This window comes from Notamacropus eugenii, chromosome 6 (assembly GCF_028372415.1).
Source record: "Notamacropus eugenii isolate mMacEug1 chromosome 6, mMacEug1.pri_v2, whole genome shotgun sequence".
In the NCBI taxonomy this organism is placed as follows: Eukaryota; Metazoa; Chordata; class Mammalia; order Diprotodontia; family Macropodidae; genus Notamacropus; species Notamacropus eugenii.
The window spans coordinates 128,964,081-129,036,169 of NC_092877.1; the positions used below are offsets into that span (position 1 = coordinate 128,964,081).

A 72,089-nucleotide genomic window follows, 5' to 3' on the forward strand; every position below is an offset into this window, starting at 1 on the left:
ACCATCAGGCAAAGACACAGAAATCAAGGCTTCTGTGTCCCAGCCCACCCAATGGGCTCAGGCCATGGAAGAGCTCAAAAAGAATTTTGAAAATCAAGTTAGAGAGGTGGAGGAAAAGCTGGGAAGAAAAATGAGAGACATGAAGTCAAAGCATGAACAGCAGATCAGCTCCCTGCTAAGGGAGACCCAAAAAAATGTTGAAGAAATTAACACCTTAAAAACTAGCCTAACTCAATTGGCAAAAGAGGTTCAAAAAGCCAATGAGGAGAAGAATGCTTTCAAAAGCAGAATTAGCCAAATGGAAAAGGAGATTCAAAAGCTCACTGAAGAAAATAGTTCTTTCAAAATTAGAATGGCACAGATGGAGGCTAATGACTTTATGCAAAACCAAGAAATCACAGAACAAAGAGAGAAGAATGGAAAAATGGAAGATAATGTGAAATATCTCATTGGAAAAACAACAGACCTGGAAAATAGATCCAGGAGAGACAATTTAAAAATTATGGGACTACCTGAAAGCCATGATCAAAAGAAGAGCCTAGACATCATCCTTCATGAAATTATCAAGGAAAACTGCCCTGAGATTCTAGAACCAGAGGGCAAAATAAATATTCAAGGAATCCACAGAACACCGCATGAAAGAGATCCAAAAAGAGAAACTCCTAGGAACATTGTGGCCAAATTCCAGAGTTCCCAGGTCAGGGAGAAAATACTGCAGGCAGCTAGAAAGAAACAATTCAAGTATTGTGGAAATACAATCAGGATAACACAAGATCTAGCAGCCTCTACATTAAGGGATCGAAGGGCATGGAATAGTATATTCCAGAAGTCAAAGGAACTAGGACTAAAACCAAGAATCACCTACCCAGCAAAACTGACTATAATACTTCAGGGGAAAAAATGGTCTTTCAATGAAATAGAGGATTTTCAAGTATTCTTGATGAAAAGACCAGAGCTGAAAAGAAAATTTGACTTTCAAACACAAGAATGAAGAGAACCATGAAAAGGTGAACAGCAAAGTGAAGTCATAAGGGACTTACTAAAGCTGAACTGTTTACATTCCTACATGGAAAGACAATATTTGTAACTCTTGAAACATTTCAGTATCTGGGTACTGGGTGGGATTACACATGCACACACGCTCACATACATAGAGACAGAGTGCATAGAGTGAATTGAATAGGATGGGATCATATCTTTAAAAAAAAATGAAATCAAGCAGTGAGAGAGAAATATATTGGGAAGAGAAAGGGAGAAATTGAATGGGGCAAATTATCTCTCATAAAAGAGGCAATCTAAAGACTCATTAGTGGAGGGATAAAGAGGGGAGGTGAGAGAAAAACATGAAGTCTACTCTCATCACATTCCACTAAAGAAAAGAATAAAGTGCACACTCATTTTGGTAGGAAAACCTATCTCACAATACAGGAAAGTGGGGCATATAGGGACAAGGAGGGTGGGGGGGATGATAGAAGGGAGGGCATGAGGAGGAGAGTGCAATTCGAGGTCGACACTCATGGAGAGGGATAGGATCAAAAGAGAATAGAAGTAATGGGGGACAGGATAGGATGGAGGGAAATATAGTTAGTCCTATACAACACAACTATTATGGAAGTCATTTGCAAAACTACACAGATATGGCCTATATTGAATTGCTTGCCTTCCAAAGGGAAGGGGTGGGGAGGGAGGGAGGAAGAGAAGTTGGAACTCAAAGTGTTAGGATCAACTGTCGATTAATGTTCTTGCCACTAGGAAATAAGAAAAACAGGTAAAGGGGTATAGAAAGCTATCTGCCCCTACAGGACAAAAGAGAAGATGGAGACAAGGGCAGAGAGAGATGATAGAAGAGAGAGCAGATTGGTCATAGGGGCAATTAGAATGCTTGGTGTTTGGGGGGGGAGGGGAGAAAAGGGGAGAAAATTTGTAACCCAAAATTTTGTGAAAATGAATGTTAAAAGTTAAATAAATAAATTTAATAAAAAAAAAAAAAAAAAAAAAAAAAGCATGAATGGCTAAAGATCAACTTCAAGGTTCTCAGGCCTTTTTGAAACCTTCTTCAACCAAACAGAAAAGTTCCTCATTATCATATTTGCCACTGTTCTTATGTATCAGATCCTCATTATAGCATCTTTCTTTCTATTTTAGAAGAGGAATCCATTTCCATAATAACTATTCAACAAAAAGAAAACATTTGAACAACAAATATTCATAACATTAAGGACAAATATTCAATCTTTACAAAATTTCTCTCCTTGTCTTCCTTTCCCATAGCCTCCTTAACAACCCTGTTGCCATCATACCACAGATCAGGACTTGAAAAAAAAAGGTTTTCATTCTGGAGTCCACATTTCAGATTTGTGATAGTCTCTCTGACACCACTATTTCCAGAAGTTCTCTTCCCATAGTCCAGTTAAGGAATAATTAAATTATCTTTGCTCTAGTTTCCTGAATAGCATTTTCAATTTATGGTCCTTTGCCCTCATTAACAAGCCCTGTATCTCCCTGGACCAAAATATCTCCTACTCAAAAAAGAGTATTGCTTTGTCCTTTAGAATGTAAGATCCTTGAAGTTAGGGAACATCCTTATTTTTGTTTTCATATTCCTTACAGACAGATCATTGTTTAGAATAAAGTAAGTGATTTACACAAAATTACAAAACTAATAACATTGAAGGTTATTTTTGAACACAACATCTTCCTCACTCCAATGTCTCCCTCCTTCCCTCCCCCCCGCACCCCCTTCTCTCTCTCTCTGTCTCATACAAGCTCTGCCTGAACTGTTGAAAACTTATTAACGTTAACACCTTCCACTCCTCCTCCTCCTACCTCTATACACATTTTCAGTTCTGAGTTGTATTTTAGAAACATTCAAATAAGACAATTAATTTGATGCTTCTTTGCTGATGTTAGAATTGCTACTAATAACTGTTTGTATAATATGCTTACTAACTTTTTGGAGTGGAGTGGAGAGAAGACAATGCTTAAAACTGAGCATCAGGCCTAAACTGAAGTACCTTGAGGACTGAATGACTGATACTATAACAAAGAACATTCCTTGGTATATTTTGAATTGGACTTGTAAGGGTATTAACAGTGATATTGCAAAATTATGTTGGTAGGAACAACATTTAAGCTTAATAAATGTTTGTTCTTATTCAGGGCATGTCTGTAACTGCAGAGATGATTTTTGAATCTATGTACTAGGCATTTATCCTTATTACATTTTATCTAATTAGATATGGCCTAATCATTATAATCTTCTTTTGGTCATTTTGAATCCTGATTTAGAAGTTCAGAATTTTAGCTACTCTTGGCAGGTTTGTATATCTGTAAATGCAATAAATTTCCTTGCATGTGGAAATGGATACTGAGCTCTGGATAAAAATAATGAACATTTTAGATTTAGATATAAAAATCTACTTAACATCAGGGACTCTTTCTTCAACAAGACATTGTTCTATTAATTACCATAGTTTGAGAAAGACTATTCAAGAAGCAATTTGTAAAGCTAACTAGGCAAGATGGAGGATTAAAGACAACAACCCAGTTGAACTCTCTCAACATTCTCCTCCAAACAACTTTAAAATAATGCCTCAAACCAAATTTGGAATGGTAGAGCCAACAAAAGTTCAGAGTGAGGTATTTTTCTCATTCCAAATAAAACTTAAGGTATCCACAGGAGAGATGTGTGACACCAGAACAGTCCTTGAAACTTGAAGAGGTCTCAGGCCAGAAATGGTAACAGGGTTAGACAACTGGTTAGAAAGAAAATACAAGTGACCTTCTGTTGGCACTGGGTGCAGCTGGCACTGATTGGCAATTTTATTGTTCATATAGTTTGGAGTCACAGTACCAGGGCAGAAAAGAGTGTTTGTGGTAAGTCAAAAGGGAGTAGGAGCCCTAATTATAGTTCCAGTACTAAAGGAACACTAGCACTCTCAGGGACAGGAGAACATGAGGTATTGCCACAGTTTGAGGGCCAAGAAGCATGATAGTGCTTGCAGCTACAGGAAACCAAGCACCCTAGCTAAGTAAAGGCCAGAGCAAAGATTAAGACAGCAATGACCACACCTTTAGCTAGATCATACCAATTTGAAACCACTGAAAACTTGTAGATCCCAAGAACCAGCTGTGAAAAGGTTAACATGAAAAAACCGAAATCCTCCCCCACCCCAGTTGCAGGATTTTGTGACCTCCCTAATATCCCAAGTGACAATTGATTTGATATCTTAGTATTACCCATATCTAGCTCATATTCTGCTTTGTTTAATCCTATAGAAATTAGTTTTCTACATTGTTAATTATCTAACAATAAAGGAATGAGAGAGTCTCTTCCTTTCCATATGGATAAAGTTAGTTAGGCATGACTTGTTCTTAGCAATCTGATGTCTCATAGTGTTCTCCAAGTTTTTTTATACATTCTCTTAAGCCCTATACTTAATGTTGCATTCTAGAATTTGGACAGAAATCAGTGTCAAGTTGACCTGGTTTTAACTTCAGAGTTCTGCCATTTCATATTTGTTGAAAATAGGAATGTTATCATTTTCTAAATTTTTTCAGGAGAACCCTCTCTAGTGACCCTGCACCAGCTACTCACCTCTACATTTGATGCTATTTCAGATTGCTAGAAAGGTTTGGTAAACCCTATTCAATTTAAATCTAAGAAAAACATGAAATATGATTTAGGATTATTGGAAAATTATAATAAAACCACTATCTCCTTCCCCATATCATCTATGGGAAATGTTCTAAATCATTTAATGCCTCTATAATTATTCAAGACAGGCAACTGACTATTTTATTATTGTGTCATTGATTGAACAGCACACTTTCTTCAGAGAATTCTCAGCTCTACTGTTTCCCAAAGTTCCAAGATTCCATCTTGGTGTATTAAAGGGTACACTCACACCCACCTCCTTCACCAAGGTTGTGGGAAACGTTAGCAAAAGATGAGTTGCAGTCTTGGACTCCCCTAGGGAAAAAATTTACGAGTCCTAAGAAAACAGGATGGTTCATAGTCTTCCTGCTTCCTTACTAACTAAAGGAGTTTGCAAAAATTGCCCTTTCAAGAGTTGATCCAGCTTTGTTCTGTACTTAACTCTTACGTATTGGCTCACAGGACATCTGGATCCTATTTTTTCTTCCCATCTCCTATTCCAGCTTTTTCTCCATGGCTTCCATGAATCATGTCCTGTATGATGACCCCCAGAATTCTCCTTCTTTCTGATTCTGACACAGAAAAGAAAGGAAGAAGATAATCAAAAGGGCAGCCTGATAAAATATGTATCAGTCATGAACCTGAGCACCCTATTTAGCCAGTCTCTTTAAGGGAAGGTACTTTAAAGAGGTTTTTTTTTTCTCCCTTCTCTTAAATATAACATGCTTCAAACAGAGCAGGCTAAAGATCACTTTTCTAATAGACAAACATGCTTCAAAATAGTCACCAGACTGTCTAATATAAAAACTTATTTTGATCTTGAAACTGAGGCACAAGATAAAATGTGTCATATGGTGCCTAGAATCTTGGACTTTGAGTCAAGGGGACTTGGGTTTCAAATGTTTACTATGACTCATAGCCCTGGCCAAGTAACTTAAACTCTAAGTGCCTCCAGAAAGTCCACAATATTTAAATCACGGACCTTATATACCTTAATGGAAGGAATTTTCAAACTGGGAATCATTGTCCTCTCCACTTTTTCCCCTCCCCCTTTCTTAAAGAATGAATCATCGCTTCATTGTGCATTGGATTTAAGAAACAATATTGGGGTCCCAGTTAGTTTTGTTATTAAATCACTATACTCTGAAACACAATCCAAGTTCATCCAGGAATTAACAGAGTCCCTTATAAGATGGTAATATAGAGGTATATATAAATATTCTATCCATTAATTAAAAATAAAGAAAAAATATGACAAATTCCTTTTATTTCACAGTGACCTTCTGACAGTTTATACAACTAGAAGTAGAAATCATTAAAATCTATACTGATGGAACTCTTGTTAAAACTCCCATCATTTCTTGTGTTTAAGTGTACTTCAAATAGAGAAATAAATTCATTTCAGAAGAAATATTCTTCCATGGTTTTATTTAAGTTATTTCATGAATTTTCCTAAAAAAAACCCAAAACAGACACACACCTTAAAATGTGTCACTTCTCTATTGTTGTAGAATGAAGTCCACTGGTAGGAAACATTTTGTATTCTCCTTTCATAATGAACATATGTATGCACATATATTATATCTCACTGCATACATGAAGTTATGCACATATGTACCAACCATGTTCAAATAGACATATATTATAAACTTTTATTAATACCTTTGCATTTGTTTAATAAATATTTGCTCAATTTAATTGCATTTTCCCAGTCAATACTTACCAGTATGTATAACAGCAACGTTTTCAAGAGCTCATACCTGCCACTCGATTTATTACTTCAATATTGAGGCTGAAGAAGATAGATTTCACCAGATATTCCCTACTCCTATCTCTAAAAATTATTTTATTAGTGAGTAGGATCAAAGTAGGAGTCATTTCATTTTTAAAAATTTAATATTTAAAATTTAGGCCAATTTCCAATTTCACACAGCATGATGTGATTAACCATTATGAACTAATATGGATTTCTGTCTTTCTTAGCTCTGATGGTAATTGAAAATATGTTATTTTATAACTTTAAAAAGTACTGATGTGTGTTTTTTAATATTAGAATTATGGTAGCCACACTTTCTGGGGATAAAAATACTACACATATATTGTTAGATTGTTGTTGTTGTTGAGAGCGGAGGGGAGAACAGGATAATGGAGTACATTTTGCGGGGCACTTTAAATCTTTCAAAATAGTATATAAACAGTATCAATGGTAAATCACTTAATAACTGTCTATTATAGGCTTTGTTGTTATTGTTAAACTTTTTGTGACCTCATTTGGGATTTTCTTAGCAAAGATCCGGGAGTTCTTTGCCATTTCCTTCTCTAGCTCATTTTTTCAGATTGAGAAAACTGAGGCAAACAGGTTCCAGTGATTTTCTCAAGGTTACACAATTGCTAAGTATCTGAAAACAGATTTGAATTTAGGAAGATGAATCTTTATGACTCCAGACCTGATGCTGCCCCTGCTATATGCTAAGCAGGGATAAAATGATTTTTTAAAAAGACAGAAGGAATTAATTTACCAATGAAACACTTTTTCTTGCTATTTGCAATGGGCAATTTCTTAGGAACTGTGGTTATAGAGAAAGAAATATGCACATAATATTGTTTTCTTCCCTCTTCTGTTCCTATTACATAGTATTTGACACTAATTATTTTCCATGGCTCTCACTATTTTATTCTTTCTCAAAGGTAATTATCAATTACCAATTCGAATTTGTTCAGTCCTAATCATAATTTCAGACTACAATGGGACTGAAGAATTTTAAAAAAATTAAAAATCGTCTCCCTTTCCACATCAGCCCAGCCTCTGATTATTTCATCTTCTATTTTTTGCAGCATTCCTGTTGACTTTTGATCTTGCAAACATTTACATCAAATGTGGTTGGTTCCATTTTGGTGGTTTAAAAATTAGTATGGGTCCACACAGGACAAAGTAAACTGGTCATGGGCCATTAGCTTGTTATTTTTGATCCAGTTTGACAGACAAATCAGGTAACTCAGGATTGAAAGTGATCAGTCGGGATGTGTCTGATTTGGATTTTTGAGATGAGAAACAGGCATGAGACAGTGAAGTTACATAAGCTCAGTAGGAAAGCTCGGTGAAACAAGAGAAGCCTTGAAAGGACCCATTGTGCACTTTTCTATTAATAGAGATGAAGGATGGAAAATTGTGCAGGAAAAGAACCCTTGCTATTAGTCACTTTAAAAGTCACGGCAGGCAGAGCGAGGATGCTACTGTTCTAGAGGAGCCCTCAGTTCTATCAGAAGGAAGCCATAGGCGACATTGTGAAGATCAAGTACCTACACAGAAAGGAGGAATTTAATTGGCCATTGTTTGTGTTAAATAAAGAGTTGCCAGTTTGATATGAGCTGCTCTGACAATCTCTATCCAATTGTTCCATTTTTTTTTTTTTTAGACATCACTACAGTAGAATGAGGAGGTTATCGTCACTTCCATTTGTCAGGTAGAGGAAATAAATGTCTGTGGAATAGCATAGTACCATGAAGACCAGCTAGTTTCTTTAATGTATGGGTTACAGGGACAATTGAGGAAACACTGCAACATTGTGTTGAGTATGTTTTGGAGCCTGTAGCATTAATCCCAAATGCAGAAATGAGTACAGACACCTGACTTCAACCCACTCTATAAACCACAGGATCTATCATCTTTGCCTCATTTGTCACATTGTTTACAGGGTGTAATCCTATAGTATGACATGCTATGTCATAATCAGAAGCTTCTAATCAAGAACAAGGGTCTGATTTGCACTTAATGTCTCCCATTATCAAACAATTTCAGATCCCCTTGCTGGGAACCTTCTTTTACCCTTGATTGGATTTCTTGTCTATGGAATGCAAGTGGAAATCTTAGCTCTGTGGTGGATTTGCCACATGCCTATGAAGTTCACTATTTTTTCCTGGTTACATGTTCTCTCAATTGGCTTTCACACCAAGAAAAATACATGAGTCATTTTTGACAAGATATCTAAGCATATTTAAATTTTCAAAGGTCAACAAGAGCAACGGTTTTCACATCTGCTTCATATCATGAAATGGTGATATTGTCAGAAGGTCTCTGCCCAGAAGAGTGCTCTAGCTTCTCCAAGCGCCAACTGTTTGCGTTATTTTGTTCTTGTGGCAATGGGATCCTCCTGTAATATGCACATTCTTTCACTTAGTATCCTATATCACATATGCAAATGCCCACACAATGTCAAATTTGGAAGGACTGCCAATGATACATTTAATCCAACTCTTACTGAATCCCTCTCCAGCACAGGTGGAAAGTAGTCATCTAGTCTTTCCTTGAAGACATCTGATGAGGCAGAATCTGTTATGTACATGGACTGTCTGTTATGAGGAGAAGACTATCAGGAATAGAGGAGGAGCCAATAACAACAAAATAATTATGAAGACAAATATGGTAAAAAAAATGGTAAAAAAATCACTAGTATGAACACTCAAATTATTTTTTGGATGTGATTGAATGAGTAATCATTAAGAACTTTGGAGAGAGTAGTTTCAGCAGAATTCTGAAGAAAGATGACACTTTTAAGGGGGTCAGAGAGAAAAACAGCCACTCACATTTTTAGGGTCATCCATTCAACAAACATTTATTAAATGATTACCATATGCCAGAATGCATTCCAATTTCTGGGGATATAGAGAAACTGGAAGAAAAAAACACCATCTGGAAAATATGTTCGGATGGAATCGATAAAATCTAAATGATTATGTATAATACAAGATATATAAAGAGTAGATGAAAAACCTTCTGAAAAGAGAAGTCAATAAAAGCTGGGAAGGTATGGGGAGGAAAGCTTGCTACAGGGGATGAACCTTGAGCTGAACAAAGCTGAGGGAACCAAGAGATGGAGGTGAGGTGGTGGAGAATTCTAGGCATGAAGGACCTTCAGTGCAGAGGAAAAGCAGGAATTAGAAATAGGCCACTGTAGCTGGATCACGGTGCATGGAGGGGAGTGGAGTCTAAGAAGACTTGAAATGTTGAAAGATGCCAGGTTTTAAAGAATTTTAAAGGCCACACAGAGAACTATATATTTAATCCTGGAGGTAATGAGACTAGAAATCGTTGACCAAAGGGTAACATGGTAGAACCTATGCTTTAGAAATATCACCTTTTCAACAGTGTGAAGTATGGATTAAGAAGTGATTTGAAGCCAAGACACCACAGGACTTGTTTTTTTCCACAACATTTTCCCTCCAACAACTCCAAGAACTCTGGTATATTATTATTTCCATTATATCTATGTGGAAATTGAGGCTGAGTTTATGATTATGCGCTTGAAAATGTCAGTCTCAACCTGGGGATCAAAACAAAACTTAGATTGTGACTTTTGTTGTGGTATCACCAGAAATCCATAGCCATGTCCAAGTGGGCAATGAAGGAGATTGAAGGATTAGAAAATGAAAGGAGTACAACAATGCAAAGGCGGATTGCTATGTATTTATGCATTCATTGATCTATTTATTTATTTTTTATTCATTTATCTATATTTCTATTCATTTTGTAATAGATATATGTATTCAACTGGTTCCATTCAGATGAAAAGTAAAAGATTCAAATTGTTAAGTAAAATTTTGAATGTCTAAGAAATTTTAAGGTTAGATTGTTAGATCGGTAATGTCCCTGTCTCTCTTTTTCTCTTTGTGTTATCTCTCTCTTTCTATCTCTCTGTCTCTATGTCTCTATCTCTGTTTCTTACTCTCACTGTCTTTCTGTCTTTGTCTATCACTGTCTCTCTTTCTCTCTGTCTGTCTTTTTTTCTCCTTTGTCTATTTCTTTCTCTGTCTTTCTCAAGCTGTAATTCACTTACTGCTACATAGTCATGTTTGGTCTTCTCCAATAGTAAAAATCATAACTTATTAAAACCCTTTCATCCTAAGCAACTATGTTTGTGTCCTCCCATAATTTTCTCCTTCTAATGATTTCATCAACCCCTTGAAGACTGTCATAGGATAATAGACACAGACTTTGAAAGAACCAGATACAATCAAGTGGCAGACTGCATAAAATATTGGGCTTAAAATAAGGAAGTCCTAAATTTAAATATTGTCTCATAATAATACAGTTATTATCTGTATGATTTAAGTCAATCAATCTCTCTTAGTATGAGTAACCTATATGTCAACAAAAGAGTTGAGTTTGATAAGATCTCTTCTTATCAAGTCTTATTGGACTACCTTTAAATTTATAATCCCTTGTTCCTTGGAGGCCATCTAATCATTGGGATCTTAGATTTAGAGTGAAGGGACTTCAGAGTCAAGTCAAGTAACTCACAGATACAAGTAAGTCAAGTAAGAACTTATAGAGTTGAAATAATAGTAGTGATGATAAACATATGTAAATATATATGTATATATGCATGTTTGAATGTATGTATGCATATATGTATAGTGACGAGTCAACATTAGGTATTTTATAAATATTATCTAATTTGATCCTAACTAAAACCCTGGGAGACACCTGTAATTATTAACCCCATTTTATGTTTGTGGAAACTAAAGAAGTGTTTGCCCAAAGTCACATAACAAGTAAATATCTGAGGGTAGGCTCCAATGCAGACCTTTCTGATTTCAGACCCAGTTCTCTATTCCCTACCCCACCCAGCTCTTTGAGTGATAGCTGTTCTCTATCTACTATGTTCACTAAACATAAAGTAATCATTCTAGAATAGGAAAGCACTTCACTGATCATAGAGAAATAGTGAAGAAACAAAACCTGGCCAAGATAATGTGCTAGGGAATAAAGAAAAATTGCAACTGGGCACGAAAAAAAGCTGTGTTTCCCTTAGGCATTTGGGTTCAGCCCACTCCTAGGACATTACAGCTAATAACGACCATTTTATAAGCATGAATATTAATGACAAGAGTCTATTAGATAGTTCATTTTTTAAAACTTCACAGACCAACATAGCAGTGTGGAATATTTCTCTTGCCTTAGCCACAAGGAAGAAATGCAAAAGGTGTTAAATAGGAACCCAGAATAAGCATTGGAAACTAAAAATGTTCTCTCTCTCTCTCTCTCTCTCTCTCTCTCTCTCTCTCTCTCTCTCTCTCTCTCTTCCCTTTTCTACCCCTGAGACATTATACAGAAGCCAGAAACAATTTAGAACATTTAGTTAGTTAACCAAACGGAAGATTTCCATAGTATGGTTATAGAAAATGAAGAAATAGAGTTGTTTTTGGAAAATTGACTCATAGTGAATAGAAAAAAAAAGTCATAGAATATTTAAAGGATGTAAGTTTTTCAGTCTTTCTATGCTGACCAAAAACAAACAAACAAAATATACACAGGTGCAGTGTCTGAAATGACTACAAGAAACAACAGCAACATCAATAACAACAAACAGGGGAGAGGAGCCAAGATGGCAGAGTAGAAAGACATACGTACACTAGCTCCGAACCCACAGCCCATAAAACACCTGTAAAGAAGAACTCCCAATAAATTCTGGAGCAGCAGAAGCCACAGAACAAAAGCAGAATTAGCCAACTGGAAAAGGAGGTCCAAAAGCTCACTGAAGAAAATAGCTCTTTAAAATTAGAATGGAACAGATGAAGGCTAATGACTTTATGAGAAACCAAGAAATCCCAAAACAAAACCAAAAGAATGAAAAAATAGAAGATAATGTGAAATATTTCATTGGAAAAACAACTGACCTGGAAAATAGATTCAGGAGTGACAATTTAAAAATTATGGAACTACCTGAAAGCCATGATCAAAAAAAGATCCTAGACATCATCTTCCATGAAATTATCAAGGAAAACTGCCATGATATTCTACAACCAGAGGGCAAAATAAGTATTCATGGAATCCATTGATCACTGCCTGAAAGAGATCCAAAAAGAGAAACTCGTAGGAACATTGTGGCCAAATTCCAGAGTTCCCAGGTCAAAGAGAACATATTACAAGCAGCTAGAAAGAAACAATTCAAGTACTGTGGAAATACAATCAGGATAACACAAGATCTAGCAGCTTCTACATTAAGGGATCGAAGGGCATGGAATAGGCTATTCCAGAAGTCAAAGGAACTAGGATTAAAACCAAGAATCACCTAACCAGCAAAACTGAGCATAATACTTCAGGGAAAAAATTGGCCTTTCAATGAAATTGAGGACTTTCAAGCATTCTTGGTGAAAAGACCAGAGCTGAAAAGAAAATTTGACTTTCAAACACAAGAATGAAGAGAAATAGGAAAAGGTAAACAGCAAAGAGAAGTCATAAAGTTGAACTGTTTACATTGCTACATGGAAAGACAATATTTGCAATTCTTGAAACTTTTCAGTATCTGGGTAGTGGGTGGGATTACACACACACGCACACACACACACACAGACAGAGAGCACAGAGCGAATTGAATAGGATGGGATCATATCTTTAAAAAAATGAAATTAAGTGGTGAGAGAAATATACTGGGAGGAGAAAGGGAGAAATGGAATGGGGCCAATTATCTCTCATAAAAGAGGCAAGCAAAAGACTTTTTAGTGGAGGGAAAGAGAGGGGAAGTGTGAGAAAAACATGAAGTTTACTCTCATCACATTCTACTAAAGGAAGGAATAAAATGCACACTCATTTTGGTATGAAAACCTATCTTACAATACAGGAAAGTGGGGGAGAAAGGGATAAGCAGGGTGGGGGGATGATGGAAGGGAGGGCAATGGGAGGAGGGAGCAATTTGAAGTCAACACTTGGGGAGGGAAAGGATCAAAAGAGAGAATAGAAGCAATGGGGGAGGCAGCATAGGATGGAGCGAAATATAGTTAGTCTTATACAACACGACTATTATGAAAGTCATTTGCAAAACTACACAGATATGGCCTGTATTGAATTCCTTGCCTTCCAAAGGGAATGGGTGGGGAGGGAGGGATGAAGAGAAGTTGGAACTCAAAGTTTTAGGAGCAACTGTTGAGTACTGTTCTTGCTACTAGGAAATAAGAAATACAGGTAATGGGGCATAGAAAGTTAACTGGCCCTACAGGACAAAAGAGAAGATGCGGACAAGGGAAGGGAGGGATGATAGAAGAGAGGGCAGATTGGTGATAGGGGCAATTAGAATGCTCACTGTTTTGGGGTGGGGGGCGGGGACAAATGGGGAGAAAATTTGGAACCCAAAATTTTGTGAAAATGAATGTTAAAAGTTAAATAAATAAATTTAAAAAAAAGATGTTTCCATTAATAGGCATTGTCCATGGAAGTATCCATGGAGCACAGAGCTTTTATATATGGGCAAAGGCTCCTGTGACTACAACACTCCCTAGCATTTCCTGAACCAGATGAAAATGTAATTAGAAAAATTTAAGGAAATAAATAAGAATACAACAGAACACATGCACACACACAAAAACAACAACAAACAGTAACAAAAAAAAAGTTCATCCTAAGGTTTAAAATGGTTCATATTTTGGAATCAGTACTTCAATTCTAATTGTGAAGATGTGAGAAAATCCTTTTATATGTTGAACTGTATCAAATATAGGTTGATTTCCTATTGTCCAAGTAGGTTCATGTGCATCCACCCTTTCTTTCTCTCCCTCCATTCGTTGTCCATTCTCCTTCCTCTTTCTTGGCTATTGCCCCCTCAGTGTCTATTTCTTTCTATCTGAAACAATTTGTTTTTATTTTTTCTTTCTTTGCTTCTGTCTCTGATTGTCTTTCCCTCTGTCTCTCAAAGACTTCTCTTTTTCTCTCTTTCTGTCTTTTTATTAGTGTTTATCTGTCTCTCTCTCTCTACATCTCTCTATTTCTCTCTGTTTCTGTCTCTCTCTTTCCTTCTCTGCAAGGAATCTGACAAGAAATGCAAAGTATAAGTTTCTCTGCTGAAAGAGAGTCTGAGATATGGGAAGTGAAGCTAACAAAGTTTTATGGAATGAGGGCAGGAGAAAGCCCAGGAGAGGTGGAAAAAGAAGAAAGTATAGGGTCATGAGGGCTGGTGCCTAAGGCCAGTTGATTGCAAGTGAAAAGTGATGCTCCCCAAAACTGAATGTAATCATGAATGTTGGGAGCCTTGACTAGAAAATGGATCTACCTTAGGAATGATCTGCATAGGCTGGTTCTCTGTCTGTTTCAGCTATTATATTGCAGTCAATTTACCTTCTGCCTATGTCCTCTCTCGCCCCTGCTTGAACTTTGCTTGATGAAGAGGCAGTGCTAATTCTTGAGAGATTCCTATTGCCTTTAAATCTTCTTTAAGATTTTTACTGTTTGTGCTTTTTGTACTTTTATAAAGATTTTTGTCTCCAGACAAAGATAAACTAATTTTCATTGCAATTAGAGTATTAGCAATAAAGCAGAGGGATAAGTAACTGGGGAAGGATAATGAAACCCATAGAACAATTACCCTATTTATGATTTTATATTGAAATTCTCTCTCTCTCTCTCTCTCTCTCTCTCTCTCTCTCTCTCTCTCTCTCTCTCTCTCTCTCTCTCTCTGCCACCCCTTCCCTTTCCATGTATCTCTGCTAGGTCTGGAATCAAATCTGCTTATATTGAAATATGTTTCAACCATATATTAGCTATAAAACTTTGAATGTCAGTTAATTTCTATTTGCCTCAGTTTCCACTACTATTAATTGGGGATAAAGAGTAGCATTTACCTTCCAGGGCTGTTAGGAAGATCAAATGAAATAATATTTGTAAAATACTTTTCATAGTGCAATAGGCACATTATAAATGCTAATTTTATATCTCTACATAGATATCTTTATGTGTACATGTGAATATCTAACTTTCTCAACATTCAACATAGTATAGTAAATTGATTGGTAAGCTTGTAGTCAGGAGGACCTCACTTAAATATCACTACCTACCAGTTGAGGGACTAAGGAAAAATCACTGATATGCCTAGGGCAACTCCCTCTGGCATGCTCTCAATTATATATGGATTATATTCTATACTAGTAGAAGGAGCTCCCACACAAACTTCATATGGGCATATGGGGAAAATGTCAAATTTAAAATATGTGACTATCAACTTGTAAAAAATTAAGTATTTTGTTAAAGCTTAAATTATGAAATAGAACTTAATTGTATGCAAATAGCAAGTAATTAGCATGTAAAGTGATAATTAAATTCAACAAAGAAAAAAGGTAGCATTTGCCGCTGTAAAGTAGCATAATGGCTCATCAAACCTCCACTTTTAAAGAAACACTTTCAGTTAACAGCCATGTGACCACAGCATTATATTCATGTTTACAGAACACAGGAAGTTTGATTATTAGTGAACCAAAACCATTAGGTTAAGACTAATATGAGCATTTATAATTCTCTTTTAATTTTCAAACAGCTAAAAAAGATTCCGTCTCTGTAGTTACAATTAGCCAGGATCAGTGGATGGGGATGAGTAAGATTTAGCAGAAAGTAGACATCACATTAACCCCTTTTTTATCTTTGTCTGACTTATAGATTGTCTTCTTTCACATCTTTTAAGCAACAACCATTATGAGCATCATAGGGTAATGGATATTGAGCTGGAAAGGGCCTTCGAGGTCACCTTGTCAAACCATATCATTTTATAAACGAGAAGCAGATCCTGTATGTATGAGATACCATGCTCATACACATAATGTGTCAAAGCCATTCCTGTGATTCCAAATTCATGCATCTTTCCACTCCTTTGCACAATATACAAAAACAAAAGAAAGATAAAAAATAGGGTGCCAGATAAACAACTTTTTGCAAAACATAGTCAATAGTTTTTAATATAGATATATACAGCTTGGCAGTAGAGAGGATACAAAATTAAAATAGGCTAAAATTCTTCAGGCCACAGATAGGTTTTGAGCAGCTCACTTTCCAAGTAAAGGTATAATTAATGATTAAAGTATTTCTCGAAAACATATTTTTTATTGGGACTTAATTCAGAAACTTCAAGCAACAAACTCTTCTTTATGAAGTCACCTTAAGTAACAGGCTTCTTAGCAGTAGCAATTTCTTTAGAAATCTGAAAAGTAACCTTAGTAGCCACCTCACTTTCCAAGTTTGTTTTCTTGAAAGAACATTGTACTCCACTGAGATTTTTCAACAGTTGTGGATGCTGTTTTTCATTGGATCACAATTTGATTAAGTCGGCATGTTTTGATTTAAGTGGTGAAAAAGAGTATTTCTTTGGAACTGTTATTACCTCTCAGCAAACAAGTCTCGCATGTAAGTAAACAAGTATATCTATTTGTCCACTCCAGATTAAAGATTTTATGTCCTGATTTGTTTCTTTTTATCACCCATTTTACAAAGTCACCCAAAATCTTTAACGCTAAAACCAAAAAATCGTCACAGCGACTGCTCATATACAAAGAAATACTTAACTAAAATGTGTGATCTTAGAGAGAGCAGATAATCATGTAATTTTTAGGGTGGCTGCACAGTGAGGGAGGGGAAAAATTAGCCCTTGCATTGTTGCAGCTCATCACATGGTGGGCATCCGCTGGGTTGGCACGTGGCTGCACTGCATTTGTTCCTGTTCATGGCCAGTAATGACCAAAAAACAAACAAACAAACAAAAGACAGCAAAAAGATGTGACTCTAGGTTTTCTCAGACAAGAGATGGACTGACAAAGGTTGGTTGTTCTGGGTCATGTGATAAACAGGGCGAAGTGTGCAGTGGCAACCCATCCACCAAGTTACATGAGGAGCACAATAGTGAATAGTGGAAGGTAGTTACGCAAGATACAGACAAAGCACTCACTGGTTACAATTTTCTTTTTCATCCTCTACATTTTTCACAAGCCATTACAAATCCTTTGCAGGCTACAAGCGGCTCTCGGGTCATATGTTTTCCAGGCCTGGTATAGATGATCTAAAAAATTAGCTTTCCCTGAAAAACTAAAAAACTACTATTCGATTATATCACTAAAAACAAAGAAAATTTTAAATAAAATATGAAACTTTCCTATTCAAATACAGGAAAGATCTTCGCTTTCCTCAGTGTGGAAGAAAACTCTCTTCATCTACAGAGTTGCCAAAACAGTCTAGACTTTACTGATAGGTCCTAGGGAGGTATAGCAGGGTGAAATGATTTGCTCAAGGTAAAAAAGCCAGTGTTGGAGGAAACACTTGAACCCGGGGCTTCCTCACACAAAGCCCAACAATATTCCCACCATGTATTGCAAGTTTCAAAGGAATTTTAATAACTGAACAGTAAAAAACACTCAGGAAATTAAATAATGTGATACTTGGACATTTTTATTGAGGCATGCTTGAAATAGGCCAGTTCTTTAACATTTGGAGGTAGAAAAAGTTACAGATTTCATTTCCTTTCATCATAGAAGAATATTACTATATCAAAGGGAAAACATAAGAGAAAAAGAGAAGGTAGGTGGGGGAGATACAGATATACCTTTATCATTTCTTTTTTTCATCTCATTTTCTTTCCATCCTATATTCTTTTTTGCAGGCATGATAGCAATGGTGTAAGGAGACAGAGAAATTGGATGGGACAGGAAAATACAGAGGTCAACTAGGGAAGCATGAATATACTAGCCTGGATTGGAAAAACTGGAAATTCATTGATGTTAATTGAGGATTTTAACTTTTTTAAAAAAAATTCAGTTTTAATTACAACTGTACACATACAATTTTGTTCTTACATCTACTTAATCGTTTCTTCTTCATATTTACCCTTCTTTCCAACTTGTTAGAACTTATCTTTATGCTCAGTAATCTCTTTTGAGATCTTTACACAGTTTTGTTCTGGTAATAACTACCTTACTAGGGTGAATATTCACATGGAAAGTTGTGCCATGAGCTTTTTCACATTGCACACGCTCAAGGTAGATGACATATTTCTTTCTGTAGACCTGGACTACCTTGCCAATTTTTGACCTTTGTAGTGTCCATGACTACCTGAAACTTATACATCCTTCCAGTTGGGCATAGAGTGGACATTGTATTTCTGCCTCAACTCTGTGGAGAGCAGGGACAACATGATCTTTCTGCAGATGTGCAAGGGCCTATTGAAGTGTCTCTCATGGTTTTTGCTTCTGTCAGAGGTAGCAATGGGATTGAATTTCATTTTGGCCATGCCAATAGAAGGCCCCCACTAGCACCCATCTTGTGCAATGGATGAGAGGCATACCGAATGTCAGGCCCCTGGGAGCAGGCAAAGGAAAGAGGATTCCAACTTTTCAAACAAATATGCATGATGTTTACATGCCAGTGAAGAAACATAGAAATTTATATGTATATATGGACCTGTGCATATGTATGCATGTATACTAATATACATGTGTACATGTATAGACATGCATACATGTACATGAATAGATGTGTGCACAACCTATGTATATATTACATATGTGGGTATATATGTATGTATAAATGTATACATGTGTATGTGTTATATGTGTGGAACAAGAGAGAGAGAGAAAGTATCTATGGTTGCTTAGTGATTTTCCTTGTATCTGACTCTCTGTGACCCCATTTAATGTTTTCTTAGCAAAGATGATGGAATGGTTTGTCATTTCCTTCTCAAGCTCATGTTATAGATAAGCAAACTGAAGTCAACAGAGTTAAGTGACTTACTCACAGTCACACTGCTGGTAAAACTAGGTGGTCTGAAGACAAATTTAAACTCCCAAAGATAAATCACTCAGAACCCTATCTCTTGTACTAACTAGCTATTCCTATGTATATTTGCATACATACATATGAATGTATATGTATGTATATATGTGTGTATTATGTATATACAAATATACATATCTCTACATATATACTTATATTTATCTCTTTACATATATGTATGATATACATATATGTGTGGGGTATATGTGCATATATGCATGTGTATATAGGTGTATGTATGTGTGTGTGTGTGTTGCGTGTGTGCATAATTTGTTGTTGCTTCAGTCAGGTTCCACTCTCCATGAACCCAGTGGTGTTTTTCTTGGCAATGATACTGGAGTGTTTTGCCATTTCCCACTCCAGATGAGGAACTGAGGCAAATGGAGCTAAGTGACTTGTCAGGGTCCCACTGCTGGTAAGTATCTGAAAACCATATTTTTACTATGGTACTTCTGACTCCAGGACCGGTGGTTTATTCACTCTCCTCTCTCTCTCTCTCTCTCTCTCTGCCTCTCTCTCTCTGTTTCTGTCTCTGCCTCTCTCTGTATGCATGTAGGTATATGTACATAAGCATGTACATATACAGCACAAGTAAATTTCACCCCTTTTATTCTCCCCTTCCTTGCTCAATGTATCTCTCATCATGTTAACCTGACACATTTCTTAATGAGATTGAGGGGAAATGCAGCCAACCAAGCTAAATAGTAGGAGATTCTTTCTCAAATATGCTTTATACAGTAAAGCTACGTAAACATTCTTTTTGTTAACTGATGGATGATTTATGATTGCCTAATTCCATTCCAACACTGAACTTTAACACAGAAACTGCCTGAGTTAATATTGCTTGGATTCAGCTGTGAAACAAGTCCACACCCTATTTTATAGGCAAGGAACCTGAGGATCAGATATTTCAAATAGCTTTTCCGTAGTTAACAAATGACATACCCAGGACTCAAACCTGGGTATTGTGACTTCAGATACAGTGTTCTTTACTCTACAATATTTCCTTAGCTTAAGCTATTGCTTCCTTACTACACCAGCAAAATTATCCTCCAAAAGTCAAATAAAAGGAAGCCTATAATTGGAATAAGGTGGTGATGGGATAGAATACAAATACTACACATACTTTCTTTCTCAGCAACAAGGGCATTCTCAGCATCAAGCTGAGAAGTAACTCTAAAACTTTTACTCTGTAGTTCTAATTGGTTGACTCAGCTCCCTGATCTTTTGGCTGTATTCCTCCTTTATGCTGAGCTATTACTCACTTTTTATCTTTCTAGTAAATTTGGAGAGTAATATTAATTTCTCTTCAGTACTATTACAATCTTCTGTTTTATTAATTTATATTAATAATTAATAGTTAGGATAATCAGTTTTCAATTAATAGTTTGGGTTATCATAGTTATTTTTTTCTCTTTTCTCTCCATACCTTTAGTAATCATAATTTTACTAGTGGTTTATTGTGATTTTTTTGCCCCATCTCTTGTCAAACAATCATGTGCTAGTATGTGAGGTCAATGATTTGTGTCCCTTCTTCACACAGAATGATAATTAGATATTTTAATAAAATAAATCCATTCTTTTTTATAAAAACATATATTTAGAGAAAGGTTTTTTTTTCAGGTTTTAAAGTTTTAGATTAGTTTTAAAAGGAACTCATAAAAAGTTAAGTTCATTTGGGTGGGTATATTGCTTCCTGAAATTGGCACTGAATGGAAAAGACCAGTTTCTTTTTAAATATACATAAGTAGCACATGGAAAGTGGAACTTTGCTTCATGGCATTCCATGGAGTTGGGAAAGGGGATTGGGGGAAGCGAGAGAAGGATCTTTTTTGTTTTTGTATAGTGACTCTAATCTCATTATCCCACTGGGAAGTGCATCCGTGGGACTGTCTTAATTATGGTCTGTTTCTTAATTTATTTTTAGGGTCAATGCCATCATGTTTTCCTTGACAGGTAATATTTATATACTTTTAATGATGTTGCTGCTGATAATTCGTATATATTTTTATAAACATCTGTGGATTTATAGGTCTGGTCCTTATCCCTAATTGTAAATATAAACAATTTTAAAATTACAGTTACCTTTATAACAGACAGTAATAGTACAGTATGAAAATATATTTGCAACTAGCAAAGAGAATTAAATAATCGTAGTGTGAAATAATTGGATTGAATTAACCAAAAAAAGAAAATCAAATGTTTTGCATAGTTTTGGCAAGAAATGTTAGATGGCAACAGGAAAACACTTGCAAAGAGAGAAAAGAAACACTGAGAACATATGTGGTAGACTATCCAGAATACCTGAGTCACTCCATTTTAATGACAGAGCTAAAGAAATCCTAGATATCAATCATCTTTGCATATTAACATTAAACAAATTGCCCAAAGTCTTGAAATTAGTATACATGGCCATTAAATAGAGTGATTTAAAAAAAAAAGAAAGGGATAAAAAGAATCACAACAACCTACACTTTTTGATTTTAGAATTCCAGTGCTTTGTAATGTATTTATTATACTAGTTGTGAATAATGTACTAATGTTACTGGCAAATCTAAAGAATTCCAATATAAAATGAACAAAAAATATGACATTGTAAAGAAATACACTTATTCTTATCCAATATTACCCTTTGTAAAGGTAAAATTCATAGGTAAACAACAATATTTAAAATAAAAATATTTCTCCTAGTAATTTTATTCTGTTTATTACATTTCCTATATTCTCATTTGTCACTAGGTTGCATTATGTGTGTGTGTGTGTGTGTGTGTGTGTGTGTGTGTGTGTATATATATATATATATATATATATACATATATATTTATATATAAATAACTAGATTACCTCCAAATTAAAAAATATCCTCCTAACATTTTTAGTTCATATTTCTATAAGATTTCTTACTGGGGCTTTCTTTTATAACTTTTTAATCCGGGCTGGAGTATAGATTTAAAGAAAAAAAATATTACTCATTCTGGAGGGGATGGAATGGACCATGGAATGACCACTGAATTTACAATCAGAGGACATGGTTTTGAATCCCAGTTCCAGTAGGATTCAGTCTTAGGCACATCATTTCCCCCCTTTTTGCCTCAGTTTCTTCATTTATAAAAGAGGCTTGGAATGACTTCTAAAGACCTTTCTAGCTCTCAATCTGTGTAATCTTATGGTTGGGTCAATTCTTTATTTTATTAATGAAGAAGCAGAGACTCCAAAACTATTAACAGTGAAAGTCTAATTCAACACTTTAGGTTTATCCTATTCAACTCCGATCTTCATATCAATAACAAAATCTATTTATGAAATTGTTAAGAAGTACATTTTCACATAGGAAGGTAAGGGAAGTATGGGTGTGCACAAGATACTGGCTGAGTTTGCAACATTCGGACTTTAAACTTTAAAGCCTGGCAAGCCCTGAAACAAATCTAATTTATGACAGAGTTGGAGAATTTGTACTTTATTTACTCCCTCCCACACATTATATAAATTAAGAAGTCCAGAAATAAATTGTATAAACTGTTTGACAAAACTGAAAGCTTTGAGAAAAACAGTATCCTCCACAATCCAAGACTTTTTCTTCATTCATTGGGGTAACAGAGAAAATACTTGCACTTATTTTTGTGTGTAAAAGGAATAGTTATTATGAAAACAAAAATATCATGAATTAAATAACACCAGCAGAGGTATGTTTAGAATAAAATCATTTACATTCACTTATTAAGGGCTTTTAAACTTTCAAACATCTCCATTATTGTCAAGATGTGTCATTTCCCTTACATTTAGGCCACTTCAAACTACAATTTATCTCACATAGACGTTATGGCCTGTAATATTATCGTTAGAATTTTCAAGATTTGCTCTGCTCCTCACATCTGCGTTCCCCATGCTATTGTTTCATTCTGCTTGCTAGGATCCTGCAGGTCAGGTTTTACTAAAATTTACTGATTAATTTTACAATAATTAAGCTATCCCTCTAAATCATCTCATTTTGTCTAAGAAAGCACCACAACACTTCCTTGTCCCTGCTGTATCACTTAGTGGTAGCCTCTGCCGATTTCTCTAGCCATGCCCTCACATCCAAATACCTGCTCCCTTGACTGTATTTTCTTGCAGTCTTCAGACAACTGGACAAACAACAGATATATGTGTTTCAATCTTTTTGCACTGTATTCTCGGTGTATTTCTTCCCACATAGAGATATGATGTTTAGTTCATACTAGGAGATTTCCTTAGCCACTGAGCTTTGTTGGTAGCAGGATATGTTAGCCACCCAAAAGAAGTATTTGGTCACACTGCTTTTCACACTACATTCCTTTAGTAATTAAATTATTTGAAAGATAGTGTCAAATACACTTTTGCGTATAATAAAGCTGGTTTACTTTTCCATACTTACATTTGAAGTTAAGTTGATTGATTTTTGTGTATCTGAATGAAATTTATATTACTTTTGTTAAATCATTCTAAATGTTGTGATCCAAGGACAGAATCTATATCTATGTTCATCTATGCATATATGTGTATATTACGTATCTATATAAATATAAAACCAATTATAATATATGTTAAAGCATATTACACACTATAAACAGAAAGTCACTTAATTTTTGTATATATTAAATATAATTGGATATGTTGGAATCTGTATAAGAGTGAGAATTTCAATTAGGTTAGATTTATATAATAAATACCATTGTTATTGTGACATCTATCCCTCCATTTCTTTGACACATTTAGGTAAAGAAGCTAAATATGGTAGAACGTATAGGAAGAGATATGTTAATGAAATGTGTACTTTAGATAGATAGACGGATAGATACATGGATACATCAATAAGTGTGTCAGAGTTGATAGAGTGCTAGTCTTTTTTATATTTTTAATAATTTTCTGCTTTTTAATTTTTTTAAAATTTATTTATTTTTAGTTTTCAACATTCATTTCCACAAGATTTTGAGTTCCAAATTTTTTCCCCATTTCTCCCCTCCCTCACCCCAAAATATCCCAAAACACTATCCATTCTGATTACCCCTTCCCCCAATCTGCTCTGCCTTCTATCACACCCCTTCCTTCCCTTATCCCCATCTTCTCTCTTTTCTTGGAAAGCAAGAAAGAAATCTGTACCACATTCCTGTATTTCTTATTTCCCATGTAAAAACAATTATCAACATTTGTTTCTAAAACTTTGAGTTCCAACTTTTCCCCCTTCATCTCTCCTCATTCCTCCCCAATGCGAAGGCAAACAATTCAAAACAGACTATATGTGTCTATTTCTGCAAAGGACTTCCATAATATTCGTGTTGTGAAAGACTAACTATATTTCCCTCCATCCTATCCTGCCCCCTATTTATTCTATTCTCTCTTTCCACCTTGTTTCTCCCCAAAAGTTTTTACTTCTAATTACTCTCTCCTCCCATTTGTCCTTCTTTCCATCTTCCCCTCATGCCTCTTATCTCCCTCTACCCTACTTTCTTGTAGTGTAAGACAGATTTTCATACCACACTGAGTGTGCATGTTGTTCCCTCCTCAAGTCAAACGTGATGAAGATGAGATTCATTTTTGCCTCTCACCTCCCCCCTTTTCCCCTCAATTGAAAAAGCTTTTTCTTGCCTCTTTTATTTGAGATAATTTGCCCCATTTCATTTCTCCCTTTCTCCTCCCAATATATTCCTCTCTCATGCCTTAATTTTATTTTTTTCGATATCATCCCTTACTATTCAGCTCATCCTGTGCCCTCTGTCCATGTATGTGTGCGTATATGTGTGTGTGTGTGTTTGTGTGTATGTGTAAGTCCCTTATGATTTCTCTTTTCTGTTTACCTTTTCATGCTTCTCTTGATTCTTGTGTTTGAAAGTCAAATTTTCCATTCAGCTCTGGTCTTTTCATCAAGAATGCTCTAAAGTCCTCTGTTTCATTGAATGACCATTTTCCCCTGAAGTATTTTACTCAGTTTTGCTAAGTAGGTAGATGATTCTTGGTTTTAAGTCTAGATCCTCTGACTTCTAGAATATCATATTCCAAGCCTTTGATCCCTTAATGTAGAAGCTGCTATATCTTGTGTTATACTGATTGTATTTCCACAATACTCAAATTGTTTCTTTCTGGATACTTTCTATATTTTCTCCTTGACCTGGGATCTCTGGTATTTGGCTAAAATATTCTTGGGAGTTTTTCTTTTTGGACCTCTTTCAGGAGGAGATTGGTGGATTCTTTCAATATTTTTTTACCTTCTGTTTATAGAATATCAGGACAATTTTCCTTAATAATTTCATGAAAAATGATGTCTAAGCTTTTTTTTTTAGATCATGACTTTCAGGTAGTCCCATAATTTTTAAATTGTCTCTCCTGGATCTATTTTAAAGGTCAGTTGAAAAATATGGAATGCTTCATGAATTTGCATGTCATCTTTGTGCAGGGGCCATGCTAATCTTCTGTGTATGGTTCCAATTTTAGTGTATGTGCTACTTAAGCAAACACTAGCATGCTAGTCTTAAAGCCAGGAAAAACTGAATTGAAGTCCAACTTTCAACACATACTGGTTATCTGGCTCTGAACAAATCATGATCTTAGTGTACTAGAAAATTTTTCAAACTATGAATAATAGAGAAGTTATAGACTGGTATTGACAGAGGTAATTTCTTCATCTGATAGTTCCTCTATGCCAATGAAATCAAGCATTCATTGCTTGTTCTATTTTAATAGATAAATATATCAAAGGTTATTTGGAGATTAACCAATCAATCTAGGACATTTATGTCATGCAAAGCTAATTGTACACTCTTTCAAATAAGGTATTTTGTGAGTGTATATGTTTGTATGTGTGTTTATGTGTGTGTCTATTCTGTGGAGAACTCTTCTCATAGGAGATTGTTACCATTGTAGAGATACTGAGTTATGCCAAAACACTGATGGAAATCCATAGGCTGGATTCCTTATAATATTTGTTACTATTTAATGTATTATTACAATAGTAGCACATATACTATATATGCATTATGCCATTGTCTCTGTTGCTTTATTTCTTCTGTTTTCTTATGGGAGGAAAGTCTCCCAGGCACAAAAACCAGGTCTTATCCCAAAGCCAACTTTAAAGAGGTGCCATTTTGGATATATGAAACAGGAGTTGGGATTAGTTCCATAGAAAACTTCTAGTCAGTTAATTGTAGTTCCTGGGTTGCCCAGCATCAATACTGACAGTGTCTTTGGATACTTTAGGTTTCTGGGGCATTAACATACCCCAGAGAAAGCTGTAAAGATAGCCCTTCAACAACAAAATCTGTGTGCTCTGGGAAAAGCAGTGGGAGGCATAGTTAATTTTAACTCTTTGGGGATCTAATCATAAAATACTTCTTTGATATAAGGTGTTCAATTAATTTTTAAAGATTTAAGCTTCTCAGCTAGCTTAAACTCTAAATCATCTATGAAATGCTTACCTAATCTAAGTATTCTTTCATTACTTATTTCCTTACTAAGATATACCAAGAATAGCTAGGAAAGATTTCCAGACACATCATGTTGGCATGCTACAAAAATAAGTTGTCACTTCACAGTTTCATGGTAAACAATTTCTAAGAATGTTTAAATTGTATTCAGGGTTATTATAAGAACAAAATGGTTTCAATTTATGCCAGATCAATAAAATCGATCAGCAATTTACTTCAAATTGGAAATGCAAAATTTGGACCTGACATTGATTGACAGAATTTCTAGATGCATGCTCTTCCCTAAGCTATTTGTAACGAAATACAAATTCTTGGGGGAAAAATAAATATACTGAATGAAAAATACTTGACCAGTATAATCTTGCATCAGCATTTGGTTTCAAGTAATACTGTTGAAAAATCAGCAGTTTAGTCTAACAGAAAAATTAGCCTTTTAATTATGACAACTTGGAATTTTAAATATTTGTCTTGCTACTTAGTGTGTATGTGTTTGTGTGTGTTTTAATTATATTACAATAGTTCTTAATCAACTGTATTTAGTATTTCTTGAGGTATCGCAATTACACAGGTCAAAAGAGTATGTCATGAGTGATACTTAAAATGGATAAATTCACATTTTATTAATATGGTAATAAATAGAGTAGAATTCATGAAATTCAAATGTTTATTTTTTCCAATGCATAATGTCAGCCAGAGTGGATAGAGTAATGAGACAAGAGTCAGGATAAACCTAGATTCTAATTTCACTACTATGAGATCATTGGATTTTGATCATTAGATTTATTTTTATAGATCTAATTTCTCTCTTGATCTCTAATCTTGAGTTTCTGACTATTTTTCAGACATCTCACACAGGATTTCATAGAAACCTTAAATTCAACTTGTCTGAACACAAACTAACTCTCTTTTCTCCAAGCCCTTCCATCTACCTAACTTACCAGTTATTGTGGAGGTTCCATTAACCTCCAGGGGACCCAGGTTTGCAACATAAATTTCATACTCTGCACCTCACTTTCTCTCAGGCCCCCATATCCAATCAGTTGACAAGTCCTTTCATTTCTACTTTCATAAACATTTCCTTTGTATTCCCTATCCTTTCTTCTGAAATTGACATTACCCTGGTGCAGTCTCTCATCCCCTCAAGACTACGCTATTGCTATACCCTGTAGATTCATCTGTCTGTCACCAGACTCTCCCCTCTCTATTTCATTCTCTCCTCAGTTGTTAAGTCGATTTTCCCCAGGAGTATGTCCTACCCTGTTACTTCTGTACTTAAAACACTCTAAAGTCTCCTTATTTCCTCTGGGGTCAAATATAAAAACCTACTAGTTGTCTTTCAAAGCTACTCATAAGTTTCTATTTTTTCCCATCTTCTTACAAATCCTCTCCCTCACCCACCCACACACATTTCTCGTCTATGTACTCTCTCATTCAGTGATACCAGCCTCCTTGATCTTCCTTGCACTAGAAATCCCTTATCCTGGCTCTTGTGTGTTTGCTTGTTTGTTTTGCTTTGTTTTTGTTTTTGAACTGACTATTTCACTTGACTGGAACTCCTTCCTTTTCTCATCTCTGCCTACTTATTTATCTGGCTTCATTCAAATCTTAACTAAAGTACTACCTTCTTATATAAGAGGTCTTTACCTGTCCACCTCAATGTCAGTCCCTTCTCTTTGTTGATGATCTCCACCTTATTCTGTATGTATATTGTCTGTACTTAGCTGTTTCTATGTTATCTCTGCATTACATTGAAAGCACCTTGAGAACCTGGATTGTGCTTTGCCTTTCTTTGTAGCTGCAGTGTTCACTACAATGCTTGATACAGAGTAGGCACATAATCAATGACAGCTATCTGAAGGGTTAATTAAAAGAGGCTCATCACCAGGCTTGCCACAGTGTGAGGATCTTGTATTGACTTGTTCATCCATCCATCCATCCATCTATCTATCTATCTATCTATCTATCTATCTATCTATCTATCTATCTATCTATCTATCATCTATCTATCTACATCTATTTTCCCTAATAATACTTAAAAACCATTCACTGGGTCACAAAAAGGATTGCAATTTGATTTTGAGAAGGGACATGTGAAATTTAAATGATGGATTGAAATTAAATTAAAAAAATCACTGAACTTCAACAAAGACTAATTATTAGAAGAACAATAAGAAAGGGAAAAAACATGAAGGTTGGGATATTGAATAATAATAGTAATAATAAAAATAATAAAACCAACAACAACAATAACATTTATATGGCATTTTAAGGACTTCAAAGAGTTTTTCATATATTATTTGATATTTTTAGCAATCCTGTGAGAGAGGACATAGTTTTGTTTTAGTTTCATACAAATTAGTTTATTTTTTATGAAGGTATAGACCAGAGAAAAAAGTTTGGAATAATACTATGAAATACATCCATAACCATATTCAGAACGCAATAATCATTGGTATTCTTGACCTAATGAACTTTCCTTTACTATCAAAAGTTTTGACTTTCAAGGAGAAAAAAAAATGTACTATGAGTGAGAAAACGTTTCATACGAAATGAAACATGATTTAAAAAAGAATTAATAGGAGCTATCTCCCTTAGGGACCAGTTACAGAACAGTTTGTAAAGTACTATGTACATTTTCTTCCCTCCTCCCTACCTTCAGCCAAGATAATCAGACATCCCAATATAAATATCCATAGAATAAATGTCTCATTTATGTCACCGGTGACATAAATGAATGTTGAAGGTAAGATATCTTTTACCAATAACCTTAATCTTAAGGTGGCTCCCAATGCTGGTATGGGTTGTTGACATGATTCATGTTTATAGCTGCCAACTATTTCCCAGTGTTTGCATGGAAATGTTATGCACTGAGGAGGAATTAACAAAGAAGTGCTTACTAGAAATCTAATTAACCCCCCAATGCATCTAAGGTGAAAACTATGCTTCTTCAAACATCTGAATATGCATAATCATCAAAAGGCCCTATATGGAACTTTCACTGTCCACTTTAGAAAACTGATGCCTAATATAAACCTCTGGGAAGTTTAAGACCTTTATTTTGCTTGTTGTAAATATTTTGAAGGACATAAACTATCTTATTAACTCCCACCCTGTCCACATTCTGAAATGAAACTATTTTCTCCAAGGTTGCCAATGATATCTTAATTTTCAAATCTAACAACTTTTTCTATGTGCTCATGCCTCTTGATCTTGCCCTAGTTTTTGACACTGATAACCAGCCCATCTTCCTCCATACTCCCTTCTCCTTGCTAGGCTTTTATGGTATTGCTTTGCTTTAGATTTTCCTTTCACCTATCAACATTCTTCTGTAGTTTCTTTTCATATACATTCACATATTCCCTGCTTACAACAATGTGTACAAATTTTTGTCCTCTTTCTATACATTCTTTTGATAGTCTCAACTCTCATGTGTTCAATTATAATATTAATACTTCCCAAATCTATATAAAGAACTTTTTTTTTCTCGTGTATGTTCCTTGAGCATGAGACTGTCTTTGACCTTTGTTTGTATCCCCAGAGCTTAGCACTGTTCCAGGCACGTAGTATGCACTTCAAAAAATGTTTATTGACTGACTCTCATAAAATCCAGTCTCAGATCATGAAATGCCTGCTAGATGTTTTTATCTGAAAAACTTATAGATATTTTTATTAGAATATGCCCCAAATGAAATTTATTCCTGAAACCCCACCTTTCCTTTAAGATTTTCTTACATAGTTTGACTCAAAACATTGTTACCATATTCCTAATCACCTGGATTTGCAACCTAGAATCCAGTAGAGTGTCATGTCTGATTCTTTCCTTTCTTTAATAACTTCTTTTCCCCATATCCATTATAGTACTAAGGCTAGGGAATCTTACCTCCACATACTAACCCATCAAGTCACTTCTCCATAATTATATGGTTGTCCCTCTAGTTCAAGCCCTTGTCACCTCTCATCCAGACTATTACAACAGTCCTCTAATAATAATTTCAGTTTATTATTCCTCCTCTCTCTAATGCAACACCATTCTATTTTCGATCAAACGTTCCAGTTCCCAAAGTTGATAGCTTGAAAACTTATCCTCCACTCCTTCCAGTCATGTTGTATTTACTTACATCATTATGTTTCTCCATGCCATTGATTTTGACTGACTGCCCCTAATGCCTGGAATGTTCTTCCCCTCACTGCCAAATGCTGGTTCCCCTGTTTTCACTGAGGTCCTAAAGAAAATCTGACCTTCTACAAGAATCCTTTCCCGTTCTCCCTTAGTAGTAGTGACTTCACCTTGTTTATCATCTACAATTTGCCGGCTATGTATCTCATTTGTATGCATTTGCTTACATGTTGTCTTCTCTGATAGGGACTGGTTTTTGCCCTTCTTTTTATCCCCAGTCTTTAGAATAGTTTCTAGCACATAGTTGGGTTTTGTTGTTGTTGTTGATTTGATTTGGCTTACTTATTGTTTCCTTTACTAGAATGAGTAGGAGCCATTTTCATTTCTCAGCTTCATCTTTATAGTTCCAAAGTGCATCTTACAGTGCCTTTGACGCAGTAGGTGCTTACTCTATGCTTGCTAAACTGAATTTATTTGAATTGTTCCAATAAATTCTAAGAAATTATATTGTTTGAACACAGACAGAAGCATGACATTTTTCACTTTCATTCAAATCTTCTTGTATAAAATGACTAACATGGAAATGTTTTACATGAAAAAAATCTAAGCTACAACCTAGTGAATAAACAGAAAACAAATTTCTCTTGCTTGGTTAGATTAAAGTATCCTCAATTCAATCTTTGTGAGCTCATTACCTATCTACTGTAAATCCTAACTTCTTCATGACTTGCTATATAGTTGTTAAAATCCTTTGCCTTTAGGCATGCCTTTGGGTAATGAATATCTCCAAATTTGACAAGGTTCTTCCTTGGATACCAGATGCCCCCAAATTCTCTAAGCATGCACTCTATTTTTTTCCAGTAAAGTGGTATCTACCAGGCCTCATATTCTTCTGGCATAGCCTTCAACAGTCCAGGATAATCTATGTCACAATGAACCATCTGAGTGAGATAGTAGTGGAGGATCCATATTTCTATGCTTAGTGGAACCAAAAGTATTCATCCTATCAATTTATTCCCATCAACACAGCACATCATTTTCTTTCAAATCCCTAAATTCTAATTAGTCTTTTCAAAGCAATAACAATGTATGTGGCTGGATTCTATAGTAATAATTGAAAGCTCACTATAAATTACAGAGCTCTCATATCAGTGGAATAATGTGACACCTGTTTTCTAGAGTACACATCAAAAGAAAACCCAAAGGAAAAGAAATTCTAATATAATCATTATTAAATGTTTATTAGTGATAGCTTGAAATATGATGAAATGTATTGCTTCAGAGAAACATCTATTTCCCAGAAAGACAAACCTTCCCATTTTTATAATTAAAATTTTGGTTGCCAATAATCTTCTGGCCCAAGGTAGCAAGTATTATGACTCTGCTTATCAGGCAATGAAAGAATAGTTCTTAGCATTCAGTTTTCCTATTTATAAGTTAAATTGCACTCTTGTAAGCCTATTGGTTGGACATTTCATTCTTAAATTAAATTCTGTTTAATTTACCATTCTTAAAGAAACAGTAAAACAGAATTTTAAAATTATAAAATAAAGGACATAATTTCAAAAATTACAAGAGATACTTAAGAAGCAACTACTATGTGCAAAACAGCCTAGATACCGTAACACACACACACATGCACACACACACATGATTTCTGCCATCAAAACAAACCTATATTCCTAATGAGAGGCGGGGAAAACGTACAAAAATTAATATAAAAATATACATCACAAGTAATAAAAACGTGATTTGAAGAGTGAAAGAAAAGTAATAATTGGGAGAATCAGGAAATACTTTGAGTAGAAATAAGTACAAATGTACTGCAAGTGAAAAAGAATTAGTTAAGCTCTGCTCATAGATACTGTAGAACATTGCAAAGAGAGGATGTTTTATGAGGAGAGAGAACTAAGGTTCTATGTAATAGATAGGAAGAACTTATGCTAAGCAGTCTTAATAGTCATCTAACTGGAAAACCAGTATGAGAACCTAGTAATATGAGAGAGGGAGCAGAAAGAGATTTGGAGACATTATAGTAAAATACTGACTCTGATTCCCTCCACACTCCATAACACCTATGCCAGGGAATATGATTTCTACATTTGGTATTTAAAGTTTGTGGATTTGGAATATAGAAAAAAAAATACAAATTAATTATCATCCTTGAAGAAGAAAACTCTAAATTCTGAAAATGTGAGATAGGTACATCATTTCTGTTGATGAAGGAAGTTTGTGTGTCTCTTGTACATGTATAAATATGGTAATATTAATATTCCCTAATATTTCTTATTTCTTGCTTGATAAGAACTTTGAAAATTGAAAATGAGAAATTCAGGACAATTAAGTGTGTTTCACACTATGTATTTTATACTACCTAATGAAAACAATTCAAGAAGGAAGATTACAGGAAACTCAGTCATGGACAAGGCTTCAGAGAATCATCAGAGATTTTGGGACCAAGGAGTTAGTTCTGTAGGTTCACAGAGTCTTGAAGAATGTTTCCACAGTATGGCATACATTCTATATGTGTATTCAGCTGAAGAAGGAGCTTCTACATTCAAGAAAAGGAAGCTCTGCTGTCCCAGAAAATCCTGGAATCCTTTCCTGGGATTTAAAAATCACCCTCAATAGGTAATAAGCTATCTCCAAAAATTAAAATATTTATAGCCTGATAATCACTGAAAAAAATCAAATGAAATGTCTCAAGCTGACAAATATTCGGAGACCTAAAAATGACAAACTCAGGTTCTACATAGATATAGCTATAAAAATGTGAGAATTTCAACTTATTATTAATTTGCAAATTTACATCTATCAGTTTATATGGAATTTTAAATTCCTAAGACCATTTCTCTGGTCAATGAATGACAAGTTGAGTCTAGATCAATGTACTTCAAGAAGACCTCTAGAGGCTGATATATGGAGGAGATAATTAGGAATTTCACATTACCTGTTCTTCTTGTATATACACACTCTATGTACAACTATTAATGGGTTTCCAAAAACATGACATAAGGTGAAGCAACATTATAAGAGGTAAGTATTTTAAGAGGAATCATATTATAAATACAATAATGTTATATTGAGGTTACATGATTTTTAACTGGGGTTTACTTGTCTTGTTTAGTGAGCTATTTTTGTGCTTTTGTACATGAAATGACATCATTTGGAAGAACACAATAAACTTCTATCCATAGATTCATAAATTTACGTATGGAAGGAAATTTAGAGAAAAATTAGTTCAAGCCTCTCATTTTATAAATAAAGATACTGAAAAAAAAGGTAAGCAAACAGATAGTGAATTAAAGAGATAGCATTTGAATCCAAATCTTGTGACTCTAGAGACTGGGCACTTTCCATGATAAAGCATTTGACATTTTAGTCTCTTGGCCTCAAAGATTTGAAAGATTGTGAATAGTTTACCTCAAATTTTATAAATAGACTAAAATATAAGATATTCTCTCTCTCTCTCTCTCTCTCTCTCTCTCTCTCTCTCTCTCTCTCTCTCTCTCTTTATATTGAGAGCTACATATAATAATAAAGGACTTGGTGAGCATTCTATATACCTACTATGTGTCAAAACTGTGCTGAATATGAGGGTTAAAAAAGCAAGAAGGAAATGATCCTTAACTCTCAAAATCATTATGTTCTAATATTTTATCATCATATCAATGAAAATTAAATGAATTATATAAATGCTGCACTTCATCATTTCCAAAGAGCCCTATGCACACAGTTATACATATATATATATATATACACATATATATATATACATACATATATATATATATGTCATCTAATCTCATTACATATATAATCTCCTCACTTGAGGGAGTTACTACAAGCATTTTTACTTCCAGTTTCAATATAAAGCGTCTGAATATCGGAGGTGAGGTGACATTTCTGATCACAAAGATTTGTCGGAGGTAGAATTCTGACCTCAAATTTTCTTGAATCTAACTTAGCATTCTTCCTTTCTCAGAGACTCTTGAGGCGGATCGGGAGAAAGAAGAGGGAAAGGAGAAAGATGTTATGTACCTTTTCTTTAACTGTCAAAAGGAAATATAACATTATAAACATATATCTCTCATGACTAAAATACATTCCTTCCTCACCTCTTTCTCTCAGACTATAGTTTCCTTTGGGTTTCAGTTCAAATATTACCATTTATTTGATACTTGTTTCCAATGTCCACAATTGTAAGTGACTTGTTTTTTCAAAAACATTTATTTTCTTTTTATGTTTTGTATTTACTTGCTTGTGTGCATGTTCTTTCCTCCTAATAGTATGCAAGCCCCTTGAGAAGAGGGATTGTTTGTTTCTTAGCTTGGCATCATTTCTTCCTCACACATATGAGGAGTGTAAAAATGGTTGTCAAAAGAATGCATAATATAGGGAGATGTTTAAGAAGAACTGGGACAACTTGAGACTCTATGCTGACCCTTGTTAAAAATTGCATCAGTGCTCCTTGTGATATGAGAGGCTTTTTAAAAAAATCACTTGTAGCAATGAGACTTTCCCTGTTCAAGTTTCCACTAAGAAAGGTAGAATCAGTAATCTCAAGTGCAATCCAGAGCTTTGGCATTTAAAAATGTGAGGGTAACAAGGAAAGAATTATTACGAGCTCAATGATAGTAATGAAGTTACTAGAGCTCTTTAAGCATCCCACACTATCAACTGCTTTCACTGAAGTAGGGCCCATGACCTTCTGCAATTGCTATTTGCACCATTTACTGTGGGTATCGGAGCCATTTTGCATGATCATATCTTATCCCAGACAACAAAAAATGTCAACCTAACTTCTCTTTAGGGACACTAGCTACATGAGACGGAGCATGGTGGTTCATCTTGTAATTTAGCCAGAGATAACAACTCCTTTATCTGAATGCTCAGTTCTGATAAAGGATGTTATGATAATTTCCTTTTCTTTTGAATCCATCTCACTGTTTTCTAATCCAGCTACCTTTGCTTCTTTCACATCTGTTGGGTCGTCTCTATTTCCTTAGAAAGATGCTTAGCCTCCTTCCATGGGCTTTGTTTCAGTCATCTAAGTCCCAGGGGTGGTTTTGGTATTGGTAGAATTACCCTCTTACTCTGGTATCTTTTCAAGATCTTGAGGCTGAAATTAGAACATGAATTTCCCAAGAACCTCTATTTTTAAACAGTGACAGACAACCTAAATTGTTCTCTAGTTTGCTCCCATTAGGCACAGGAAAGACAGAGGGAAATTAATTATAACTTTGAAAACAACAGTGTCAGCACTCCTTATCTCAGAACCTTCCTAGAAAACAAATCCTGTGGAAGACTTCTTTCAATCAATAAATCCATCAATAAATATTTATGAAGCATTTACTATGTGCCAGGCATGTTCCCCTATAAACTGAGGTTATAACTCAAAGTTGGATTGTGCTCTGATTTTGATTTGTTTAATAACAATTGAACACCTTGATCACTGGAAAGTAGTTCTCCACTGCCGGTGCTCATGCTCATGTTTTTCCTCAACATCTATTTCCTCAAAGTCTATTTCCTCAACATCTATTTCCTCCCCAAATTCTCAGCTAGAGACATTTTAAACTGTTTTGCCATAGAGACAGAGAAGCTGAAAACAAATTCTCACATGTATTTTAAGACCTTTATTTTAAGATTAATGCTTTATAACCCTAAGTCCCTCCTTCCCTTAATTATCTCCCACATCTCTGTGGAAGTTTAACACTTTTAGAATAAATTGGTCATGATACATTGTTTGCAGAAATCTTATAATCACCTGTCAACCAATTTAAGCTAAACCTGTTTAATACCCAGATGCTCCATAATATCTAGTTGAAAGATTTACCAAACAGGTCTCAGTTTGAAAATTCTATAGAGATGGATATTATTAAATATTTAAAGATAGGCCAAATAATCAAAAATAATGATTTGTTAGAGCACTTCCCTTTAGATAGCTCTAAAGAATAAGGAATAAGGTCAAATCACTTTGGACTATGATTCTAGGAAAAACAGAAAGCAAAGAAAGTTTTTTCAATTAATAAACCTGAGAGGATATTTGGACTCATTTTCAGAGGTGAAGAGCTTGAGTTTCAAAGAAGGGAAACTGACTTGACCAGGATTTTCAGCTAGAATAGAGATTCCAACCCACATCTTCTGACTCCAAATCCAATGCTCTTGCTATCACACTTAGCATTTGTACCACAGACATGCTCTAAATATTAAAATAAAACAAACGCTGATGATTTATTACAGAATGGATTTCTGCTGGTAATAGATTTACCTGCAGATGAATGATCAATCTGATAGCTACAATCATAGTTATAGTTTATGAGCAATTCTGTTAACTAGAAAGTTGACTTCCCAGTCAGAAACAAAACCCCAATCGTAATATTTATTTTTCAGAATGACCATTGGAACACTAAAATGTGTCTGTAATTTACATCATTAAATCCAATTCTCTAGTCAGTTATAGGTGACCGATCATTGTTAAGGACCAACTTTAAGCAAAATTGAGAAGCAAACAGAGGATACCAGTGGTCCACACACAGTCCCCTCCACCCTTTCACCCTCTCCCCAGCTCCCTTTGCTGTAAGGAAGAAGTAACTGGCTAAAAAAAGTAGGTGAAGTGCTACGCTTGAAATCCCACTTCAAAACCTTATTAGCTATGTGACTCTGTCCAAGTCACCTAACTTTCCTTACTATCAATCTTCCCATTTGTAAAAATTGCACCTACTTTCCAGGGTTGCTTTGAAGCTAAAGTGAAATAATATTGAAAAACTTTTTTGGACCAAGAAACTATATGAACATAATTACAAAACATAATTCACACAAAAAAACTCAGCTCTAAATATTTGGGGAAAAAAATCTCATGTGTAGCTCATGTGTAGGTTGAACTAACATAATAAAAATGGCAATTCTATCTAAATTAATTTACTTATTCTGTGCCATACCAATCAGACCACTGAAAAATTATTTTATAGAGCTAGAAAAAATAATAATAAAATTCATCTGGAAGACCAAGATGGCCAGAATATCAAGGAAATTAATGAAAAGAAATACTATGGAAAATGGCCTAGCCATACCAAGTCTTAAATTGTATTATAAAGCAGCAATCATCAAAACTACTTGGCACTGACTAAGAAATAGAAAGGTAGATCAATGGAATAGGTTAAGTACAGCAGACACAGTGGTTAATGACTACAGTACTCTAATGTTTGATAAACCCAAACATCCAAATTTCTAGGATAAAAACACACTATTTGACAAAAATTACTGGGAAAACTAAAAAAGTGTAGCAGAAACTAGGAATAAACCAACACCTGACACTACATACCAAAATAAAGTCCAATTGAGTACATGATTAAGACATGTAGGTTCATACTGTAAACAAATTAGCGGACCAAGGAATAGATTATCTGTCAGATTTATGGAGAAAGGAGGAATTTATGACCAACAAGAGTTACAGAACATTATGAAATGCAAAATGAATAATTTTGATTACATTAAATTGAAAAGTTTTTGCACAAAACTAATGCAACCATCATTAGCAGGGAAGGAAAAAACTCAGAAAGAATTTTTACAATCAGTGTCTCTGATAAAGGCCTCATTTCTAAAATATATAGAGACTTTAATCAAATTTGAAAGAGTAAATGTCATTCCCCAATTGATAAGTGGTCAAAGGATGTGAATAGGCAGTTTTCAGAGGAAGAAATTAAAGTTACCAGTTGTCATATGAAAAAATCATCTAAATTTCTATAGATTAGAGAAATGCAAATCAAAACAACTCTTAGGTACCCCATCACATCTGTCAGATTAACAAACATGACAAAAGAGGAAAATGATAAATGCTAGAGAAGATGTGGGAAAATCGGAAGACTAATGCATTTTTGGTGGAGTTGTGAACTGATCCAAGTATTCTGGAGAGCAGTTTGGAACTATGACCAAAGGGATATAAAAATATGCATACCCTTTGACCCAGCAATACTGTTTCTGGGGCATGATCTCAACGAGATCATAAAAACAGGGAAAGGACATACATGTACAAAAATTATTTATAGCAGCTCTTTTTCTGCTGGCCAAGAACTGGAAATTGAGTGAATGCCCATCAATTAGGGAATGGCTGAACAACTGAGGTATATGAATAGGATGGAATGCTACTGTGCTATAAGAAATGATCAACAGGCAGACATCAGAAAAACCTGGAAAGAGTTATATGAACTGATGCTGAGTGAAGTGAGCAGGACCAGGTGAATATTGTACACAGTAACAGTCTATGATGACTGATTTTGATAGATTTAGCCCTTCTCAACAATGCAAGCACCTAAAGCATTTCCAAAGTCCATGATAGAAAATGCCATCCACAACCAGAGAAAAAACTATGAAGTCTAAATGTAGGTGTATGCAGAGTATTTTCTTTTCCTTTTTTTTTTTCAATCTCATGGTTCTTACCACTTGTTCTAATTCTTCTATAAAACATCACAAATATGAAAATATGTTTAATAGGAATGTACATGTATTGCCTATTTTAGATTGCATGCCATCTCAGGGGGGTGTAAGAGGGAGGTGGGAAAAAAGTTAAAATCTATGGAATTGAATGTTGAAAACTAAAATAAATAAAGTAACTTAAAAAAGAACAAAATACAAAATTTAGGACTATATAATCATCACGATCATTACCACTGTTGTTATCATACTCATCCTCATCCTCATCATTATCATCATTATCATATCATTCCATGTGCTGCTTTTCTTCACCTCTATTGTAGCCTGTTTCTACAGAACTTTGTCTTCAGCTAGTTGGCAAGGTTAGAAATGTGATAAATATTTTGTCCTAGTTTTTTTGAATGGGATAATGTTACATACACTGATAGGACTCTGGCATAGTGAGTTTTTTTTGAGTGGGTGAGCGTGACTTCCTAGAATAGAAATATGCTGATGAAGTTAATCCTTATTCTTATATGCCATTAAGGTTGGTACTTATTCCAGGGGATTTTTTTTTCAAAAATTTTGAATGGGCTAATCAAATTCTCACTCAATTTTATAGGCAGCCCAAACTGAAAAGATTTTGGTGGACATGGGGGCAGGTTGTTTTGTTTTTTTTCTAAAAGTACATTTGTAAATTGATTGTTGGAGATGCAGAATAAATTTCTCCTTAAAATAGTTGTTAGCACACAACAATTGGTTGCAAATATTTTGTGGGGTTCAGTTTTGCCAGCATTTTATGATAAACAAGAACCTAATTAATTTGAAGCAAATACTGCAGTTGGAGGATATCTTTCATCCTTACCCCCTTTCCTAGAAAGCTAAATAAGAATATTCTATGTATATTTCTGTGTATATTTGTATAATTTGCCTAACCTTTCTTAGCCTTAGATTACTTTTTCTTTTGTAAAATGGGACTAACACAATTTTACTGCCTACCTAAATTGAGATTAGAATAGGAATGCATTTTTTGCGAGTTCAAAGCATGAATATTATTATCATGCTGACCCAAGTTCCTCCCTATAATATTCTGGTCAGCCCTTCCTTCCCTCCAAAGTTTTCCATGGTCCCTAAATCACATGCTTTCTCTATACTTTTATCAAATCATCAATGTCAAGCTGCCTTCCTCCCTTACTTCCTTTCCTTTTTTCTTTCCTCTCTCTTCCCTTCCTTCCTTCCTTCCTTCCTTCCTTCCTTCCTTCCTTCCTTCCTTCCTTCCTTCCTTCCGTTCTTCCATGCTTTCTATTTCTAGCCTGTTTTTCTTATACAAAGTAAGTGTTTGTCAAGATAAAGGAATGATATATATGCATTTTGAAAGATAAATTTTAAAGTAAATGAATCTCTGTACTTCTAATTTGTAGAATTATTGAAAGTGCAATAAAATGTATATAATATATGTATACATGCATATACACATACATAAATCTATATGAATGTGTGTGCATACATGTGTGCATGCGTGTGTGTGTGTGTGTGTGTGTGAAAGGAGACACAGAGGAAACAGAGACTGAGGGCAAGTGGACAACTCAAAGACCAAGCTTTGATGCCTTTTCAAAGTTTTTTCTCTGTAATTCTTCCTGAAAGATCCAAATTGATACAGTATCTCTCCCCCTTTTCCCATTAATGTTTATTGACTAGAGAGGATAAAGGGAGCTAGGTATGACTGACTTTTAAATTATTTAAAAATATATTGTAAGACCTACTGCAAATCAAAAAGGTGAATGTCATTTTTGGTGTCTCGAGGTCACACTCTAATGTGTCAACCATGCTCAAAGAATACTGGAGCATGCTGGTTATGATTTTGTTTTCTTTCTGACAGAGAGAGAAAATAAAGGCACAGCTGGTTATGTTTGTACCTAAGACAATAATCCAATATATACAACTGAAACGTATACACACACATGGGTATATATATATATATATATATATATATATATATATATATATATATATATATATATATATATATATATATATATATATATATATATATATATATATATATATATATATATATATATATATGTATATATGTATATATATATGTATATATGTATATATATATGTATATATATACATATATAATATATACATTTGTGTGTGTGTTGTGTGTATACGTGATGGATAGGTGTATATAGGCATTAACACGCACATCTGTGTCATAATGTATTTTGACCTTATATTTCTATAAAGCACAAAATGGAAAGTTCTATAGTGAATACTCTAAAACAATTATAATGAGGACTCATCAGAGATTCCAGCATTCTACTCAGTAAGTATTTTCTGAGTGCCTCCTGTGTGCCAGGAAACATGCTAAGTCATGGGAGTATGAAAAGAGGCAAACTTCGAACAAGTTGTATGGAATTGTTACAAGAGCAGAGCAGGTCAAATTTAGATGGTCAAAATTTACCCTGGAGTATGACTATTGGGAAACATAGAAAATCACTTTGATTTTTAACTAGTTTTACTAGCTAGGTGATAAGGTAAGTATTACCTATAATGGCAAAGGATTGTGCTATCAGCACTCTGGGGGAGGGCACCAAAAAAATAAAACAGTCTCTCAGTCCTAGTTATGTTATCATAAGGGTGTGAATATAGGGATCTGATGAAAAGGAATAATAATGAAAAAATGGAGCATCAACATTTCCATTCTGGGTAGTACCATTTTCAGCCTTTTTGTAGCAATTATATAGTAATATTTGTATTGGGAAAATTTATTGCTCAGTTCTTTTCATTTTTAAAGTAATATGGGGAAGTATTTTTTTTATTGGGACACATACAATTGTGTATGTGTGCGTGTGTGTGTGTGTGTGAGACAGAGAGAGAGAGAGAGAGAGAGAGAGAGAGAGAGAGAGAGAGAGAGAGAGAGAGAGAGAGAGAGAGAAAATGTGTGTGCTAATATAAGAGATTACTTTCCCCCCATAATACAGAGATGGATAAGTGAACAATCTAAAGTGAATTGGAATCATGGTACCTTAAACCTGACAGGAACTTTAGCCATTATTTAGCCTAACTTCCTATTTTAGAATAAGCAAACTGAGACTTAGATACCTGAAAAGTGATTTGCCCAAGATCATAGGCTGGATAATGCCAGAATTGTACTAGAACTTTGAAGCTCTTTGACCCAAGCTTTGATCTTTACTTCTTACAGGTTATTGTCCTCAAAATATTGGTAATGATCTCATTCTACTATACTGAAAAATAACATTGATGCAAACTTTATAACATATTCTTGATAAATTACAAATAAAGAGAAAAGTAGATTTCTATAGATTTAAAAATTATTTCTAAAATAATTTCCCTTAACTAAAATGGTTTTTAATTTCAGAAAAAGAAAACAAAACAGTATAATTTTAAATGGCTTTCATTCACTCAAAGTATTTCATTCAGGAGGCAGTGTGTGTGTTTGTGTGTGTGTGTGTAGTAAATGGCAAAGTAATTAATAAAACTTGGTCCAGAGAAACCTTCTTGTCATATTTTTAGCTGACACAGAAGTAGAAAATTCCAAAAAAAATTTGCCAGGAAGATGTCATGAATTTTGCTGCCCCAATATGTCAACTAAAAAGCGATCTGTAATTCAGATAAGGTCCAAGTAAAGATTTTAACTTTGAAGCCCTCATCTGAATTAAGTTGCAAAGCTTTCAAGGGTAAAAAGTGCTGCTGTGGGATTCCTTGTCCTCCCACTGGCAAAATTTAGTGAGGTTGTCATAATGGTGGATATGAAAGCAGTAATAAAAAAGACATTGAATTCCGAGTCAGAAACCTTGTGTTCACTTCCCAACTCTGCTATTCCTTCCTCCTCTTTTGCCTCAGTTTCCTCATCTATAAAATTAGATGCTAAGAAAATGTAATGTCATAGGGCTCTACCAGCTCTGATATTGCATGGCCCTATTTCTTTTGGAGCATGGAGATACATCAATGGAGTGACCAGATTGAATTAAAACTCCAAATTTCAATTCCACCCTGTTATCGGTTCTTTGGAGTATGGTTGTTTCTTCTCATAATCCACTCCAATACAAGAAATTTTAAGGTCCAAGAAACACCTGAAGCCTATACTGTTTGGAGTTTTCCTTCCCCTGAAATTGTTCCAAGCAAACTGGGCCAACAATTACAAACCAATAGAAACTTTTGTGCCAACAGGATTTGATTACTTAAAAAAAATTTTTTTTAGCCACATCCTCGGTTTTCAGTATGCAAAGAAATAATCCTTCAAATCCTTCAACTTCCCACCTTTCTAAGTGGGGAGTTTGAAAATGAGTCGAAAACACTCTACTTACTGTTAGGTAGGATTCCTTTCTTTATCCATTATAATTAGTTATTGTCCTTCATTACAAGAGTAAGTTCAATCGAGCATATATCAGGAAATAACTCACATTTTGATAAAAGAAGCATCAGTTATAACTTCATCATAACCACTTCCAGTTTCATCACCTTCTTCTGAATAAAATCAAGCTCATTGCTTCCCTTCTAAAAATAAGGTATCCAAAGTAGCTAGTTTGCCTTAGTGGTACATATTTTCAAATTAAATAGCATATTATAAACATTTTACAAAACTTAAAACTGTATGTAAAAGCTGGCTATTGTTGTTGTTATTATATTATTATTAATGCTGTTACTATTGTTGCTTTTATTGTTCAGAATGAAGTTATAGTCCATGACATGATGTAAAATAAATTTTTATTATAATAAAATGCATTTGATGAGTAACAGTGCAAAATTTTCTTAGTTGCATCTTATGAGAAAACACTATCTTCAAAATGTTATAGATGTGTATGTGCAAAAATATTATACACACAAATTTATATATGTACATGCACACTCATATATATACTTACACAATATCATCTGCCACAGAGTGACAGTACATATCTTCATTCCCCATAGTTCCAAGAATATAAATTAAGATTCCCTTTTCATACTATGGATTTTTTCTGGGAATGATAGTCATTAGTCAATAAATATTTATTAACAAGTAGTATGTGCTAGGGACTATGTTAAGTGCTGCTGATAAAGGTAAGAGAAGGTCTGGGCTCTAAAGGAGTTCACAACACAACTGAGGGAGAAAACAGAAAAATAAATCGAAAAGCTTAGGAGAAGGGATTAGATGGTACCTACCGCAGGCAGAATGAAGGCATTTTACAGCAGGGTTGGGAAATAATGAGATGAGAGCTCTGGATGCCCTTGTTAAATGGTAGAGTCTCCAAAGTTCACTCTCTACCCTCTCTGAGTAGGGAGTGGAGAGGGCCCAGTTGTAGATTGTCTTCTAGACATGAGTTTCAGAGGTGCTGTCATCTTGCAGCATAATAGTTTCTAAAGATCATGAAGCCCAAGAAAGTTGTCAGGGTGGGAAATGATAGGGAAACTTCCTCTTCTTTTCTCCATCTATATTCACAGACAGGACTCTGGCTAAGGAGGAGGTCAGTGTGAATATAAATAGCAAAGACTGATATAGTTTTATTTAAAAGAATTTAATATTTTCTATTTCCTTTCTCCATCCTGACAATCCTTGAAAGTCAACAAATCTGTTCAATAAGTATCGAGTAAGTACCTGCCATTCCAAATGTACTAAGAGAGGGAATACAATTAAAAAAAAAAAAAGTCCCTGCTCTCAATGAGCTCACAGTCTAATTCACAGTATTTTAACTTCAACCAATAAATATAATTATCCAAACAAATAAACAAGGACAAAAGAGAACACACCGACATGATCATGGGTAGTTATAATTTTCCATTACTTAGAGCTTTGGAAAATGCACATGTAGGCTTTTATAAGGTAGTAACATTATCTGATTATTTCTGTGTCCTTCTGCTTATAAAGGTTTTTTTGGGGGAGGGAGAGGTATGGGGGAGGGAGATGTGACTATGGTTTTTTTTTCAGTCATAGATTCATAGTGCTTTTCAGTTTTCCTCAGTTTTTCACGTGTTTTTCCATATTTGATGGATTTTTTTTTTACTTACCACTTCTCACGTTAAGGATACTTTTCTACTACATTGATATTCAACAGTTTTTTTCACTTCTCATTAATTATTAGAAAGATGTATTGTGTCTTCTATACATTGCCACTAATCTTATCTACTTACTCTTCCCAAAATGCGAGATTCTACTTCCTTACTCCGTGCTGTTTTGCTTTTTTTTTTTTTTTTTTTTTTTAGGAGTGGAAATGCTTTTTTATTTTATTTATTTATTTTTTAATTTTTAACATTTATTTTCACACAATTTTGGGTTACAAATTTTCTCCCCTTTTATCCCCTCCCCCCACCAGACCCAAGCTTTCTAATTGCCCCTGTGACCTATCTGCTCTCTCCTCTATCCTCCCTCCCTGCCCTTGTCTCCTTCTTCTCTTTTGTCTTGTAGGACCAGATAGCTTTCTTGACCCCTTAACCTGTATTTCTTGCTACCCAGTGGTAAGAACATTACATTTGGTCCTAACACTTTGAGTTCTAACCTCCTTAGCTCCCTCCCTCTCCACCCCTTCCCCTTGAAAGACAGACAATTCAATATAGGCCATATCTGTTTAGTTTTGCAAATGATTTCCATACTAGTTGTGTTGTATAGGACTAATTATATTTCCCTCCATCCTATCCTGTCCCCCTTTACTTCTATTTTCTTATGGTCCTTTCCCTCCCCATGAATGTTGACCTCGTATTGCATTCTCCTCCCCATGCCCTCCCCTCCATCCTCCCCCCCCACCCTGCTTGTGCCCCTGTCTCCCACTCTCCTGTATAATGAGATAGGTTTTCCTATCAAAATGAGGGTGCATTATATTCTTTCCTTTAGTGGAATGTGATGAGAGTAGACCTTATGTTTTCCTCTTGCCTCTCCTCTTTATCCCACCACTAATAAGTCTTTTGCTTGCCTCTTTTATGAGAGATAATTTGCCCCATATAACTTCTCCCTTTCTCCTCCCAATATTTCTCTCTCACTGCTTGATTTCATTGTTTTTTAATATATGATCCCATCTTCTTCAATTCACTCTGTGCACTCTGTCTCTATGTATGTGTGCATGTGTGCATGTGTGTGTGTGTGTACTCCCACCCAGTGCCCAGATACTGAAATGTTTCAAGAGTTATAAATATTGTCTTTCCATGTAGGAATGTAAACAGTTCAACTTTAGTAAGTCCCTTATGATTTCTCTTTGCTGTTCATCTTTTCATGGTTCTCTTCATTCTTGTGTTAGAAAGTCAAATTTTCTTTCCAGCTCTGGTCTTTTCATCAGGAAAATTTGAAAGTCTTCTATTTCATTGAAAGACCATTTTTTCTCCTGAAGTATTATACTCAGTTTTGCTGGGTAGGTGATTCTTGGCTTCAGTCCTAGTTCCTTTGACTTCTGGAATATCCTATTCCATTCCCTTCTATCCCTCAATGTAGAGGGTGCCAGATCTTGTGCTATCCTGATTGTATTTCCACAATACTTGAATTGTTTCTTTCTAGCTGCTTGCAATATTTTCTCTTTCACCTGGGAATTCTGGAATTTGGCCACATGCTCCTAGGAGTTTCTCTTTTTAGATCTCTTTCATGCGGTGTTCTGCGGATTCCTTGAATATTTATTTTGCCCTCTGGTTCTAGAATCCCAGGGCAGTTTTCCTTGATAATTTCATGGAAGATGATGTCTAGGTTCTTCTTTTGATCATGGTTTTCAGGTAGTCCCAGAATTTTTACATTGTCTCTCCTGATTCTATTTTCCAGGTCAGTTGTTTTTCCAATAAGATATTTCACATTATCTTCCATTTTTCAAATCTGCGCGGTATGTTCTGAGATATCTCTCTTTCTCGAAAAGTCCTTAGCGTCCATCCGTACCATTCCAGTTTTGAGAGATCTATTTTCTTCAGTGAGCTTTTGAATCTCCTTTTCCATTTGGTTAATTCTGCTTTTGAAAGCATTCTTCTCCTCATTGGCCCCTTGCACCTCCCTTGCCAGCTGAGTTAGGCTAGTTCTCAAGGTGCCAATTTCTTCAAGATTTTTTTGGTTCTCCTTTAGCAGGGAGCTGATCTGCTTTTCATGCTTCTCCCTCATCCCTCTCATTTCCCTTCCCAGTCTTTCCTCCACCTCTCTAACTTGATTTTCAAAATTCCTCTTGAGCTCTTCCATGGCCGAGCCCATTGGGTGGGCTGGGACACAGAATCCTTGATTTCTGTGTCTTTGCCTGATGGCAAGCATTGTTCCTCCTCATCAGAAAGGAAGGGAGGAAGTGTCTTTTCTCTGATAAAGTACCCTTTAATAGTTTTATTTCTTTTCCCTTTTCTTGGCATTTTCTCCAACCAGTGGCCTGACCTCTGAATGTTCTCCTCACACCCACCTCGCCTCCTGGTCCTCCCAGCCAGCGTTTGGGGACTGAGATTCAAATGCTGCTTCCCACCTTAGGATTTTTGGCGGGGGCAAGGCTGCTTTTCAGTGTGAGAATTAAGTTCAGGTGGTCAGGGCCAGGGCCGCCTCTCAGGCATAGTTCCCTCTGGGGGTTTATGCACAGACCTTCCACAATGGATCCAGGCTCCTGCCCGTTTGAGGAGCCCCCGTCCGCAGCCGCCTCTCAGCCCCCACCTCCCGGGGGGGCCCGAGCCTTGGGGGCACCCCACTCCCGTCTCAACCCTCCAAAGAGACTCTCTCACCCACCCCCATCAGTCACTTGTTGGTGGGGGGGCCCGTGCTGCCGCTGAAGATCCTGCCTCCGGAGCCCTCTCAGATATGTGCCTCTCAGAGCCGTGGCCGCCGCCGCTGCCGCAGGTCTGGGCTGGGCTCCGCGTCTGCAGCGCGACGGACCTTTTGCGAGAGGTTTGCAGGTCCCTCTGTGGGTGGGGAGACCCGCGTGGCCGCTGGAGATCCCGTCCCTGTAGCCCTCTCGGATCTCCTCCCCTCAGTGTCGTAGCCGCGGCAGGGCCGCACTCCGCTCCCAGTCCCGGCGCCCAGTCCGTGGCACGAAGGACCCCCCGCGAGAGGTCCGCAGGTCTCTCCGGAGCAGAAATCTCCCTCGCTCCAATACTCCATGGTCTCTGGGTGCAGAATTCGCCCTGGGTTGGTCCCCTCTAGCCGTTCTGTGGTTTGTGTGTTCGGAGCTATGTGTATGTGCGTCTTTCTACTTCGCCATCTTGGCTCCGCCCCCTGGAAATGCGACTGGTTTCCAAATGTTTCGGGTCGCAGGATCCATTTTGCTTCTTACAATTCTTAGTTTCCTTCATTGCTCAGAAACATAGTGTTATATGCCTTTCTGAACTCCTCTAATTCTTAATATTCTCTGTCTCTTCAAATCATCTTATATTTAATCTTTTACTGTATTTCCTTATAAGTGATAGTTATAAGTCCTAGTAAAATGTAAACTCTTTGAGAGCTTAGACTTCACTTTTTTTCTTTGTAGACTGGGTGTCTTGCAAACAAAGTGCATTCCAATATATGTTAATATTGAAAGAATAGCACCTGATGATTTAAAGGGCTCTCCAGCAGAGGATTTTACCTTGCAACAATTTCTATAAATTTACAAAATGTTGACATCTTTTTTTTCCCTGTCCTAAATAGTCACTCTCAGTATATCCACATCCTCTTTTCATATTCTTCATCTATAATTATCCCTAAATGACTCTTTTGTTTTTCTCCTTTTTATTCTATTTTTAAAGTACCGTAGTTATCCAAAATGACTAAGATGTTTCTTAGTTATTGTCCATCAGATTTATATGGACAGATTTGTAAATTAAATTCCAGTTGTTTTTGTTTCAAATTTTCTCTGTCTACAATACAGAAGAACTTGTAAATCAAATCAACACTTTGGTTGCTTTGTTGCTTCTCTTGAGGTAATTGCATTGAAATGTTTTTTTGTTAAAATGACAGGGTTCCTCTTTTTCAATCCCAATTTTAAATTGACGCTGACTTAAGAAATAACCATCATTATGCTAAAGTTTAAGATTTACCCATTTAAATTTTACTTCTTTGTTGAATTGCATATCAAGGTTCACACTAAGGCACAATGTGTTCTCTGAAACTGCTGATTTTTTTTTTTTTTTTTACTTCACAAATGACTACAAATGATGACCTGCAATACCTATTCAGCTTAGCTAAGTAACTGATCTTAGTGAAACTCAATGTCCTTTTATTTTTATTGCAAGGTTTCTAATTTTATTTTAACAAATGGGGCATCCTGTCATTACATGTTGCTTCAGTAACAGTTTCTGACTTATACTTTCTCACACCAGTGGTTCAAGGAGATACTCTTGCTTGACTATTTTAGTCGCCATTCTTTCTCCATTATACTTTCTATTGTGGGTTCACAACAAAATTGTCATCTAAACATCATAACCACATTCTATAGATATTCTTGAAGAAAAGATTATAAATGCAAACTTTTTGTCACTGAGCATCAACTTATGAATACAATTTTGAAATTTGAAAATGTACTAGAGAGATACATATCACATAATAGTTTTATGTTAAATTTTAATGAAAACATATCAATGTTTTAAAATGTCTAACAATTTTGATGGAGCTGTGAGCTGATTCAATCATTCTAGAGAGCAATTTGGAACTATATCAACGGGCTTTAGAAATGTGCATACCCTTTGACGCAGGAATACAATTTCTAGGATTGTATCATAAAGATATCATTAAACTGGGAAAAAGACCCACATGTACAAAAATATTTATAGCAGTTTTTTTGAGCTGACCAAGAACTGGAAATTGATGGGATGCCCATCAGTTGAGAAATGCTAAATAATTTGTGATACATAAATGTAATGGAACACTACTGTGTTATAAGAAATGGTGAAAAGGTGGACCTCAGAAAAACCTAGAAAGACTTATATGAACTGATGCTGAGTGAAGTGAGCAGAACCGGGAGAACGTTGTACACAGTAACAGTGACAATGTGCAATTACTGATTTTGACAGATTTAGCCCTTTTTAAGCAATGCAAGGACCTATAACAATTCTGAAGGATTCATGAGGGAAAATATGATCCACATCTAAAGAAAGAACTATGGAGTCTAAATGCAGAGTGAAGCAGACTATTTTCTTTTTTGTTTTGTTTTTTTTTCTTCCTCGTGGTTTCTCCCACTGATTATAATTCTTCTGAGCAACATGACTAATGTGCATGCATGTTTAATAGGAATATATGAGTAGAGCTTTCAGATTGCATGCTGTCTTGGGGGAGGGGGAAAATTTAAAACTTATGGAAGTGAATGTTGAAAACTAAAAATGAAGAAATTAATCAAATGTTTAAAAATTATCCTTTCAAATGCTATTTTTTTTTTAGTTTGTAGCATTAACATTTCTGAAGGTATTAAGGCTTAAAGTTGAAATAAGACACTTGGGACATTTAATGTATTATATCCCAGATATTTCTATCATTCTCCATCATAGAAGAAAAATCCTGTGTGGTATACACTATAATTCCCTTCTACATTTTTTCCTCACAGCTTACCAAATCTTCCCTATTTTATACTTTTAGCATAATAAAAATATATCTGGGTGATTTGAATTAGACGTTCATTTTGTAAACATCTCTAGTATTCTTCAGAACTGGAATTGGTTCAATAATTTTGGAAAAAACAATATATCATTTCATGATATGTTGTTAGATTTTTCTTGACTTTTCAAGGTACAATATTAGCTACATCATGGGCAACTGATGGCACACTTCTAATTCTGTCGCCTTTGCTCACTCAGTTATTGAACACTGTTCTTAGATTCTGTTTTACTACTTCTGCTATTTTGTTATTCAATGGAACAATTTTATTACTCAGTGAAACCAGAGGGATTTTATTTTTTTACATCTTCTGTGGATGTTTTGACATTTCTTTTAAGTTCTCCTAACACTTTTTGAATTTGTATTATTGTTGCAATTCTTGAGAGTAGTAATTGAGAAATCAATCCTTGATGACTTTCCATTTCATTATTTGCCAAGAATATTCTATGACAGTCTTAATCAGCCAATCCCCTTTTTCAGCCTTATGATCTTTTGTTGTGGTATGAATCACTACCATTAAAACTCTTTTGTTGATATCTTATTTGTCATTAGTTCAAATTATGGCTTGCTTATAATTCTTTGGGAAACAAAATGGAGAGTTGGTATTGAGTCCAAAAGAATTGGGTTCAAATCCTGATTCAGACGCATACTAGCATTGTAATCCTAGCAAATCACTTAAACTCTCAATGCTCTAGAGTGTTAGAGAGAAGGTATCTACCTATTTTGATAGAGGTAATTTCTTCAAGTGGAAATTGTCCAGAAATCATGGGATTTGATAAATGAAAAAATAGACCCAATCCTTATCCTTATAATTCCATAGGTTAACTTATCTTTAGTTTATAATAAAACTTCTTTAGGTAAATTAAATTTATTATGCCAAATCTCGGTGGCAGGTGGGAAGGTAGAAGTGATTTACCAAAGCTGTGTTTTCATTAATTTAATTGGTATATAGAATACCAGGAAAGATATTTTTCTTCATAGCGCAAATTAAAAACAAAACAAAACAATTTATAAACCACCAGACAACTTTATAAGACTATGGCCTAAGAGGTTCATTGTCTAACTCTTAATCAAATAATTGAAATGAAAGGCAACACCTGAACTTTATCTATAGACTATGTTAATATGTGTGTGAAAACTATATACTTCAAAGAATATGTACTGTTTAACAGTACAAACAACACCAACATCTGAACCATTTGTTATTATTCTAATAGCTTTTCAATATTCTACTCCTGAAACAATAAATTATCAGAAACTATAAAAATGCCTATCTGATAGTATTGTTAAGATGATTGAGGGAATAGTTGTTTAGGTAATTTTTTATTGTGCCCAACTCAAACTGTGTATGTGCCCATGAGTGGGTGGGATACATAAATTATGACTACATGCTCTCTACCACAAAATTTGTTTAATTCAAGAGAAAATTTTCATCTTTTGAAGTTGGTTTAATTTTTATTGATGTATGCTTTCATAACGTTTAAAATAATTGTTATTTTCACCACTATTTATTAAGATGAGCTAGCTATATTTTATATAATTTATTCATGATATTAACATCATACTCTGTCAGTAATTTTCAACATTTCTTGCACCTGCTTCAAAATGGAGAATGGAAGCAAATAAATAGCAACTCACCCATGGATTGCTTATTTACTGATGCAATTTACAAAAAGTAATATCTGATATTAGGATATTTAAATTTTGTTTTTATCCATAAAAATATTTCTGAAGGGTGACATCTGTCTTTATTAAATAGTACTTCCCATTGTTTTTACAAATAGATATTTACACAATTCTTAAATCATGAGAAATTAATATAATCTAAAAATTCAATAGTCAAAACAAGTAATGTATCTCTTTTTAAAAATAATTAAATTAAAAGCTTACTTTATTTCTCTATTCTGCTTACTTAACATTTTAAGACATTACATGGAGCTATTCTTTCAGCATGATAATAATAGCTATTTCATGTAGTCCTTCACCTTTAGATTTTAATGAGCTGCCTGTATAGTGTTCCTTTGTGTTATTTACCCTTGACATAAATTTCGGGTCTCTTTATGACTTTAATGAGATGTACAGTAAAAGCATCATCAATTTATATTAGAAATTCCCAAGCTCCCTTTACACTGATTCCCAAACAAAGTAGCATCATCCTACAGGGGAACTGATACTAATTTTTATTGCTACCTACCATCAAGAAATTAGGGAAAAATGCATTTTTACTTTCACAATGAAAATAGTAGGAAGGAAATAATTAACATTTGTTTAATATTGCCTCATTATGAAAGGTTTTAGCATATGCCCAGTGACTTCTTTGTTGAGAACATATCCTGAGAGTGTTGTCAAAAATTTACATTTCAAGAGGTATTTACTTACTTTATCCTTTTTCTGCAAACACTGAAAGCATTCTTAGTGCAAAGTTATTTTAAAATGAAGTATTCTTAATATTGTCATTGCCATCTTGAATATGTATACATGCACATCCATACACATTTACACAAGTACTCATGTATACAGTTTCTGATCTTTACCAATGAATCATAAATATAGATTAGATCTCAAAATCTATAAAAGCATTGAACTACATGGTTTATTATAATGTTCAACGATGTGACTGACCATTATTTAATGTGGTCATTAAATAGTTTCTTTCATTTTATAGAATATTTCTTTTATTTTCCTCTTCTATTTATTCCTATTCAACTCTGTTAAAGGAGCCACATATTTACTGAATCTTAAATTGCAATGCTAAACTACTCTATTACCAATATATCAAAATTATATTTTTGAAAGGAACTTGCTTTATTGGAGTGTTTTACACATGCACTTATAAGTGTTTTTCTTTTCATGATTACATAAATCTGTTTTCACTTTCCAGTTAATGTTTTTGTATATTTCTGCAAATGTATTTATTTTAGAATTGCCTAAAGAATGAGAAAGAGAAAGTAGTTTGAATGGGACCACAGGCAGATTTGAATCTATCCTTAGAAAAACTCCAGGTTGGTGACTTGGTGAACAGAGAAGAGATGAATGGAACTGGAGTACTTTAAATATGTCTTTTTCAGTGATTTGTGAGATGGTTGAAAAACCTTTTTTTTTTTTTTTTGTTAGTTCTTTTCCAAGTGTGATATATTGCATGTGGTGCAAAGAAATGTAATCACTTGAGTTGAAAATGACTTGATTTGAGTAGTATGCATAAGCCATTTAAATGCAAGTATCCTGCCATTGAAGCAAGATTTAAACACAAATTAGAGAAATGTGGCTTTGGGGATCATTATCACCTTATGAATGAAGCTGAATACAGAATGAGAGACAGTGATCTATCTCTTAGTGGAGCATATACTTGTAATGCTGGTAAAAACATCTGTGACTGGGCTTAAATCAACAATTATGGAATGGAACTATCTGAAGATTTATATTTTGGAGAAAAGTAAGAATATTGATTAATATGCAGAATTGTAGAGGACTTCCAAGAAAGTTAAAGCTAGCCACTAAGTTAAATAAAGGGCCTGAGCTCTGGAATAAATCTTTTGACCCAGACTAGCAATGGGTCAATCCATCCACCGAGACACAAGAAAGCAAACAAAGAAGAAAGTAAAATTACATTGGCCCCTGGTCTCAAGGAGCTGGCAGTGTAATAGATGAGACAAAAATCTAACAATTATTTGCAAACAAAAAGCAAGATAAGTTTAAGATGATAGACAAAAGACAACATTAAGGAGGATAAAGAAAGACTTAGAGCTGAAAAATAATAGCTGAAACATGAAAAAGCAAAGAACCAGAAATTTGGTGATTAGGAGAGTATACTTTAGTACAAAGAGATATTTTTATACTTTGGTACTTACAATATCTTTTCAGGAAATAATCCACTTGTAAAATTTTATTTTTCTTAATTATTTATCAAGAATATTGAAGATGTATCAACTGATCACAAACTCTCTGAAATGAGTCAGTCAACAAGCATTTTTTGCAAGCTCACGTAAATGCTCTGCATACTGTACCAAGTAGTAGGGACAGTAGTCGAGGCAAAAACAGCCCTTGCATCAAGTAGTTTATAGATAATGGACCTTAGGTTAAGAACCTCTCCTTTAGAATATATGCATGGATACAAACTTATAGCTCCAAAAAGAGTTTGCAAGTATAGTTGATTCATCAGTATCTCAGAAGTCACTGAGATGGCAATATGGGAAAAGGAATGGATATATCTGAGGCAATGCCATTACATTTCTAGGAGTGATTTTAACCCATACCCAACATTCTTCCATGGGATGTAATTTGGAAAGGAACATCTGGAGAACTAAAAATAAAAAAGAATTATTTTACCCCCGTTTCATTTGAGATTGAGTTAGGATTGATGTGAATGCTACTTATGCCCCCTGTGTCTAAAGGAGAAATTAGGTTTCATCATTTGTTTCCCCTCAAAAGAATGCCTTTCCATGCTTTAAATTATAGAAAATAAGGTTAGTGACTCCGATGTAAAAATTAGTGAGTTTATTTATTTGTATTTGGGGTCTATAGACTTTACTCCTAAGAATAATTGTTAATGCTATTTGCCCAGGTCAGGCATATTTAGATAATTCTCTCGCTGAAAACATGGTACTTGAACTGTTACACACAGGAGACTCATGTAGTAAGGATACATCTTTGAACTCTCTTCCAATTACTCCCTTTTCAAGATTTCTTTACAAATAGTGAAAGTATCTTCCTTTATTTTAAGTAAATGGGGAAAAAAAGCCTCCACTAATAATATACCAATGTTCCATTGTGGTTGGGGTGACCCTTATTTCTTAAAGGCTATGCCAGTGAAGCATTAGAACTAGCAGATCAAAACAAACTGGAAAGGTTGTGATTATGGACTCGTTACTAGACTCTGCATTTGTCATCATGGAACGAGCTAAGCAAAGAAAATTGCAGACTAGTTGAATATTTGTAACTCGTGAACATGTCCCTACAGGTTTGCAATCCATGTCAGTGAAAGGAGAACACAAATGGAAGAAATCATAGTTCCTGGAAGGATTATTACAAAAAATAAAGGGTAATTTTGAAACTTCCAGGTCCCTTTAGTTACTCACATTTTCTCTCCCTCTCTCCACATTTGGGTATAAAATATATCTTCATTATCGTCTATGACTAGACTAAGATTATAATAATCCTCAAAGTTCAGCATAGGGACTTCTTTCTCCAGAAGTTTTTTTTTTCTTTTTTTTCCCCAGTCAACTGAGGAAAGAATTCTTATCTTGCATACCAAAAGGGGACAATACAAAAAGAATATGGAAAGTCTAGGGGATTCGATGAAAGAACAAACAAGATCCTCTTGCATAAGCATTTTTGCTTGAATGGAGCAAGACATAGTAGTCTGGTCTGACTATATATATATATATATATACTTCATTTTATACCTAATATTCATCAGTTCTCTGAAAAAAAGGTGGGAGACATGGTTCACAATCCATCCCCTCAATTTTTAACTGAATGCTGTTGAGTTGAGTTCTGTAGTCTTTCAATGTTGGTTTGCTATATGTTAATCTGGTAAGTAAGTAATTTATTGTTTCTTCTTCTTTGGTTCTGCATCAGTTCATAAATGTGTTCCCTAGTTCTTCTTAATTGTTCGTATTCTTCATCGTTAATAGTACAATATTATTGTCTAATTCATATGGCACAATCTTTCTAAACATTTCCCAGTAAAGTTCATTTTATTCTGTGCCATTTTTGCTACAAAATAATTGTACATATGTGTCTATGTATGTACATGTACATGTCCTCATGTATTTGTAGATCTTCCCTGTTTGTGATGTTCTCAGGGAATATGCCACACAGTGGTATGGATGAAACAGACTAAATTCACTGTAATGAGACTAGATGAAATTTGGTGAATAGAGCACTGAATTTGGACTCTAAAAGACTCAATTTCAAACTACCCTCTCCTTCCTAGCTAGATGACTCTGGGAAAATTACTTAACCTCTCTCTGCCTCAGTTTTCTCACCTATAAAATGCACATTATCACACCTACACAGATGAATTCTGTGAGAATTCAATGAGATTACATATGCAAACCTCTTTGCAGATGTTAAATAATAATATGCAGTCTAGCTATTATTATTATTACTTACTTTTCCTGTAAGATTGTATAGTTTCAAAGTGTTTTCAACCATATCAAAATTCTCCATGAAGCCAAAGTCTTTCCCCCTATGCTTTTTTTCTTGGTCCACACTAATACTCTCTCTGTAATGCTATATGGTTTCAAGTGGAAGAGGAGCCAGAGGATTTGGATTCAAATCACACCACAAATAGTTATTAATATCTTCACTATGCTGATTAATTTCTATTTAGCATTTTAAATCTGCACGTATATTTACACACATATAATATACATTTAACACACATATAATACATTCATACTTAATACATGCATATAACATAAAAACTACTTACGTGCATGTAGATAATGAGATTATGAATATTATACATGTGAGTGTAAATAACATAATAGTTTGCATGCTGTCTTCTCCCATTAGATACAAGCTCTCTGTGAGGACTTCTCTTTGTATCCCCAGTGCCTGACACCATTGCTGACTCACATTAGGAATGATTAAAAGGTTATTGACTGATTGGCTTACAATCTGTAATCAAAATAATTTTTAAAATTATCTTTTTCTTATGTGTGAGAGAATACTAACAACTGAAGGAATCAGCTACAGGTAGCAGGTGACACTTGAGCTGAGCCTTAAAGGAATGTAGGCATTCTGAGGGGTTAAAGTGAGGAGAGAGAATATTCTATGCCTAAGGGATAATCTGTGGAAAAAAAAAAAAAAACAAACTTAGAGGTAGCATGAGATGACAACTAGAAAGGTAACCAATTTGGCAAAGAGTTGTGATATAGAAACATTTTAAAAAGACAGTTTTTTTTAACAATTTGTTTTTAGTTTTCAACCTTCACTTTCACAAGATTTTGAGTTCCAAGTTTTCTCCCCATCTCTCCTTGCCCCCACCCAAAGTTAGTATGCATTCTGATTTCTCCTTGCCCCAATCTGCCTTTCCTCCTATCACCACCACTCGTCTTTGTATCATTAAACACACCAAAATACATGGAAGGCCTGCTGTTACAGGTTGTTAGATCTGCATTCATGAAAGGAAAGGTATTTTGAGGGGTGGTCACTTTAATCAAGCACATGTATCAATCCTTTAGTCAAGCACATATACCATTCACCTACTTCAGGGGAGTCAACACCCTTAAGTTTAAAGTAAACGGAGAGAAATTAAAAGTCAATGGACATAGCTTCCTCTGCCTGAGTTCAACAGACAGTTGGACCCGAACTACCTGACCTTAGTTACCAGAGAGGTGAGCATTGGTATCTGTGTTCTCAAATCCTGGGAGCTCCTTAAGTGCCTTCACAGAGTTCTCTTCTGGCCAAACAAACAGTTCCAGTCAGTAACCCCCAAAGAAATCAACAGACATGGCTTCCTCCACCTGACCATAATTCAACAGTTAGGTACAACTGTCTGACCACACCAGAGAAGGAAGCACAACTGAGTTCTCAAAGCAGGGAGGCTCCTTGGTGAGCTCCCAGAGTGCTCATCTGGCCAAACAAACACTCTTACCAAAACTAAGCCCCAAAGTAAAACCTCACTCTCAGAGTATTTATACTTTTTTGAGAGCCAGAGGGCCTCCCAACCCTTGAAAACCAGTGTCTCATTAACAAAAGTTGTGAATGTCCCTGTAAATTTTTCTTAATCAAAATCCCCTTAATGGCCAGGCCCATTAATGGTTGGGGAAGATCTTTAATCACGTTAACAATACCAATACATATACTGTTTCTAGTTAAAGAAACTCTTGTTTCTGTACTTCACTCCTAGTAAAGACTCTTGACTGGTAAAGGCAAGATTCAATAAGGTAGTTGACTATGGAAAAACAGAAGCAGCAAAAGATCCTAATTTTACTTGTCATTATGTTCTTTTATCCCCTTACCTTCTATTTTCCTGTAGGGCAAGATAGATTCTATTCCCCACTGTCTGCATATCTTATTTCCCAGTTGCATGTAAAAAGAAATATTTAACATTTGTTTTTAATATTTTGAGTTCCACATTCTCTCACTTTCTCCCTGCCTGTCCACCCTCATTGAGAAGCTAAGCAATTGGATGTGGGTTATACAAGTGCAGTCATGCAAAACACTTTTATAGTAGCCATATTGTGAAAGATTATATTTCCCTCTGTCCTATTGTTCCCCATCATTTATTCTATTCTCTCCTTTGATCATGTCCAAACTCAAAACTGGTTGCTTCTGATTATTCCTCCCCCCTCACATTTACTCTTGTTTTCATCATCCCCTCCCTCTCTTATAACTCCCCTCCAACTTTCCTATAGGGTAAGATATATTCTTATACTCAAGTGAGTGTGTATGTTGCTCCCTCTTTCAGTCAAATCTGATGGGAGTAAGGTTCACTCAGTTCCTCTCACCTTCCCCCTTTATGCCTTACTGTAAAAAGTTTTTCTACTCTACCTCTCATTTTCTCTTTCTCCCAGTACATTCCACTATCACCTTTTAATTTTATTTTCCAGATATCATTTTTTATATTCAACTCACTCTATGCCCTCTGTTAATATGTCCCCTCCAAATACCCTAATATTGAGAAAGGTCCAATAAATTACAAATAACATCATTCTATGTTGGAATATAAACAGTTCAACTTTAATAAGTCCCTTATGTTTTCTCTTTTCTGTTTACCTTTCATGCCTCTCTTAAATCTTGCATTTGAAACTCAAATTTTCTATTCAGCTCTGATCTTTTCATCTAGAATACTTGAAAGTCCTCTATTTAATTGAACATCCATTTTTTCCCTTGAAGCATTATATTCAGTTTTGCTAGGTAGGTGATTTTTGGTTTTAAACCTAAGTCCTTTGACCTCTTGAATATCTTTTTTCTGAGCCCTCTGATTCCTTGCTGTAGAAGCTGCTAAATCTTGTGTTATCCTGATTGTGTTTCCACAATATTTGAACTGTTTCTTTCTAGAAGCATGTAATATTTTCTCCTTAACCTGGGAACTCTGGTATTTGGCTACACTATTCCTAGGAATTTTCTTTGGGATCCCTTTCAGGAGGTAATTGGGGGATTCTTTCAATGCCTATTTAACCCTCTTGTTCTAGAATATCAGAGGACTTTTCTTTGATAATTTCTTGAAAGATGATTTCTAGGCTCTTTTTTTACCATGACTTTCAGGTAATATAATACATTTTAAATTCTTTCTCCTCGACCAGTTTTCAGGTCAGTTTTTTTTTCCCAATGAGGTATTTCATTTTATATTCCTTTCCCCCCATTCTTTTAGTTTTTGTTTTATAATTTCTTGATTTCTCAAAGAGTCATTAGCTTCCATTTGCTCCATTCTAATTTTTAAGGAACTGTTTTCTTCATTGAGAATTTGGACCTCTTTTTCCATTTGACCAATTCTGCTTTTAAGGCATTCTTATCCTTATTGTTTTGTTTTGTTTTTTTTTTCTGAGCTCTTTGTCCATTTGGATTAGTGTATTTTAAGGTGTTATTTTCTTCAGTTTGTTTTTGGATCTCCTTTAATAGCTGTTGATTCATTTTTCATGATTTTTTGCATCATTATTATTTCTCTACCCATTTTTTCTGCCACTTCTCTTACCTGATCTTCAAAATCCTTTTCTGAGCCCTTCCATGGCCTGAGTCCAATTGATACTTTTCTTAGAGGCTTTTGATGTAGGAGTTTTGACTTTGTCTTCTTCAGGTTGCATATTTTGATCTTCCTTGTCAGGAAAGTAAGATGCTATAGTCTGATTTTTCCCTGTTGTTTAATCATTTTTCCCAACAAGTTACTTGACTATTGAGTTCTTTGTTAAGGTAGGACACTGCTTTCAGAGTAGAGAGTTCACTGTCCCATGATTCAGCGGTTTTGTGCAGCTGTTTTCAGCAATATATCTAAGGATATGTAAATTTTCAGTTCTGCTCAGGCGGTATGAGCAAAGGAAAGGTGTTTACTCTATTCCTAGTCTGTGCTCTGGTCTTTGAGGGAGCATAAGCACTTTTTTTATTCCTTGGAACTGTGAGTAGGATTCCCTCTTCACTGGTGCCATAAGATCCACCAAGACAGAGATCTTCCTCTGTCTTGCCACCCAGAACTGCAATTCAGATCCAAATAAAAGCAACAGAACCGAATACTACATCAGATCCAGTAAAGAGATCCCTACAATCCTCCTCTTATCAGACACTAGATCACCCCACAATCTGTGGGCTAAGTGGTCAGGAAGCATCTGCTGCTGCTACTATCACTGCTGCTACCACCACTGCTATCACAGTTGATCTGAGTTGGCTCATGCTCCTCTCTCACTGGAACATCAATGCAATATTCACAGCACCTATAGTGACCATGAATATGTTGGAACAGTTCTGAATCACGAAATATAAGAAGCTCTCCACATTAAAAACACAACCAAAACATTATTCAGACACAAGAAAGCCAAATCTTAATACCAGAAAGTCAACTCCCTCAAATTAGCTCCTTGAAAGAAATAACAAACAGGTTTCCTTAAAGAGCATTCCCTTCTCTCATAGCAAGCTGCCTGCTTGCCTGCATCCTCCAATTCTGACTGATCTCTAACTTCCTCTCAGCTCTGCTCTACCTCTTTCTGCTCTTCTCTTCTTTCTCTACCTCTTCCTTTCTCACGTGACTTGACTCATGTGGCTCAGGGTTCCATGTGATTTAAGCAGCTCACACAGACCTATTAATGGAAAAGAAAGATCTTCCCATTAAGAAGCAAAATTGCATTAACAAGGAGCAAAAATGCATTATCAGTACACTCACTCCAGGTCAATAGACCTTTCCTATTGACATTCTAAGTTTACTTTGGCATTTGTGGGTTGAGGAGCCTGGAAATCACCACAGTTGTCAGTAATTCAGTCCCCTGAGGCCTCTTCTGCGTGTTTCTGGGGCATGGCCTGTGTTGGCATGACCCATGCTGGATTGTGCTCATCTCCCATTCTGGTGCAAAAGATCTTTCCTGTCAAACTTCGAGATTGTCTTGGGAGAGAAAAGTGTTTCACTCTGTCATTTTGTAGGTTCTGTTACTGTAGAATTTGTATAGATTCATTTTTGCTGGTATTTGAAGGAGTTTGGGGGAGAGCTCAAAAATGTCTCTGCTTTCATTCCTCCATCTTGGCTCCACTATCCCCAAAAGATACACTTTAAATACAAAGAAGAGACTTTTTTTCTCCTAGAGGCAATATGGAAACAATGAAGTGTTTTGAGCATAGGAGTGAGTTGATTAGAATTATGTTTTAAGAATATCTATTTGGAAGTTGTGTGGAGTATGAGATGGAGTGGACAAAAATTAGAGGCAGCAAGCAAAATCAGGAAAATATTATAACTTTTTACTTAATAGCTACACTTAATAAATATTCATGAATTGAATCAAATGTAATTTTCCTTCCCCAAAATTATACCTCCCTTCTAGAATCTTCTAGTTCACATGATTTAGTTAACCATTTTCTAACTTCAATAATTCTCTTTATATTTGTCTCAATTCTCCACTACCTTGTCAGCTCCTTGAAGAAAGAATATCTTTCTTTCTTTTTGGACCCTTGTGTTATCCACATAGCATGAATGTATACTGTGAGTCAGAGCCAGAGCAACTGCAGCCTTAACTATAGGATACTTCTCCTTGACAAAGGCAGATCTGATGTACAGCTCTGTAACAATTTAACCCACTTATAAAATTGTTTTGTTTTGTTTTGGTTTTTTTTGTTTTGTTTTGTTTAAATTTAGCCATCCTGAAATTCAGTCTTGTAGACCTAGAGAAGTGATTACTGGCTTTACCTTATACTTCACATTCTATTCAGATGCATAATGGACAAGGATAGCAACAAATGCTTATGATCCCTTTGGATCATGAATGGGGGCAAGAAGATTTTTTTGAAGGTATTGACCATTTTTACTAATGAGAAAATGAATGAGGCCTCTTTTTACATGATATTCACATCAGAAATATATGGTAGAACTTCCAAGATTACTACTGATATAGTGGGGACAAAGCATCTCTTGTATCTTCTAATTAAATACCTGGTTATGCTTAAATTAAGGTTAAAATCCTAGGACAAATAGGTTTCATCTCATCATAACAACTGCCATGGAGAAACCATCTCCCTAATAAGAAATCACAAAGTTTTACATAGAGAGTACAATGGGGAGTATTTTTCTGCCACTTAGTGAAATAATACTGGAAGTATTTTTATATTAGTTATTTTCATTTGTCAAGTCCCCCTCCCTTTAGAATAACTATAACTTACTGCTGAGTTTGCATCATCATTTCAAATATTTGTATTCGATTTCATTAGAATGTTTTAAGGATTCCAAAGAGTGACTGTTAAATTTAATTATTTTTCTGGTGGTTGTCAGTTATGTATCTCCCTGCTTGAATTATTTTTTTTTCATTTTTTCAAAGATGATTCCCCATTATCAATGAATACATTCAGGAACTGTCTTCTTTTGCTTCCAAAACAATGTGTACTCTAGGAGTGCAGATTATTCTGAACACAGTAAACATTCTTCTTTACATTCATCTATGACACAGAGGGAAGTGCTACAAATATTGTACAAATTGGCAAGCAAATTAATGAATTAGTTAATTCACTATAGTATTTCTGATCATACTGTAATAGCAGCAGTAATAATACAGTTCATTGCAAACACTAAGTGGCCATTATTGACTTTTCATATCCTCAGCAATCAGCACATTCTTCTCCAGGGACATCTTATTACATCCCTCTTATTGATGTTAAGGATGCAGTTTACCATACATGCATCTACCAAGGGCTTAAGAATATATTAGCAGAATATTTGTGTCATTCCGATATCTCCAAATAAGGGACTAAATGTTAATCTGTAACTAGTAGAGGAAAAACATCTGGTTTCTAGGGTTGATTTCATAGCAAGGGTGTTTATGAAGGATCTCTGTGACGAATTCAAATTGTAATAAATACAGTGAATGTCCTCAGAGTTGGGGGAGAACTATAATTTCTGAGTGATTATGTAAACAAGGAAATTCATTCTATTAGCTCAAGAAAAGCATAATTTAAAAGGCAAATTAACTCCTACAATGTGTGCAATACTCCCAAATAAATAGAAAGATCATAGAGTTGCTTGATGTTTGGGGTTCTTCATAAACTTATACTTCATTCCATGGATATTTTGATGGTTTCAAAAGCAGACCATGAGAGTTTGAAAAAAAAAACATTTAAAAGGTCTTAGCTAGTTTTTGTCAAGTTAAGCAATCACACTTTTAAAAGTTCTCATCAAACCTTCAGAGAATCATGACTGCTGACAAAAAAGGCCAGAGAATGATGGGAAGCAAAAATAAATCTTCACTTAAAAAAGGAGTGTTTTAAAAAATAAAAGGAGAAAAATATTCAAGAAAATACAGAATATTACATCATTTGACCAACGTTTAGTCAATTTTATACACCTTCCTTTCCTTGAAACATCATAAAATCAGAGATTTAGTGTTCAAAGTTATCTAAGAAGTAGTAGATCACAGCTCCCCCATTTTACATACCAGAAAACTGAGCCCCAAAAAGGTTAAGAAATTTGACAAAGTCACACAGGTAATTAAATATCAGTCATGTTTTGAAAACAGGGCTTTAGGTACAGGGTGTTTAAAGGTTGAACTATTGGGACTGCAGCTGCTTATATAGAAAAAAATATCTATATCTATCTATCTATCTATCTATCTATCTATCTATCTATCTATCTATATGATTGGTTTTATATAAGTTCTATGTTAAAATTAAATTTTACCTAACATTCACAATTTAGAAAGCATCTAAGAGTCTATGTAAAGTTTCATAACTTAGTATATTAAGTACTGACCTTAGATCAAGACACCCTAATTTCAAATCTAGCATCTAACAGTATCTGTATGATCATGAGCAAGTCATTTGATTTGTCTTAGACTCAGGTAACTCTCACATCTACAAAGTGATGGATGAGTGAGAATTCCCATCCCCAGTGAAGTCATGGTGAACTTCATTAATTTCTCTATAGATAAAATTATTCATTCATATGTGTGTGTGTATAAATTGTACCCAATGAATAGCATTTTCTATAGAGAAATTAATGACACCCACATATATACATATATACACACATTACATATTATATACACATATATATATATACATAAACATATATGTATATAAATGTAGACAGTATAATTTTATGAAATTGTATACAAATAGAGATACCATGTAAAAATTCTTGCTATGTATGGTAAAGGCCTGTTATAGCTCATACAGTTATAACTCCAAGATATTTTCTGCTTTAGGACATTGAAGGGAGGAGATTAAGGGCACAATGTTTATTTTTAATTGAACTTGCCCTCTGTCATCAGTCCCAATAAACTAGAAACATTTCTAATTTTCTAGTGTGTCGTTATAACTTGTCAGAGTCATAAGAAAAGATAAATAGAGCAATGTTGAAACACAAATCCTTAATCACACTCAGGCTATGGTACTTCGGGGAAGAAAGCACAGCCAATCTCTGTTGATCATTATTCTGCCAGCAGGCTATTTGAGATAATCACAAAATCACAGAACTGGAAGAAACCTCAGAGGTCATCTTGTCCATTCCATCCATATCTAGTTCAATAAAAATCCCTTTGGACAACACCTCAACCCCCCAAAAATGGTTATTCAAGCTCCAATCTAAGGTCTAAGGTGGTAAAATTATCACTTCCTAAGCTGACCATTCAGGTTTTAAGTAGTTCTTACAGAAAAATTTGTTTTCTGAGAGGCAGCAAAGAGCCAGAGAAATTGTGGAGGAATTTACTACTTAAATTACCGGGAACAGAGAAAGCAATTCTTCTTTTTTATTGGGCTTACAGATTTAGGGATTATATGCATCCTGACACTGTCAGTTTCATATGGGGTTTCTACTCCAAAGAGAGCACTTGATCTTGGACATAGGGTCTTGCATGGTGTTCTAGTTACAAGGAAGTATATGTGAATTCAACAGTGGTTCCACCAGTCAGCTATCAAGAACAAAGAATAGGGTTTGAGGAACTAGGTATAGGGATGTGGTTTTGGAAGAAACACATTTGTAAAAGATGCCCCTAATTACACGATGTTTTATACTAAGCATTGCAGGCCTTGCAAGATTATTACTTCAGGATAATCAGAGGTTAAATTTAATCAAGCATGATAGCCTAACCCACATCCTTCTATCTATGGTTTCTCTTACATATCTGTGAAGATGACCTGTAAATCTATATATCCCTATCAGAGCTCTGTCTTGTATTCTAAATTTGGTTTGACAGCTACCTGCAAGAAATCTCTATCTTGACATCCACAGACATTTCAAATGCAACATGTCCAAAAGAGCAATCATTATCTTCCTCTCACAACTCACCTTTTTCCCTACGTTTTCTATTTCTGTTGAGTGCATCTCCATCCTTTTAATCATCCATATCTGAAAACTCGGAGTTATTCATCATCTATGCTTTACTTTCCTTTTTTCCCTGCCCTCCATCCAAACTGTAACTATGTCCTGTCCAGTCTACTGCCAAAGAATTTCTTGCATTTGTTCCATTTTTCCACTTCATGTAGATCACACAGCATTAATACAAGTTTTCAACATATCTTTTTTGGATTACTTCCATAATTCAATTGCTTTTCATTGCACCCTCATGGACTCTTTCATTGATCCATCCCATTACACAGATACCAAAATAATATTCTTTAAGTATAGCTCTAACTAAGCCAGTCCTTTTCTCAAGAAATTTCAGTGGCTTCCTATTACTATTAGGAGGAAGAAAATATTCTACTTAATATTTAAAGTTCCTTCCAATTTGTATGTGATCTACATTTCCAAGTTCATTATACCTTAGGCTCCTTCATGCACTTTTGGATGTAGTCAAGTCCAACAGTGCACCTTATTGTACCCTATACAGCACATTCTCATATCTTAGCTTTATGCCTTTTCATAGAATGTCCTCCTTGAAGTACTTGAGTACCTCAAATTACTCTTCATTTTTACCCCAGACTCATAGAATCTCAGTATTCTTCAAAGGATATTTAAGTACCATCTCCCATAAGAGATCTTCCCTTTCGTTCAACTTTCTCAATTTTTATTGCTCCTCCAAAAGCATTACTTTGCCTTTTCTTCATATACACATTGATTTATTCATCTGTATACATGATAATTTCTCCCAGTAGAATCTAAGCTCTTATATACAAGGTATTTGAATTTTGTATACTCCAGCAGCTAACAGAGTTTAGCATACAGAATGGCACTCAATAAATTCCTGTTTTATTGAATTGAATCATGAACCAATTTGCACCTTTATTCTAGTGCCATTTCCAAAACAGTTTTGCAGAAAAAAATAATTATAATGCTGCTGACTGCTATATTTCAAAGAAGAAAAATAAATTTATTGCAACCTATAATTCTGGATATGTTAAAATGACAAATTCCATTATCAAGATTAAACCCACTTGATTGATGATTCAAATAGCAAATACTTTCTATATATTATATGTATGGTATAAATGTATGTGTCTATTATTAATATCATGATTGAGATTACTATCACTATTTTATATGTGCATCATTGTTGCATGTGTATGTTTTATTTTGTTGTTTTTACTTGAAAGAAGGAAGGAAAGAACAAGCGTCTTAATGTGAATATTTCAAAGTCTGAATGAAATACCTTCAAGATTTGAATGCTAAGAAATATAAAAGCTGGATATTGGCGAACATGTTCAGCATTCTTTTGAAATCACAAATTTATGGCTTACTGTTTTGATTATTAGGTTTATGTTTAATAACATATAATCTTCCAAACTCTCTATGCCCCTTATCACTCTTCTTTCATTGTGTTTTTTCTCATAATATCATAGCATTTCTCATTCTGTTTTGATAAGATGAACTGAAGTGATATAATAACATGATATTACCTTATACAGCGCATCACTTCTGAAATGATGCATTTTTCATATTAATATTTGTCTTATTTTTAGGTTATAAATATCTAGTGCACAAAGTGGATGTTTATTAGCTTATTCATAATTCACTCAAGCGGGAAGTTTAGTTTCCACTTTGATCACAGAAAATAAATGTACAAAAGTAATACTGAGAATAGAGTCTTTCAACTATTATATATTCCAACTTTCCTTTCTGTTACCAATGCATCAGTTTATACTTCACAAAAAATGGATTCTGTTGCATTCTGAGTTTCACTTAACAAAAAGTTAAACACTGTTTTGATGTGTTAAAATGGAACATTCCCAACTGAAGTGCTCCTCATAAATAAATAAGCATTTTGCTGAGTAAAAAAAATAATTGAAAAACAAAAACCACTTTGTCTTCTTCCTAATTTACCTCTGGTAAACAAAATATTTTGACTGTATAATAGTTGCCATTTAAATACAGAGGCTCTATGATATCATCTGCATAGGAATTCCCTCTACCAATGCAATTCACAACCTCTTTTATGATTTACATGGTGAAGCTGAGAAACTTATTTGAGGCATGGAGATCAAGTAACATTCTCTGTCACAGACTTAGGAAATGATGAATCTGCCCTGATGATTGAGTAAAGGGAGTAAGAGAGTTGATTAAGGAGATCAGCAGAAGGAAGGTGAGTGAAGAGGATCAAGAGGCTTGCTTAAGAAGGAGCATTTTGAATCTAGATCTTCTTGATACCAAGCAGAACACTAAGTTTATCCTGCCATTCAATCTCTATGGTAGTTACTATCCTGAGAATATCATGAGCAAACAACATTCCATAAACATCTCCTTCTTACCCAGTAATAAATTAAAACATGGATTAGATGATTTTGTTTTGTTTTTACATTGTCTTCCTGCTCTTTAAGGGTAGAAACTATCTTTTTTTTTTCATATTAGTATCCCTAACCTTTAGAACACTGCCTGGCACATAGGAGGTAGTTAATAAATGCGTATTGATCAACTGGAGAAAAATATCCAGAATACTATACTTAGTGAGTACCAAGTCTGGGTTATGAATCCAGGTTTTCTGAATTCAAGATCATTATGCCATACCCTTCTCTCTAGAAATATTGGAATTGATGCCTGGAGGAACACACACACACACACACCAACACACACACACACACAAACGTGTGTGCGCACATGCATGTATGTGTGTATATAGAAATATATATATATATACAGAGACATACATACATATATACATATGTACATGTCAAAGGCAGAGTCTTATTGGACACCTATCTTAGATTATTAGGGATTGAAAATCCATAAAAATAGAAAAAGGGAATGGTTAGAGTGTTTGAGAGACAGTAGTGTCTTGGAAGTCAAAAGAAGAGACATCACATACAAAAGAAAGGGTTGGTCAGTAGTGCTAAATGTTAAAAAGAATATATAAATGAGGAAAACTAAGAAAATATTTGGGGTTAGGAATGAAAAGTCAACAATCATCTATGACATAGTTTAAACTGATAGGGATACAAGTTAGATTGCAAATATCTCATTTGTGTCTTTTTTTTTTTTTTAAAGAAAGAATTGGGTTTTTGACAATAATACTAAGAGAAAAATGTGAGATTATCCAATTATATTTCTCATGTCCATTCAGTCACATTTTGCATTGGGAGACGGGAAGTGGTTCTATTTTGGGGAAATATGTATTTGATATCAAGGTACTATATGTAATTATAATTACGATATGTTGGAGAAAGTGTCCCACATACCAATGTAAGGGTACATTTCTTTTGGTAGGATGTTATGGTTAGATAAAAATGGATGATGGCTCAATTATCAAAGAAATATTTCAATGCAACAAGGGGCTTATGCTTCTCACCCAATTAGTGAAAAAAAAATAACACTAGAACCAAAGTTTCTACCACTAAACTCTACTTTTGACTGGTAAGGTGCTCCCTTGAAAAGCAGAGATCAAAGGTCTGTGAGAATACATAAATTTTGCTTTGAGAAAAGGGCTAGACATAACATATAATGGTTGCTGAACCATGAAGAAGTGCGGTAGGTTTGATTAGGTTATGCAGTTAAAGAACATGATGAATGGCACCTATTTCACAGTTTTTCTCGGGTTAGTCTTTGGAGGTCTATGAATTTGTCCTATTTGAAGTCTACTTATCTTTTAAGGAAAAGAAGAAATTATAAACCTACATTCTTATCTATTAAACTCAGAAAAATACTAGAAAAATATCGGATGCTGTATTTTTTATAATGGTGTATGTTCATTTCTAGATTATGCTTTCAAGGGACTCTGTGGAATTTCCCTTCCTCCAAAACTCATTAAAATAGGAGAGAATACTATTTGACATAGTTTAGGTATTGCCTAAAGGCAGGGGAGAAAATAGATAGTCTTGTGAGTTTCCCTCCTCTTTGGATGCGGATTTTTGTAGACTGTTTCTTCAAAGTCATGGAAAGAGAGATAAATCATGTCTACAATTTTGACAAATCATTCTAAAATGCAAGCATATTTTAACAAATAAAATGATTGAAGAATCTTAACTGAATCTCTCAGAATCACAGAAATTCATGATTTCTTCCTAAGGAAGATCCAAGCTTTAATTTCTCTTAATATAACTATCAATTTTATTCGGTCAGAATTCCTTAGTTAAAGACTGCCTTTCAGCATCCAATATAATAATTGTAGCTTTTCTATTTTTCATTTGATGGAAGAACCAGGAGGTTTGAAAACCTGCTTTTCTTTTTTATCTACCTGAGCTAGAGAGTCCCTGATAATTAAAGTAATTACTGAGATCTTGCCTTCCTCCTCAGTCTTTTTTTGGGTGTCAGGAGAAGAAATACAACCCCTACACTACATTAACTTAATTGCTTTGAATGTCAATTATGCATCATTGCTTAGAATACAGTTATTGGGGTGAGGATAGCTGTTTCACTTATTTTCTAATCTTGTGCATTTCTCTAATCATGTTCGGTATGGATATTTCTGGAGTAAAACACTATTTGACATTTATTTCATTCTTTTAGACTTCTAATCACGTCTTTTCACGTCTACATAGCAAGTCACAGTCCATATTATGAAAATATCTGAAATATAGTTTGAAATAATGCGTTATTAGATGGCTTCTAGTCCATGTCACTGGCTTACTTACATTTGGGGAACTTCAGTATATTTTATGTTAGAAGAATGTCTTAAAACCTTAAGTTTCAAAAATTTCTCTTCATCTTAGTTGACCTTATGTGTATGCATTTGGAGATAGATAAATAAACATTTTAAATGCAGTTATTAATAAACACTTAAGTCGTCATGAGACATTGCCTTTCACCAAAAAAGAACTGATCAAAATACATAAATAAAATAGTTTTTTCTGAAAAATTTTTATGACATTTCTTTATTTGACCAAAATAATTTCCTTAAATCTTGTTGCTCAATTTCAATTAAACAATTTTTGTAGAAGAAATTATTTGTCGAAGTCAAATAATAAAACAAACACAACTGAAAGTATGTACAATTTTCGGAATTAATAGACCTCTGCTTTTCTATTACAAGAAATGTGTTTCAGTATCTATTCTCTGAGACAAAACATAATCAGAGTACTTTGCCTCAGTTGGACTGCCTTTGAGTTGCTTTCAGATTCTTTTGAGGCCATTTTATATACTTTTCTGTTTCTATTTTCTTCACTTTACTTCACTTCAATTCTTCTTGGGTTTCCCCTTTATTGAATGTAATGTAATAATTATATATTATCTTTCATTCTGATCCCATGATATGTGGTTCCCTGCTTTGTCTTTTTTTCTATCATGAAAAAATGCTATAAGGGATATTTTGGTATATATTCAATTCAGCCTCGGAGGGATTGTTTTTCTTTGATGTCCTGATATAATATCAACATTAGCATAACTTCTGTTAAAAGTGTGAGCAACTTTGTGAGTTTCCATACATGAGTTACTAGTTTCATACATGAGGCTCAGGGAGACGAGCTTTCAATCAATCAAATCAGAAATCAAATTATGTCTTGTGGGTGTTAGTCAATACTTATAAATGGCTATTTTTTAAATTGCTGCTTCTGTAATGTGATGAGTGCCATAGTTCTACAGCAATAAGCATGGGGTTCCAAAGCGTGATATGTCCTTGAAATTGGCTCTTCTTTCCTCTCCTCCCCACCCCTAAAAAACAAAAAAAGTTCAGGGTGTTTGGTCTCACAAAATATGAGTGAAAAAATGTCTCAAGGTTGAGAGATTCAAGAACCTTTGCATGTGCCTTTGGTTCAGTTCAATAGCTTTTTTAGGAAATAATGAAACATGCTGTACTAGCTTTAAGGCCTGTGTCAAGTTATGGGCAAAATTTCAGACCAAGATATATTGCCTTAGCTGTCTGACAATTCACCATTCTGATTGATACCTTCAT

The 72,089-nt window shown here is 34.9% G+C and overlaps 1 non-coding gene and 1 pseudogene across 1 annotated transcript; both read right to left on the reverse strand.

Moving 5' to 3' along the window:
* Window positions 1–18,258: 18,258 nt before the first annotated feature.
* Window positions 18,259–18,681, reverse strand: LOC140510601 (large ribosomal subunit protein uL24-like; annotated as a pseudogene).
* A 6,915-nt stretch (window positions 18,682–25,596) lies between these two features.
* On the reverse strand, window positions 25,597–25,703 carry LOC140512986 (U6 spliceosomal RNA). Its single transcript, XR_011970033.1, has one exon. It is a non-coding gene; the product is annotated as a U6 spliceosomal RNA (small nuclear RNA).
* Window positions 25,704–72,089: the final 46,386 nt, after the last annotated feature.